The sequence below is a fragment of the Colossoma macropomum genome, unplaced genomic scaffold, assembly GCF_904425465.1.
Source record: "Colossoma macropomum unplaced genomic scaffold, Colossoma_macropomum, whole genome shotgun sequence".
NCBI lineage: Eukaryota > Metazoa > Chordata > Actinopteri > Characiformes > Serrasalmidae > Colossoma > Colossoma macropomum.
In genome coordinates this window covers 42,360,750-42,432,838 of record NW_023494787.1, presented here as the reverse complement: position 1 = coordinate 42,432,838, position 72,089 = coordinate 42,360,750, and the positions used below count along the sequence as shown (strand labels likewise).

Genomic DNA, 72,089 nt, shown 5'->3' with positions numbered 1-72,089 from the left:
GTGCTCTGGGCTGTGAATCCAGCTGTGAGTTTATAGTTACAGTGAAATTTGAAGAGCTGTGAGAGATTAACAAGCTTAACCATGAATAAAAGTAATGGCACCAAGTCTGCTTAAACTCCATTTTAGCCAGATGGATGGACAAGTTGAATGGAAGGTTCAGTTTTGCTGATTTAGGGCTGGAGGTGGTGGCTGGCAGCAAAAAATGTGAAAAGTGGACCAAAAAAAATGGCCATTCTTTGTCAAAATCAGAGAAATGTCTGGGGAAGATCCTATAACGTCATAAAACCTTGCCAAAGAGAAACATATGCGACTGACCATTTCTGTAGCTTGTAAAAATGAGCTTGTATCGCATCATGCAACCTCTTCCATGATGAACTGTGAAAAGCCAAATCCTGCTGAAAGTGCTGTTCTCTCACACACAGTGAGGGATTTCCCTGTTCCACATTAAACCTGGCAGCACACAAACTACCTGTCAGACCTTTCCACAGCCCTGACAGCTTAAAGACTCCAGACTGTTGTTGAGAGCAGCTTCCAAGCTGATATTTTGCTTTCAAACTGTGGAAAAACCTGGAGAGCTGGGAGCTGGATTAGGAGCTTTAGGAGAAGTGAATGGAGTCCTGTGGGAATTGTGAAGTTAACAGTTCATTTTACACAAAATGAGATTAAATCAACACTTCAGCGTACATGTGTGAGAGAAAACAGAGTAGTCATTTCCTGTAGCAGAGTAAGTGCAGGTAGAAACAAGGGCAGTACATTCTTACCAGTAAACTTTGTATTTTAGGAGTGGCGAACCACAACTGTTTGAGCAAGGCCTTCAGTTCGGGCCATAAATGTCCAAACTCGGTCAAGAACTAGGAAAAAACACCTCTAGGCTAATGCATTTCTACCTCTATGGGATAGTAGTATGTTAGCTCTAAGCTAAGAGAAATTCACATGAACTTTTCATGGCCATTCTAGATTAAACACAGACATCTGAAGCATGTAAAAGACATTCAGTGTTTCGTCTGGAGATTGGAACATACATAATAACATATATATTCACTTGCAGCAATATTACAGTGACTCTTTCAGTAAAGACTCCTGGTAGAAAGCTGCCACTGTTTTTCATTTCTAACCTCTGACTGAAGCACACTGGTCAGCCTACCCCTCAAACTTGCAGTGACGTATCTAGAACTTCCAGAAGGCCTACAGTGATGTTTTTTCCCCATCCCTTATAAAACAAAATGTTTTTGGTTGATTTCACCGTCAGTTGCTGCATATATTGTTGGTTAATATGACACATTTGGCCTTCAGTTCAGCTCCTGAAGTCCTAACCAATGAGAGAGCTCACATGGCTTTTTCTACCCAGATTCGACAGACTAAAAAATCCTGATTGCAGAAAATCTTGATTGTTGGCTGTTTCAGGAATTTAACTGTTTTCAATCAAAACTTAACAATGAAAGAAGAGTGTAATTACAATGATTGCAGAGTTTAGATGCAACAAGCATGGTGACTATAATACATAAAAATGAACTAAAATTACAGACATATATGCTTTTTTTTAAAGTTTCACATAAATAATCACTCTTTCACTGAATAAAGCAGCATTTTCCAAGTCTGCTACTTTGTGATTCACACATTTGAACCAGGGCCCATATTCATAAAGTTTCTGAGATTAGCAGTGCTGATCTAGGATCTGTTCTTGGCTCAGTAAACTCATCACAAGTAAGAGAGGAATCTGATCCTAGATCAGCACTTTTACTCTGAGAAGCTTTATGAATACAGGCCCAGGACTCTTTTAGGACTTGCAGCACTGACCTACACTAGCAATATATGTATGAATTTGACTTGTACAGCATAAAAGACAAGGCACATTAACATTTCATGACAACATGGGGTTGATAACAGAATGAGTTACATGGTACATAAAGGAAATGTACTAGTCTATAATGTGCTGTGAGTCAGGGGTCTATATCTATGAATTTTTATGAGGGTCCAACTGATGCTGTGGATGATAAATAGATTGGAACTCTTAGAATAGGCTTTTGCAGGAGATCTCATTGTAGGTAAAAGGCCTGCATGGAAATGTCAGCTCATAAAAATGTATGGTGCTTGAAAGTTCAAATGTAGTGTACAAATGAACTGAAGAATACTGTACATCATGACGAGGCCTTTTAAAATGGCACATACCACTAAAGATGGAGTGCATGGAAAAAAGAAATGCAGCCACTCTCATGAGGTTGTCTCAAAGCATGTCCATAAGTAAGTCATAATCATCATGCAGATAAACAATTTGCATATAATGTAATACGTCAGTTGGAGCTCTGTATGGTACAGCAAACCGTTAAATTAATCAGTTCTATTTTTTTTTTTTTTTGCCATTTTTTTCTTCTATTCTCATTACTGCAAAACATCCACATTTGTTTGGGCAACCCTGGTCAAATTACATGTTTTGTTGAGTGAAAATAAGTAAACATCCTCTGTAATATGTTTTTATTTAAGCCCGTGGCCCTTCTAACCAAAGAGCTCTGCCTTTAATGACATACAAACCACTCTGCATCTGAATTAAGAAACGTTAATGCTATGTGGAGACTGATAAATCAGCTTCAGTGCGTGAAATCAAGTGCGAGCCGAGCAGGACCTCATTTACATATCATTTACATGGCGCATACCCTAATTCATGCCGACGTTTTGTGAGGAAACCAATATCACGTCAGTGTTCAGCGGAGTTTGAGGTGGAGCACTGAGTGCACGGCTCCCCCTACTGACCAAACTTTATAGTGCTAAATTTACAGCGCCTGGAAGGAATAAAATGTGAGTAAACAAAGCATCTTTTTTAAAGAAAAAATAACATATTTAAACTCTGTATCATTGCAGTATATGAAATACTTATGCACTGCTGTGTTTTGAATTTTTTTTGGCAATGTCTTCACAATGTGCATGTAAATTAAGTACATCCACTGTTGTCCTTGATTGCCATGTGCACAAATAATTAGTATCATTGTTATTTTCTGTTTTGATTCTTATTAACCAGGAACCAGGAAACTAAGCATATTTTTCAGGTTGTTAAAATATTACGCACAAATTTACACACTCATTCCAGACATGAGTTTGGTCGTGCACATACTTCGAAGATGAAAATGAGGAATAAAAAAATGGTCAGTGAAATTTGCATAAGCTCATTTTATGATTAGATTTGACCATACGCAACCTTGATGAATAAGAGCCAGTGTGTTGCAGTAATGAGATAAAATGACAAAGTACTATATTTTGTAAAATATATATGTTTTAATAATTAGCTTTAAATGCTTTCTATGGCAGTTAGAATTTGGTCACTTAAGCAGGAAAATGTTACTAAAATCAATTTGAAATTAGTTAAATCATTCTGGTTTATTGTTAATTTTTGAACCAGGGGTCCCAGGTTTTGTCATATTTGTGAGAATAACCCAAATAAAGCCATTACACCCTTAATATTAAAACGCCCAACATCTTATAGAGACAGGGATTCATGCACAACCTGACTTCTATCTGCATGCTTTTCCTCTTTGAGGCTATTGTATCCAAAGTTTGTAAATGGACAAAATCAGTATTCATGTACTTTAGTAAAGCCAGCCTGATTACACATACATGTGCCTCACATCAGTAACCACATGACTGCTAGTTAAGAGCCACATGAGTGATATCTCCTCCACAGGAAACAAAGCTGTCTTTGCTCAAGGCCGAGGTTTGGATTAGGGCTTGTTGAATCAGACCTTTGATGGTTCTCTGTGAAATCTTTTTGACAGCATTCTGCCTTGTACCGAAGGAGTTCCCGAACAGAGGTGAGCAGATGAATGCCCAACTGGTTCTACATTAATCACATTCAGTGACTTCCAGAAGGATGACATTCTGTGAGAAATTGGATCTAGGATTGTTTATTTTCTCAGAATATTAAAATCCTTCGCCATCATTTATTTTTCAGACATGAAAACCATTTTGTGATGATTTTTCTTTGGCAGACACAAAGAGCTCAGAGCTGCAACCCTATGTGCCTGTACTCAAACTGAAAACAAGACACATTCCTTATGACCTAGAAGTAGAGGAACAAAGTCCCAAAAAGAGAACATACCCCTCCCTGAGGTGGAGCTTGTCTCTTTTCACAGCTTAATATTTCTAGTTTGTGAAATACTTGAAATACCTGGAAAAGTTGTATAGCTGATATTCAGCCTGTCCCTAAAACCAGAAAATATGCAAATTTAGGACCAACTTGAAGACAATGTACAGTTGTATGTAAAAGTTTGGGTGACAAACCAAAGTTTTTTAGTGAGAATAAGTTAAAACATCCTCCACAGAGAACACACTCCTTCACATTTTAATGCACAGATACTGTTTCCTTGTTAAATTTAACCTATTGAAAAAAAATAAAACAAAAATTGTGTCCTGTGCAACCTGTCCAGGGTGTTTCCTGCCTTCCGCGCAATGACCACTGGGATAGGCTCCAAAAAGGGTTCTAAGCCATAGAAGAACCACTTTCATTAAACTGAAAGACCTTTCAGTGGATGACCTACATCAAATTTTGAGTCTGTCGATCCCTCTAAACAAGCTTTTTGGTCAGATGGCGGAACAACTTAACAAACAAGAATTAGCTAGAAACAAATATAATAGAATTCAGAAAACAAGATGGGCTGTGAAATGCTTTACAGACTGACTGGAACAAAACCACATTCAGGCTAATCTTGTAAGTATTAAAAAAGCTGAGCTGAACCTGATATTGCCTGACAGTTTTATGACTGTCAGTACATCAACAGGCTACTACTCTTTTTTTGGTTGAAGAATTTGCCAATGTTAAAGCATGTTTGATGTGATGTTTTGGGATTCTTTTCTTTACTTTTATCTTTATTTTGCAGCAGCAACAGGGCACTCAATATTGTGTATTATCACAATTAATACCACATCTGTGATGTTATTAACAGACTCCTCTCTTGTGTTCTATTGCTTAAAGAAATTGCAGACAATTGTTCTGTAAACTCTTAGGTTCTGTATGTGGGCACTGGAATTCTTCACTCCAATAACTGCACAATTTGTTTCATTGAAATATCTGAATAAATAAGATTATTTGTGCTTTATTTGTGTATAGGAAGGAAACATCATATATATATATATATATATATATATATATATATATATATATATATATATATGTGTGTGTGTGTGTGTGTGTGTGTGTGTGTGTGATCATAAGAAATTAACACTCATCAAACCCCTATATCCCCCTCCTTGCCCTCCCCATGGCAACCCATACACACCCCCACCCCAGATCTCTCAAAAAGCCCTGGACCCCTCCATCAGGACAGCTTCGAGGAAAGAGTTGGCCCTCTGCCGCCAAGCCTTAGAATGTGGAGGTTGCCACCTCGAGGCCAGGATTTTCTTGAAAGCGGTGAGACCAGCCCACAGAATACGTCTCTGTTGCAGGGACAACTCCAAGGAGGAGTTGTTTTTAAATTTAAAAAAAGTTGGTGAAAGTGGGATACTAATTTCATGTATAAGTAAGAGATACTTGCTTCCATAAACTGATGACATCAAGGCAATCCCAATACATATGCATAAACAATCCCAGGGTGCTGAGTAGTCATAGGTCACAATTAGGGGATGTAATCTTCACAGGGTGACGGCTTCTGGGGATCAGGTACATCCTGTGCACGAATTTCTTAATTGATGATTGGGATTTTTAGATGTACTATACAAATTTTTCCACACCATGCTCCAACAAATCTCCTCTTCATTATTTACAGGAGATAAATACTCTGTTTCGTCTACTGATGGATTGTTTTTCTTGGTACTGTTTTCCCACCCTGCACCTGTGAAAAAAGTTTGTTGCCTCAACTTAAATATGTATGTATTTTTTCTGACTTAAAACCTCAATTAGTAAGAAAAAGGGGTAAACCAGGGCCAAGGCTGTCCACCCTTCCCCTCTGCACAAACCCTTAGGGCACTAGTGCAGTCCAGAATCAGTAGCTGTCCCGCATCTCAGCCTGAATCCTTTATTGGTAGCAAAATATGCCATCATACATGAGCAGTGCCATGCCCTGGAGCACAGATCAAATCATCCACCCCACATCCATGAATAATAGGCTTGCGCATTTCGCATGGCTAGGCAAATTCTCTGCACTCCTAATCTAGCCTAATATAAGCATGTGTTTTCATGTTCGGTTCTATGTAAACTCATGGGATGATGTTGCAGGTTAAGCTCACGGAAGTTGTCAGACTTTATTCAGAACCCAGAGATAAACACTCACTGGACACTTTATTAGGAACAGTCATGCAATTCTTCATACAGTCAATCATGTGGCAGCAGCAACTTAAGCAAACATGGATGAGGAGCTTCAGTCCATGTTCATATCAGAGTTTCATGTTTGCCTCATTAAAATGATCTAATTTTCAATCTACTCTCATTTTTCTATTGAAAGTAGCATAACCAGATCTATCCCTCACTTAATACAATGTATTATCAAACCCATTATGTTGCATGAAAATAAAGACACTTCATGTCGACATGTATCGCAATAAAAGTAACCAAAATACACCTTACTTGATCTCTAGTTCATGGTTTGGTTCATTGGTTTGATTACATTTCAGTTTGAACTTAACCAATCAGGTCACTTATGCCTGACCCAATTCATCAAAAATACATTCGAAAATCCATCTAACAAAACCAAACGCTTTACTATTCATCATGTATCATTGAAAAATACAACATATATTGAGTCAAATGTTAAAACATGTGGATTATGTGGACAGTACAGCACTGACGTTCACTGGGAAAAGCATGATCTGGTGTTGAATTCTCTCATTCAGTGCTGGCCATCATGAAAGTGCATTCCCACCAGCAGCAAACTGAACCACAGTTTGCTTGGGAAGAGGTGGTGACCTGCTATTTTTAGCAGACCACGTTTCTGTTGTTTGGTTTGGATCAGAGTACCGGTGGAGTGTTCAAACCTATCATAGTGGAACTAAACAAGAAGTTTAATTAGTCTGCACCAAACAAGGTAGGTGTAAAAGCTCCCTGTGTGGCTTTGACCATGGCATGGTTGTTGATGCTAGGATGGTTTGAGTGTTTCAGAAACTGCTGATCTCCTGGGATTTTCATGCACAATAATCTCTAGAGTTCACACAGAATGGTGCGATAAACAATAAAATCCAGTACACAGCAGTTCTGTGGATAAAAACATTTTGTTGATGAGAGAGGTCAGAGGAAAGTGCCTAGACTTGTTCAAATTGTTAAGAGGGCTACAGTAACTCAAATAAACACTCTTTCCAAGAGTGGTGGTCAGAAAATCATCTCTGAACACATCAAACCTTGAGGTGGATGGGATACAACAGCAGAAGACCACATCGGGTTCCACTTCAGTCAAGAACAGGAATCTGAAGCTACAGTGGGCACAGGATCACTCAAAGCGGATAGTTGAAGGAAAAATGTGGCCTGATCTGATGAATCTTGATTTCGGCTTCAACACTCAGATGGTTATAAACAGCATGAATCCTTACCCCCAACCTGCCTTGTGCCAACAATTCAAGCTGGTGGTGATGGTGTAATGGTGTGGGACCCCCGAGTGTCAATTAAGCATTGTTTCCATGTGCATCCATTTATAGCCACAATTTGCCCATCTTCTAATGGCTACTTCCAGCATGATAACAGCATGTCAGTGGTGGTTTCATCTTAAACTAGTTCTTTAAACATAATGAGTTCAGTGTACTTCAGTGGTTTCTTAAACCATTAGAGCATAAATTACATAATGCAGTCATGCCAACATGGATCGGAATCAGTAGGGAATGTTTCTAGCTAGGCACATACTGTTAAAACAGTTTTTTAATAATCACAATAATAATCTAACCTTGTATTATGGTAAAAAATAACTGTTTTTAATATCATAACGATGCATTCTGACAGTCTTTTTTAAATAGCAGTATATGTGTGCAGTATTTACAATACAATAATCACTAAAATAAAATGTAAAAAATGTTTAATAATAATGCTTACTGTACAGGACTATTTGCAGATAGGACTAGGGTTGAGAACACTGCCAAAGAGCACTGAGACTCCAACATAAACTACTGCATGGAACATGTTACTAGTACCTGTACTGTCCCAACATACAAATAGCAAATACTGTGCTGTACCATATAATCATCACATACATGCTGTGCTAGTCATTATATATCAGTGCTTAATATGGAAGCCTTTATTCACAGTATCTATTTATCAAAAAAACACCTGCAAAGACAATGCTAATTTCTGCTAGGGGAAATTTGAGGTTTTCCATTGTTAGCAACAAGCTGACGTGGGCGGCGTTCAGTACTACACAGATCAAAATCAACACAATGACTTTGGACAAACAAAGCTTGTACCAGACATTTGGGTAATTTTTTTAACATTGTATCTTCCCATTTAACAGTGAATCATTTAGTAAATATTTCAACTCGAAGCCTAATTCTGAATATTACTGGATTAGCCTGTTAGCGCATCAGCAGTCTGCTGAACTGCTTGCTAAGTAAAACCAGGTTCTTAAGTAAGGTTAAGTCTGATGTGCTTTCATGCCTTTTACTTCAAACTCATTAGGTTTGTAAATGAAAACTAACATAAAATTTTGAGACAGGGCATTTTTTCCTTGTTCATGCTGGGTGAAATGTGAGTTTTTACCTCCCACTCAGTATTAGAATAAAGTGGCTGGTAAAATGGAAGAAACTTCTTAAGCAAATGCGTTCTCATAGAATGACTGGTGGCAAATTATAGGCTGTAGCCCAGTATTTTATGTATGTTAAATACGTCTGAGAGTGAGATGGCATTCATGGCAGTACTCTGCCATTACTCATGGTAATTCATGACCTGTATGTGTAGGTTTTTCACACTGCATTTCAGTGAGCTTTGACCATGAGGCACAATGGTCCATGATAACCACCTAGATTTTGAAATATGTTCAGAAGTGGAATTCACAGAAAGACTTCAGTAGTCGCATTCAATGCGTAATGTTTTTAGTTCTCACTCGTATTGCCCATATTTGATGTGTAGGTGCATCATTGTTGACATCCGTCCTGTCAGCTCAAAGCCAGACGCACACAGTTCATTCAGTTCTTCAGTCTCCTTGGGCCATGGTGGTCTTTGAAGGAGGTGAGTTTGACACTAAAATGTAATCAATTCTTTGTTTGGTGTTGTTTCGTGTGTGAGCCGTTTCAGCCGGTGGCTATGAAAATTAACCATTACAATTGCAGTGATTAAAACATGGAGGTGGGGGAGCTGCTCTGCCCTTGTTTCTGCTTCAGGACTGTAATTAACGCCTCATTGTGCCTTTTTTCATGACCTTTTTAATATTGGCTAGCTGAGCCTCAGGCCTGTCTTGTCGATTCGCAGTGCGTATGCATGCACAAGCACATCACATTAGCTATGTATGGATGGAATCCCATGTTTGGTGCTAAACTGTCATTGTACTTTCTGACCTGGAATGACCCAGCTCATTCGTTTGAAATGCTTCTGTTGACTGATATTTCAAATATATCAATAAGCAATGAACTCTGTCTGTCAGATCTGATCTTCTTGACCTCATCTGAACTGCAACTCTGCATGCTTCGCCACAGGGCCTGTAATACGCCCTTAATAATTCAGACCAACAGCAGAGCCGTCAGCACAGCAGCTTATTAAAACCTGATGTGTCAGTCCGAGAGAGTGAAAGAGATGGAGTTTGTCCCCCCTTTGCTGCAGTAACAGCCTGTACTCATCTAAAAAAGCTTTTCACTGGATCAGGGGACCATATTTTTTATCTTAAATTAGCTGATCGTGATGCGTGTCCATCCTCACACTTACAGTGCTTAATAGTACTTAAGTAACCCTGGTATATGACATATTGTGCTAAGCCTCTGCTGCTCTCACTCACTCTCTTTTTCTCTCTCCGCTCATGTGAAATTCTTAGGAATTGTCATTCATGCTATTCTGGGGAAACAGAGTGATTAATATGTCTGTTCTGTGCCATTTCACTCCATCTCACAGGCTTGCTTTTGATTCCAAATACATCGTGATGAATCACGTCTGGCCATAGCTGGGTTAATCTTCAGCGTGTTTTGCATTCAAACAGGATGCCGGAATTAACCTTGGACATATGTTGAGACCAGATTTATGTATAGCAATGCCTTCAGTTATTTTAATATATGTTATTCCAGTTGAGTTGCATTACTGAGTCATTGCTAGTCATATCTCCTTATATTTATATTTTGCCAAAATGTATACTGTGTACGATGTGCATTCGTCAGTATACTTAGTACACTTTACTTTTTATTCTAATTGAATTATACTTCATTACTTAATTGAAGGGAATTTTCACCACAAGAACTTTTGCAAATCTGCTGCCTGTTTAAATGTGTAAGATATAAGCCAAGTCATTCACAGCAGTGGTGATAGGAACCAGACATCTAAAGTGTTTAATGCCTCTAAAGGCTATATCACAAAGGGTTATAACATTAAATTGTCACAAACCTGCTTTTGACATTATTTTATGACACCTTTGAGATAAGACTGTGGCCTAAACCATATTTTGATTAAAAGGCCCATGTCATGAAAAAACAACCTCTACTCACATTTTGAAATGAAAGCTTGTAATTTAGTATGTAAACATCAAAATTTCAAAATGTACCATACACTCCACAGTCCATATTCTCCATATATGGAAACTAATCTGCAAAAACAGATCATCACAGGCTGTGTTAATATGCTTTTAATCTACAATCATGATTAGGTCCACAGCAGGAATGAAACGTTTATTGTCTATTTCTATCTTACCTGTAATGGCTTGATGCACTGAAGTAACATCTGTCCAGGTGTCTGAATATAACCACTACATCATTTAAGGTGGAACAGGAAATAAGGCTAACTTCAGCTTCATCTAGAATCTCCATTGTGCAAGTCTCAGTTACAATCAGTAAACCGGGGCAGATATAGATATACTACATATATACCCCTTAATGTAATATTCACAGTCTGAGCATTCTTGTGCTGTGAGTTTATTCATTAGCTTACAGTTACTGGCCCAAAACACTAACAGCCCACTGGGAATTCTCACCACTCTCCACTCCATGGATTCAGACATACCATCCGCATTAAGCACTGATTCAACGGCGTCACTTTCTGCAGATTCTGTGGTCTCATGTGTTTGTTTATCTTCCTTTTCCTGCATGCTCACTGCTGGGGCCTGTAAGACATGAAAGTAGCCACATTAAGAAAGTAAAAAAATGAATGTAATGAGCCTGTTTTGACAATGTAGTGAATAAAAAATACAAGTATTTCTTTTGAAATGTAGTGAGTAAAAGAAAAAGTATTAAGTGACAGATAAACACAAGTAAAGTACAGACACCTAAAAAAATACTAAGTACAGTAACAAAGTACTTACCACATCTGGTCTGAGCAAACTGCAGTGTGTGCGACCTAAGGAGATGAAGGACATAGATGGTGCTGTCGTTGTGGTAGGGGCCAATGTGTTCTGTTAGATGTGAGGTATTTTCTAGGGTGGGTGAACTGGAGGGCAGGTTTTTTGGGGGTGAAGGAGTCCAACATTCCTTAGGAAAAACCTGTGGGCAGACAGAGATCGACTGAGAAATGTATGTAGAACGTATGTAAATTACACTATTGCTGAGTTATGAAGGCTAGAAGACTATGGGGTTCAGTCATTTTTTGACTTGCTGTAGAATCTTTTGAGTAGAATCTGCATATAAAAAAAGTCCCATGGAAACTTTTTCATCACATATGCATTGTTAAATTCTGTATGGTCTCTTTTTCTTCCTGTTCTGAAGCTCCTGGTCTTGCATTGTGTCCTTTCAGAGAGGTGTTCCCCCGCTGGTGGAACCTAAAGAGAAGTGATTATAATTACTACTCCCCATGCGGCTGCTCATGTCAGCTCAGATCAGACGCTTTCTCCTGTAGTGAGCTCTCTCTCTCGTCTTGCTGCTAATCAGCAGGAATCAGACATGGCATCACGCCTGGAGGCCCTGAAGGGTTCCCTTAGGTGTAACCATAGACCATATTTGCAAAGAAGTATGAAGGTGTCACTGAAATCAGAGTCTGACAGCATCTTTCTTTTATGCTCCTAAATTGCTTTAGATACAGGAAGATGAGAGATAATTTTAATATCAACTCCAGTTTTAGTATGAAAGATGTTCAGTCAAGAAGCCTACGGTTGTGAGTAGGTGTGTAAAATGTTTAATCAAAATGTAAAACTGATCTAAACAAGGCTTCAAAATGGAATTTAACTATTACATATTCTTTCTCTTGGCAGCATGTGCTGTGATGCAGGGGCGAGATCTGGAGGGCTTAGGCCTCCTCACGTAGAAGCCATGTATTCCAAACTACAGCAAGGATTATGTCATGATCTACTTAAACCCAAGGCATTAATTGAGATAGTTATAAACTAAATATATCCAAAATCATCATTTATGTGGGTACTTTCTGTTGGAAGGTGGCTGTCTCAAACTTTTACCCCTAAAGTTGTGAAAATAATGCTTTTTTGTTTGTTTGTTACTTTTAAAGAATTATGTTTTAAGATCTTTTTAATTTTTTTAAAGTGAAGTTGAATGATTTAGATTTATCATTCACTTAATGTTTACAACCCCATTTCCAAAAGAGTTGGGACATTGTGTAAATGAAAACAAAATTCAATGACGTGCAAATCATTTAAACCCTATATTTCATTGAAATTAGTACAAAGACAACATATCAAATGTTGAAACTGAGAATTTGTATTGTTTTCTGAGAATTATATGCCCATTTTGAATTTGATGCCAGCAACACGTTCCAAAAAAGTTGGGACAGGGGCATGTTTACCTCTGGGTTTCATCAACTCTTCTTTTAACAGCACTCTGTAAGCGTTTGAGAACTGAGGTGACCAACTGCTGTAGTTTTGAAAGTGTTTTGAAAATATTTTCCCATTTTTGCTTAACATAGGATTTCAGCTGCTCAACAGTTCAGGGTCTCCTTTGTCATATTTTTCATTTTATAATGTGTCAAATGTTTTCAGTGGTGACAGGTCTGGACTGCAGGCAGGCCAATTTAGCACCCGGACTCTTTTAATATGGAGCCATGCTGTTGTAATACATGCAGAAAGTGGTTTGACATTGTCTTGCTGAAATAAGTAAGGCCTTCCCTGAAAAAGACGTCGTCTGAAAGGTAGCATATGTTCCCGAAACATGTATATATCGTTCAGCATTAATGGTGCCTTCACAGATGTGCCAGTCACCCATGCCATGTGCACTAATGCACCCTATACCATAATTAATACTGGCTTTTGAACTGTGCACTGATAACAAGCTGAGTGATCTTTAGCGCAGAGGACACAGTGTCCATGATTACAAAAAAGAAATTCAAAGGTTGATTTGTCGGACCACAGAACACTTTTCCACTTCCCCTCAGTCCATTTTAAATGAGCTCAGGTCCAGAGAAGACGGCGGCATTTCTGGATCCTATTTATATATGATTTCTTCTTTGCGTTTTAGAGTTTTAATTACTATTTGTGGATGCAGCGCCAAACTGTTTTCACAAATAGTGGTTTTCAAAAGTGTTCCTGAGCCTACGCAGTGATTTCCACTACAGAATCATGTCTGTTTTTAATGCAGTGCTGCCTGAGGGCCCAAAGATCATGTCCAGCAAATACTGGTTTTTGGCCTTGTCCCTTGCATACAGAGATTTCTCCAGATTCTCTGAGTATTTTAATGATATTATGTACCGTTGATGATGAAAAGCAAAAGTTCTTTGCTATTTTATGTTGAGAAATTTGATTGTGCAGTTTTTCACAGAGTGGTCAACCCCTCCTCATCTTAACTTCTGAAAGCCTCTCTGGGATGCTCTGTTTATACCCAATCATGTTACTGACCTGTTCCCAATTAACCACCAAGTGTTTTTTTTAACATTACACAACTTTACCAGCCTTTTGTTGCCAACTTTTTTGGAACGTATTGCTGGCATCAAATCCAAAATGGGCAAATATTTTTCAAAAAACAATCAAATTTCTCAGTTTCAACATTTGATATGTTGTCTTTGAAGCATTTTCAATGAAATATAGGGTTTAAATGATTTGCACATCATTGAATTTTGTTTTCATTTACATTTGTCACAGCATCCCAACTTTTTTGGAAATGGGATTGAAAAATTAAAAAAGCTATTTAAAAACTGCTGTCCCATGTTTTCATGTCATTACCGAAACACAGTTTTAGTCTGTAGGTGGAGCCTTATTTTAGCCACACCCCTGCATTTTAGAACAGAAAGCGAGACTGTATCCCTGTCCCTCATGAACACATAGTGAGCATTTAGATCCCATTATTTTGAAGTAAGTGTGTCCCAAAATCTGAAAATTAGTGTAACATTAAGAATTGTCACTACCGAAGCATCTATTATTATAATTGTTTGTGTGTACAACTGTTTGTAGCTGTGTATTGAGTTTTTGAGTTCTGTTCAAAATTAGCTAAAATTGTCACTACCGAAACAGTCACTTGGTAAAGTTTTGCTAGGGTGATGATTGTTTTGGTTGTAACAAAATAGAATGTTTAATCATTTAATTATGTAATAAAAAATAAATGTTAAAGAAATGTATGCTGGAAGTATATTAAAAAACAAAAGTGTCTAAATAATTACCCCTCACTGTAGCAATATTACTGGGACATAAACCTTGCTAACTGGACCCCCAAAACTGTAACCAGGCCTCCCTGAAATTCTGACAACACCACTGCTGTCATGTGTGAGTGAGGTAAGGCAGAATCCAGCTTGGAGCCTCAGACCTGAGGTCCACTACACACTGACCTTTGGTCAGCTTTAGAGAGTGCAGAGAACAGCCATAGAGGAGTGGAGAAAAAAGAAGAAAGCGAAAGGGATAAAGGACACACACCTTAACATAGACAGACAGAAAGATAATGAGCATAAAACATTTCCATTATGTGGATTTTTTGTTTTGTTTTGTTTTGTTTTGTTTTGTTTTGTTTTGTTTTGTTTTGTTTTTGGTGAACAAGATTTTAAACTTTCACCACACAAAAAAGCTTTCTTGGCTTATCTCTCAGCAGTTAATGGACTCCCATGATGGATTGAAGATGGAAAAGGCCATGAACCCCTTGAAATCCCAGACTTATTACCTACTATTCCTTATTATTCAGTAACTACATGGACTTCAATGCAAATGGGTTGAGCTATTTTTAGGTTACAGAATTGTGTAATAAAACTTGGGCCATTTAACGGTTTAAACTATATACATCCATTTTATCATCATTTAAAGTCCATGTGAATAGGAATTCATAACTCATTCTGTTCTAAACTGTGACGTATTTCTGAGTGAAGCAAGGTTGATGAAATGTATTTTAATATAAATGTGCCTGATTTACAGAACAGCAGAAAGCTGCATTTGTGTTGGTCATTTAATTTCATTTTGTTCATTTATTAGAGCAGGTGGTTCTTACCCCCCCACCCCTCATTGCTTACTAACAGCTCAACACAGAGTCATTGTTCACACACAGAGAGCCAACAGTGTCCTTGTTAATCTGATCAGAGAGATACAGGAGAAAATCCTTGATTGAATATATTGAGTCAGTTTCCCTTTCAACAGCAAAGTGGCCATTCAAGTCCTGCAGAAAGAGGCTACGAGCTCTCCTTTTAACCAAAAAGTGGTTCTTTGTGGCACCAACCATAAATGGTTCTTTAGAGCTCCACTGCAAGGTTCTTTAGAGTTTCAAAAGTAATTCTCCCATGCTGCCACCTCTAGAACCCCTTTTGGAACCCCTTTTAGTGCAGTGGGACACTTTTATTTATATGGATGTACTATAGAGGAAAAGAGAAGGGAAGAAACTGATGAGTGAAAGAGAGAGAAATAGAGGTGAGAGAGACACAGACAGAGTACAGAAAGGATGCAAATTGGTGAGATGAGTGAGAGGTCGGTAGCACGTCTTTTTCCAAGAAAACCCCATTTCTCTGCGATGTAATGGACTCTATCCAGATCCTTTCAGGTTCTATAAAACCTGCAGAGGTTTCAGAGCTCTGCCATGCGTCACCCCACCAACACCTCATCCATTTTTGACTTTTAGACTTAAACAGCTTCGAGTAGCACAGGCACTAAAGTGACATTTAAGCTAAAATGACATCCATCCACCCCTCTCAGCTTTCATATGACATAACCAGCTACAGCTCATCCATTATATGTCATTATACAGAGCCAGAGTGTGAGGGAAAGAAATATGTAACGCTGCTTTTGTCTGGAAAATACAGAAAAAGACAGATCTTTTGAGTCCACTGAGTGACTGATTAATCGTTAAGATTAATTAGACTCGTTATGCCAAGCAGCTTACTCTGTGAATAGTCATATGATTCAAAAACAGTCCAGTGGAGTAATTTGGACATGTCTTGGGCATTACAAGTCTGGACAGCTGACGAGAGGGTGGATGGCTGCACTCCCACCAAAAGCCATGCACAGTAACCTAGATCACTACTGCCCTCTTTAGCTTTCAGCACCTCTAAAGCAGCTTCTCACAGCTCCAGTGAGTTTCTGAATCACTACTCTTTCACCACCTTCCGCCATGGGGAAGCACAGTGGAGGGTGTGCAGCACTCACTGTGTTGATTTTCATAGAGTACAGTGGCCAATTAAAGGGGCATTCTGGCCTAAAACTAGACTTTAACATGTTATTTGTCCTGTCATGTACTTTTCTTTAGCGCAGTAATGTATCCCCAGCCTCATCAGTCTGACAGCTTTCACAAATGTGTTTCCTTTTTGCCTTTTTGTCCAAAATTGACCTGTCTAGTGTTGTAGTTAAGACAACTAGGCAAGTTCAAGTCTAAGTCAATAAGAAAAGAAGAAAGCAAGAAAGAAAGCAAGAAAAAAAGGGAAAAATGAAATTTGTTCAGAACAAAACCTTGTATCTCCATTTTTGCTGATTTTTACTTTTTGTCATAATTTGACAACGTACCACTTCATGATGAATGGACCAAAAGAAACGCTCCAAAATGACTTAAAGTAAGTTTTTTCCTTTTTAAGTTTTTTATATAGACAGACAGATAGATAGATAGATAAATAGATTAATAAATTATATTATGATATATTTTGTGGACGACCTTAAATATTGTATAGCTTAACTTTGTAAATAAACAATGATAAAGTTCTTTATTTGTTCCTTTTCTCTAACTTGTTCAAAATCACCACTTAAAGTCAACAGAACATAAAGCAAAAAAAATACATCCATTTTATTATTAAATAAAAATTAGATCCTGATCCAGCAGCAAACAGATTTTAAACATGTACACTGTAAAAAAAGAAAAAAAAACACTTTAATTTTACAGACGTTTGTGTTCGTTTTAATGGTTGTTGCTGTCATTATTATGGTAAAATACTGCATGTCAGAATAACTAATAATAAGATAAAAGAAGTATTTCTGAGAAAGTAAATGACTGTAATTTTACAGATTAAAACAATCATTGAGAAAACAAGCTTCTACTGTTAATTAATGAGTTTTGTCTGGCGCTCCATTTTACCATAAATAAAACAATAAAACCCCACAGCTATAAATAAATCCACTCTATCACGTCTCATGTCACTGGGGTGGAACCCTCAAGGGTCCGTCTTCAGTATTTCTAGTTAGGGAACATAATTGTAACATATTCCATTGCTAGTTATGGTTATATTTTGCAGGTTGCATTAACTCTATACACATTGTCTTCACTCCAGGCTACATTTTTATATTTTAAAATGTTACATTACAGATACAAACACAGCCCTTTTCCCTGCAAAGATAAGAAAAAAGCATAGTGTACCTTTAAAACTCATTAAAGTACACAACTGTTATACCTTTGAGGGATATTTACATTGTTTGTACCCTCATGAACACCTGTACAGTGTAGCAGAAAAAAATACAAAGCTTGCATTCTTGTATCTACTCTAGCGTGATTGTAGTTTTTCAAAAACTCCTTCCACATCCAAGACACATCATCTGAAGGGGCATTTCCTGGTCTTTAAATCATAAAAGCTTTACTTTCATTCATCATTAAATAAATTACTGCCACTTCCATTCTTTCAATCTAGAACCAATGAGTTACAGCTGAGTCCTCCCAACAAAAGCTGCTCTCAAAGTTTCCCTAGAAAAAAGTTTCAAAGTTATGTTTCCCTTCAGAGAGACATTAACACTCACACAAGCACCTACACAAGGTTACACACCTTAACTGGAGATTAAATATAAAATAATCCACTTGCATAAGGAAGGAGAAAGTTAAAAAGAAGGAGTTTTTAAAACTGGATTTAAAAAAATACTAAAAGATACAGAGAAAATGAAAGACCTGGTAGGCACCAAAACTGTCCCATCAGACAAACAACACTTAAAGCTTTCATCATTTAGAGAGAGGAGAAAATAAAGCTCCACTCTTTCTTCAGATCTGAAAAAATCCAGAGGTGTTTCTGTCCATCCTTCCACTGTCAGAAGACAATACAATGGTCTGAAAGAATGTGTAGCCGTCAAGAAGCCCTCACTGAGAAAAGGAGACAAACAAAAACGAAGTAAATCTGCACTAGAACATCAGGACTGAACATGTAGACTGTGTCAACATTTGTAATCGGGATTACTTCAGTTGTGAGAAACAGAAAATGCAACCAACCTCTAAGACTGAACTTTGGAGGTGTGGAAAAACATCCCTGCAGATTTCTGGAAGCTGTAATAACAGTAAAGGGTGGACACTCTAAATCGAAATTGATATTATATTTAGTTGTTGAGGATTCTGTGTGATTTTATGTTAAATATGTGAATAACTTGCTTATTCATATATGTATTACAAAGTATTCACACAGCACAATGAGCAGGCTGAAAGAAATAGAATAAGTCCTGATTTCATGTCACAAGCATAAACAAGGCAATTAACTGGGCACAATATTACAACCACAAAGCACAAAGTGAAAAATCAAGTGAGCAGCGTCCACCAAGCAGAGATATTTCAACTGATGATGTGCAGATGAGAGTGGGGTAGACAGGAAAACACGGTCAGGAGCATTGGAACTGGAGTGGATCTGGAACACACAGAAAACAAACAGAGCCCATCCATTAGAACATAGATACATGCACAGTTAAATATACTAGAGGCTTTTAAACCTTTATCATACAGTGAGCATAGGTGACTACATGACTTACAATCCACATGGATGCATCTTTTAAATCATTTACTATTAGACAAAGAAAACCTCTTAAATGCAGCATCCTAATCAAGTCAACAGGCACGGCTGTTTAAGAATTTATACAACGTTTCGCTTTTGCCCTTTCAAATATGCATATGTATATTTCGTGAGGCTTTTCAAGATGGTGCAGTAAATTATACATGGTACGAAAGACTTCCTCTTCATTCTAGTTTGAGCATCTACCACACCTTCTTCATGACCAGGTTCAGAGTCAGATGCAGGCTGAATGTTAAGTCCCACACCTAACCCTAGTGTGTGTGAGGAACAGGAGCTTTAATAGGGGATCAAGAGTGACGTGTGTGTGGGGTGGGAGTAACTCCAGGGCTTCTGGGCTGGTGGGACAAGACCCTGTCGTGTCCCAGAACACAGATCAGCCCCCACGCTGGGCTTAAGAGAGCTCCAGAGAGAGTCGGGGGAGTGCTGGTGTTAAAGAGAGCTGAAATACACTTGCTGTGGGTTTCACGCCTCATCACTCTTACATTTGCTCATACGTCTCAGCTTCACATGGGTGGCTGTGATTCATCTTCATAGCAGAGCTGGTCCTGACCTCCCTGGGGCCCTAAGCAAAATTCTGCCAGGGGCCCTCCTACCTGACCCATGAGCCATGTAAACCATTTGCAATTGCCACACAGTCACACCTGATACCCCAGTGCTTCCATTACAATCCTCCCTCCTTTAAAACAGTTTGCTGCATCTGTTCGTCCAAGATTGAGTAGATCTGTACAGAACATAATGAGATATAAACAAACAATATTTATTGAATATTTATTAATAGAATATTTTCTACAGAATCTTGATTATTTCCTTTAATACATTTTCAAATCTAAGTTACTATTACTACTATGGCTTGTTTGAATACTTGATGGTTATTATTTACTGAGAGATTTGCATCCATATTGCCCAGTATGCTCAGCTAATCTACATTTTAAATCCAATATTTAATAGTCAATAGTCAATGTTAATCCATTGCTTTCCATTTTGCATTAATCCAGAGTTGTAGCTAAACCTTCACTGGGAGACTAGATAGTCACTGTCTTGTTTTAAAATGATGCGCTCCTATGAGGAGAGTGCCAGCCTGCTCATATAGTGTCTGGACTGGACTGGACTCCACAGAGGTCATAATGTAACACATAGTTGCATTTCACTGTAACACTCTAGAGAGATGTGCTGCCCAGCTAGCAACTTTTATTCATTAAATGTTGCTGTTATTTGCTGACATCAAACTTGGAAAGGGGAGAATACACGTTTACTGTATTGCTGTCCCTGCGATTCACTCTCGTGGTGTTTTTTTTTTCTTTTTTCATGTCCAGAAGGAGAGTTCCACTTCACCCCTTCATTAAAGTTATAAACAAAAAGCAGCTTTGTTCACATTTTACCGTTGCTCAGTACTTGTATAAAAACCCTGCTAGAAAAACAAGCAAAAAAATACAATTTATTATATATATTATATATATATTTCATCTCTGACCCTGAACATGTTTACATATTCAGTTATTCATTTCTTTTAGCTCATTTGACATTGGCTCCCCTGCATGAAAGCACAGCATATCTCTGCTGTTGGAACAAAACTTCAAATCTCCAACTTTTAATGAAAGTTAATGGAGAAATTATTAATTCCAAGTAACTTTGGAGCTTTTCTATTGGTCCATTCTTTATGGAATTATGACAAACAGTAAAGAGCAGCTGGTAATTTCAAATTATGTCAAAAAATGAGAAACCATAACAAAAATGGAGATTCTAGGTTGTTTGTTTTTTGGACGCTGGTATGCTGGTCATCAGCAACGAATGCTAATGTGCTGATCACCAGCAAAACCAACATATGTTTTGTTTTGGATGCTGGGATATTGGTCAACTGGGTTCCAGTTTCATGTATTTTGACCATGGTAACTGTTGTACTTCAACTATGGTGAAGGTAGACTGATAAACTGGGTACTAAGTAAATAAATTTGTAAACCGCGTCAAAAAATCATACAGTAGCCTGGTGAGTGAAGCTGTGGTGAACTATGGAAAAAGAGACTCGTGGCTACAGAAAAAAAGACCTATGGCTATAGCCCAATAGCCAGTATGGTCACCCTATAAAATATGTTACAATGTGGCAACAGAAAACTTACAGAACATAACGTAGCTAACATGTTTGAGATGTGCAGTTAGCTAAAATAGATTAATGGTGCTGTTTAGTGCTACAACATTGTCAAATTTGTGTTCAGCATCTATCTAATAAACTGGTGAAGAGCTGTTTTAGGAGCAGGTAGTAGCTTAGCATGCTACAACTTGAGACACAGCACAGGTTTGACTCTGGCTCACTGAAGCTCCATTGACACAAGGTTAGAGGGTGAAGACTGAAATCTGAGGAAGTAAATGTGTTTCATGTGCAGTTGTGAGCTAAAGATGCTCTAGCTTTACACGGTCTTCACTAGCACCAGAGACTAATGTTAGCTTAACCAGCAGGCTAAAACAGTTTAAAACACCACAACACAGGTTCAATAGCCACAGATTTAGAGAATAAACACTCAGAACTGTGTGAATGAAGTCAAGTAACTGGTGCTGGAGTGACAGAAAGACAGAATTTAACTTCTGTGGTGTAATTGTGTGTTTTTGCATGTGTTCTGGTGAACAACTATGCAGGTTTTTGTAGCAAGGGAGCTACGTTATAAGCCTGCTAAGCTAACGTAGCATAATTAGCTCTGCTTTGCTTTCCTTAGCACCTTTAAACATTAAGCAATTGTTAAATTTATGCCCAACATTTATTGAGTGATGAATTAAAAATACCGCCACACACTCAGCTGCAAAACCAAATGTTTAAATGTTAAAAAATAGAAGTAAATATTTTCTGTAAGTTTAGGCTAAAAAAAACATGTGGAATCTATCAGTTGTACAGTGTGGTGTCACTATTGACAGCCTAGTGTGCAGCAGCCCAGCCAAGCAGCTTGGCTTGGCTCCATTACTGTTTTATCTATGGAAACCTTATGCTTTATCTGTAACAAAATTATATTATTAGTTAATTATGCTAAAAAGCAAGTCAGCCAAAATTAAATTAAAGCCAAAATGTGGCATGCCATGACACGAGTTGAAAAGCCAAAACAATATGAAGTTAGATTTTATTCATAAATTATTTAGTAGCGGTAATGAAGCTCAAAATATATTCCCCATTCGCCAAAGGGAAATGCAGCATGCAGAGTAGTGGAGGGAAGGGGCAGATTTCGGAAACCGGGAGGCAACGAGGCATTTTCAATTTGCATAATTGTGCATATTCATAAATTTTTCCATTCTTATTCCGTGTAATGGTTATGGATGCTTGTATGCCATTTTAGTAGCTCCCTGGGCATAACAACAAAAAATGCCTAGAAACTATTTAAGAATTTATTAATCAACATGGATTATTTTCATAGTGTAAATGATGACTTTAGGTGTGGCCTCATTGGTCTCTTCATAGAGACAGACTCTCTGTCTCAAATGAACAAAAGCCATCTTAGATTGGAGAAACAGATAAATACCACAGTCTCTTGATGAAGGAATACTGAGAGCAGATCTCTAAACGTATTAAATCAATTAACAGACTGTAGAAAACTCACTGGTTCAGGAGAGGTTTATCAGCTAGAATCTTTCATTTTTACATGTCCATTTATCTCTACAGTGTCTTCCTGAGGACATTGCCTTTTCATTTGAAGTGAAGAACCTGTGCTGGGTAAATATTAGTTTGGTTTGTACTCTTTAGGTTCCTCATGCCTCATCCATCATTTCTTCCCATCAATTGCTAGTTCCTTCAGATGCCACCTTCAAATTACCATTAAAGCCTCCAGCTGCCTTTCAAGGAGTTGGTTCATATGCACAAACATTTCGCATCACTCTTTCTTTTTTTATGTGACCTGAAAAAACACCCATGGTTCCCGCTCTCACCTGTGGACGAAACATCTCACTGGAGAACGTCGAACAAAACAGCCCATCAGCAATTTCTCCAGGGATGTGGTCCAAAAGGCTTTTATGAAGAAGACCCTCCCTTTCCTCAATATGCCTAATTCCTCAGGGTTTAACAAAGTTTATAAAGAGCTGTCTCTAACTATCCAGACCTTTCCATAAGGGCCCTCCAGCTTACATTGCGGTGGACGAGACTGCAGATATCCACAGGATAGAGAAGGTACGTAGCATCAATTGTATGCAAGTGTGGTTGTTTTGGTGGGGCAGTTTAAATGAGGTTCTGTAGGTTCATTTTGATTGTCCACGTTGCACTACGCTTGACGTCTTTAGTTTCAGATGCCCATGTTGTTTGCTTAGAGGTTTACTTGTACTCTTTGTAAATGAGTTGTAAATGAAAAACATTAACGCCCTATATGCAAATGTAGTTAATGTTAATACGGATAGAAGTTAACAAAGTAATGAATTGTATATACTGAGTAGTAATATATGGCTTTAGGGATTAAAGCAGTAATTCAAGCACTGGCTGTAAATTGATGTATCATGATCCATTACCATCATCATCATCTTCAGTTTTTCTAACCACATTCAAGTGACTCAAAGTTCTGCTGATCCATTATTCAGGCATGGCCTTCTGAATTTTAAACATGTTTAAGTTTAGATTTCCTTGCTTAACACTTTCATTGCTAAACCTTGTGAGAGTGGCCTTCAGTTTATACGTGTATAGCCCACATTCAGCAGGAGGGTTTAGAACTTTCATTTTAGACCCCAATTCTCTCTGCGCCAGCAGTACTTCACTGCCTAAATGAATAGTTCACAGCCTAATCCCTCCAGTGACACATCTTATTAAATCAGCTGTCTGTTTTCTACCTTTAAACTGGTCACAATTCCCAGAGCCAGAGGAATAAAAACACAGTTCATTATGAGGGTCATCTCCAGAGAGCCTATTTAGCAAACAGCAACTGTGTTAGCCCGAGGCTGGAGCAAGAGGGAAGAGGATGAAGCCTGTTTAGGAGCCATGAGGGACCTGCAGTGCCCCAGACAGCCCGGGCAGGCTCACAGCTGAAGGGCAGCTCCCATCCCTATAGACCTCGCAGGGTGGTGCTAAGCACTCACTCATCTGTAAAAGACTGTTTTTCAATCACAGTTACTGTGTTCTCTGCTCTGACACATCACACTGAATACAAGGCTGGATAAACAGCTGATGAGCTGAAGCTGTACGGTTGATTGCAATCACTAGTGTCAAACACAAGGGGAAATTCAGATATGTAGCAAAACTAATGCACAACCCTACATGCTTCTGGGTATGTGGGAGAAGATCAGATTAATCTTTTCATTAACCCGACTCAGAAGATGATCTTTATTCACATGTCCCTGTAGTTTTGCATCATATCACAATGTGCAGTATTGTCAGTAATGTTATAGAGTCAACTCCAGAATTACTGGCACTGTGCAAGGAACCGAGCAAAAACAATGATGTAAATTAAACAATACATATAATGATTCAAATATATTCCTAAAAAATATTCCTTAAAAACGTTTTGTGAAATCATTCGTCATTTATCTAATAGAAGTCATTCCTACGAGAGTGTTGCCTTTTCTTATAAGTAGTGTACTCTTTTAAAAATGTGGAGCAATTTTTTTCAAAAATGTGGAAACATCTTTCTTTTTATTGCTCATCATCTACAGGAACTCCACTGTTATCTATGACCATTTCCTGGAATAATAACAATAATAATAATTATAATAATAATAATAATAATAAGTTACCTTTATATAGTACCTTTTACAATCTCAAGCTTGCTTTACATAACAAAGAACAAAAAATATAAAATAAAATGAAAAGGAAGCTATGACTAAGCAGTAAAGGAGGAAGAGAAATGCTCATGAAAAAGTTTTTAAATCACACTTGAAAGTAGAAAAAGAGCAGAGTTGCAGAGTTTGGGGGCCATGGCACTGAAGTACCTACCTCAAAGGGGGAAAGTCTGGTGTGTGGCACAGCAAGTGAGTTATTACAAGAATACCTGACAGAGCGAGAGGGAGTGTAAGAGATCAGGAGTTCACTCAGGTAGAGGGGAGCAAACGTATGCATAACTTTTTTATGGGACAGGACTGGCAGCCAGTGTAGCTGAGAGAGAATGGGGTGATGCAAGCTGAATGCTTAGTATTGATGAGAAATCCAGAGTTCTGAAGATACTGTAGCTTTTTTATAGACTTTACAAGGAGGCCAATAAAGAAGGAGTTACGGTAATCAGTAGGTGACAGAATGAAGACATGAACCAAAGTTTGTGTATCATTATCAGCCAGGCGTATGTAGTTACACACATGTAAAATCCCTTTGTCTCCATCAACATTAGTAAAATCAGTTGAAATTGCCATTTAGCACAATCAGGGTGATAATTAAAAAGTTTGAAAAGGACAGAACATTTGAAAACCAGGGAGAGGACACATAAGCATACTGCCCCCACATACAGTGAGGAGGACGGTAAGAGAGGCAAACAGGAACCAAGAGATAGTTTTAAAATGGCAGAGTTTAGTTATGTCGTGGAGAAGAGGCCTTTTCTAACAGCAAGCCACAAAATGCAGCGCCTGAACTTCGCAAAATTAAGTCATTGGAACTGGAAATGGAATGTGATGTGGTCAGATGAGACAAAATTTTTTGGTCATGCCCAATATCGTCACATTTAAGAGAAAACTGCATACAATACCAAGCACCAGATACTCTGTTAAATATGGTGGTGGATCATTGATGCTTTGGAGCTGTTTTGCTGCTTGTGGTCCAGAGTTGTCCACTACAGTAGGGAGAGGAGGTGGGCTAATTTTTTCTGTGGTGGTCCCTGTCCAAATGTGTATGTGTGTGTGTGTTCTCTCTCTCTGTTTGTGCAGAGACTGTTCCTCTGTTCTCCTGTGGGATTTGGCACAAGCTTGCAGGATAACAGAATAACAGCCCTGAGGGGCAGACGCTCCAGTCTCCAGACACTCTGGGCTGTTTGTACTCACTGGTTTATTTTTCTGACAGTGAAATGTGACACTGCATTCCACAAACTGCTGCTCAGGCGTGAGATTATTGGACATCTCTTCTTCTGGGTGAAATGCCACTTATCAGTGCAGGTGAAAGGAATCAATTGCCCTAATAGGCGTTCCCCATGTTTGTGAGTTTCAAATTAGATGTAGCGCTTCAGAGAACAGGAAATGGAATTATCTTCATAGTGAAGAATAAATGGTGTGGGCTCCTCGTATAAGATCTTTTTTTCCTTTTGAAATAAAAATTTGATGAACTCTATAAACTTTGCTCAAAAATGCATACCAGTTGAACATCCTGACTATTAGAGCTAGGCCTTCATTTTGGGCCATAAATGTCAAGACCTGGTCAAAATTTGAGGAAAAACTTCCTGAACTGCTTATTTATGCCTTATGTGATTATGCAGTAATGGTGTCAAAATGATCATTAATATGTAATTTATCTTATATGCATTTGCACTCCTTAATAATACCTTTTCATTTGAATGATCAAAGAGAGCACTGATTAAAAAGAGCCCCAACATAAAGCTGTTGCTGTTTTCCATTTCAACAACCTACTGATCAGGCTGCTGCTTGTATTAGCAGTCAAGAAAGCCTAGAGTGATGCTCTTTCTCAAATAATAGGTCCCGCCTACTGGAAATGAAAACATGATTGGTTAATTCACCTGTCACTTCATAATTATCCAGAGGTTATTCTAACACAGTCTCTCCAGAACTTGAAGTATTAACCATTAGGAGAGCTCACTGAACTATATCTACATGGATGCCACAGGGAAAAACAATTCCTGATTGGCCAATTTTGTATAGGCATTTCAAGAATTTAAGCTTTTTGTTTCCATCCAGAACTTTACAATGTAACAGATGTAGTACTGTAATGCTTTCAAAATTTAAATACAAGCATGGTACTATTGAATTAAAATGAACTAAAAGTGACAGACATTAATTTTAGTTCCCAGAAATCATGAGTCCTTCTATGAAAGCCTAGAAGGCCCTGAAGGTTCCCTTCTGATCAGTATAATCCATAAAAGGCAGTTTTCCACAGCACAGTAAAAAATAATAAAACAAAAACAACAAGAACTCTAATCAAGCAGGAATCAACACACCTTTTAGTTCAATTTCCAACAGCTTGAGACAGCTTGTGCCATCATGGTAATGATTCCTTGCCTTTTGGTAATTTCAGGTACTGCAATTGTGCAAGTCTGAAGTGTCAAATTTGACTTTTTGGCTAACTTGATATATACAGTTTGCTAAACTAGATTGTACTAACATGAAATGATTTACTGCACCCACAGTCACAAAAAAATCCTTGATGGTAACATTTATGCAGACTTACCTGTAGAGTCAAGCAAAGCTTCAGCTTTTTCTTGACGCATTAGTTATCTTGCTTTGTTGTCTTTGCTTACCACTAGTTGTGCTGACATGAAATCATATGTGCTTTTCTACACTCAGACAAATGTCTGCATTTACTTAAAATCCAGTGTAGACTCCAGCAAAGCTCATCTTTCTCTCTGTCCAGTGCAAAAATATGATCAAAAACACTTGTTCTGTGCAGACTAACATAGATGGCAATATCATTAGCGTGATCGTTAGCAATACCGTTAGCGTTCGCTAGCTTACCTTAGCCTCTTTCCAAAATAATAATTCTATAAATAGCAACTGATACATCAACAACCCATTCCAGTGTTAGTACAAATCCTTTACATATGTATATATTCCTTTACACAGGACTACATGTGGTAAGGCGTTTTGTTACTGTAGGCCACCAACCCTCCTCCCGGTGATCTACTTTCAAACTGTGTCAAGTTTATTCTGAACCTGCTTCTAACATGCTGCCCCCATTGCCTAAACTAACACTGACACATCTGATCCACCCAACTCATTAGCTGGAGCAGGTGCAGCAAATTGTGGTTGGAACTAGACTCCACAGGAAGGAAGGTCTACAGAACCAGGGGTGATGACCACTGCTGTAGGCCATCTGTTACAGAGTTAATGAAGTGGAAAACTGCTAAATGTTGTGCTGTTCCTGGCTGTTGGAAAGCAAATAGATCATTGCAGCCATGCAAAACATAACTGCAGCCTTCCAGATTATCCAAAAGGAGAGGCTTTCTGAACATGGCACAACACAGGGGATCCAGTCAGAGTAGAGATTGGTTACATATCAGTCTTAAAGGCACAGCAACAAAAACAGCCTGTTTTATTCTTAAACGGGATAAAAAAGGCTGTAAAATTGTCATGGAAATATTAATTCTAACACTTTTCGGTACAAATAAATGTAGGAAGCGGGTCTGTTGTGTTTTTGTTCTTTCATGAAAGTTATGTTTGTGAATACTAGTGTTGTCACAAAATGTTGAAATACATTGAAATTCGATACCGTTTTCAATATCAAAGGCAGATAAAATGAGGGCCTTGTATGTTTTTAGACAAACATATCCAAATAACATAAGATTTCTCTTAGGCTCATGTTCACACAAGCAGTGCACATAGCGTGACATAAGAGGCAAATAGAAATACAGCTATTGTGTCAACAACCTCAATTACCAAATTCTATATTTTTAATGAACAATGGGAGCGTTCAGTTTTCAACACAAATGAATGCTGAGACCATTATTGGAAGCTTCAAGGGAACTCAAAGTTAGCTTAGCTGTTGTTAGCACATATGGCTATTAAACCAAGAATAGGATAATAAACATTTATTAGGACGATAGTTTAATGAGACAAAAATGTTTCAAAATGTTTCAGTGATATTAAAATCACCAGTGTCTTGGAACTCTCTGTACAGGTCAGCTTGCTGGTAATGCTGGAAACATTTTCTGATGAGGACATTTAGACTATCAAATTATCCTACCTGTAGTTTACGAAGCTGAAATTGTCTTCCTAGTTGCCAGCTTCTTGTTTGAATTTTCCCATTCCACCTTAAATGTTGCAGCAGTTCCACATCATTTAATGGGAAATTTTAAACAAGACGCTGGCAAATAAGAAGCTGACATCAACCTTATAGTTTTAAAGCTGGTAGTAGTTTTTAATAAGGTGATTTAAGTTATCAAAATAACCTACATAGAATGTTATGCATGTAGCTACCTATAAATGCTCTATAGTAGAACATTTTGACTTTCCATCTTTTCCATCCTTATTTGCTTCAAAACCATGTCCACACAGCCATCCAACTGTTGTATTTGTCAACTAAGATTGGTTGCAAAGGCTGTACAACTTGCTGCAGCTGCCCTTTTAGCACAACAAACCGCACTGCTAGCAAGGTGGTTACAGAGGCCCATTTGGGCCAAAGTAAGCGCAAGCAGGAAAGTGGATTGGATATGAATAGTATCAATACCACAGGAAACAAGTATTGTGCTGTTTCAAAATGTTCAGTATTGATATGTATTGATATGTCACTTTTTCACAAAGCTATTTAATACAGCACAGCACTACCAACAACTCCAACTACAGTGATGATGATGGTGATAATGATAAGAAAGAGGTTAATTATGCAAGATTGTCCTACTCCACAGTACAGGCTAATAAGTGCTACTGTTTTTTGTCCGTCAGAACATCTTTCAGCAGGAACAACTGTACTGAAGCCATGTGGGAGCAATACAACATCTACTCCAGAACAAACTACACCTTCGACCCTACTCCTTCCCCGTATAACATCACCCCGGAGCAGGTCAACGCTACTCATAAGCCCTTTAGTGTGTTTGATGGCTGTGAACACATGGTGGAGGGCATCCTATTTGACCTGATAGTCCAATGTTTTAATATAGCTGTAGGAGTGCCAGCCAACATCCTGGTCATTGCCATCCTGATCCGCAACAAGCATGAGCCTACCACCTCCGACATCTTCTTAGGCTGCCTGGCCTTCATGGATGCCTACTTTGGCCTCATGGTCCCTATAAGCTTCCTCAACTTCTACCACTGGAGGAGCAAGCAAGGCTGGATGGCCATGAAGTTCTCTTATGGTGTGAAGGACACCAGCGGCCCTCTCTTCCTGTCCTGCATTTGCCTAGACCGTTTTGTGGCCGTGCTCTTCCCCATAGCCTTTGGCCAGCTCAAGGCTATCAAGTACAGGATCAGCCTCTCCGTGTTCGTCCTGTGCCTCACTTTTGCTTATGCCTCAGCCAAAATGATCGGAGGCCTCCCCAACTTTGAGAAAGTGTTCACAGGTGAGATCCTGGCCACGTTTGCCTGGATGGTGGTGTGCAACCTGTCCATTCTTTGGGCACTGAAGCGCTCACGGGGTGCAGGCAAAGACGAGATGCACCCAATGAAGAAGAAGGCCTTTAAGATGGTGCTGTCGCTTCTGGCCATTATTGTGTGCAACTACTTGCCTCCAGTGGCGTTATTCCCCTTCCAGGATCACTATTCTCCAATGGCCTTCATCTGCTACGTTCAGCCAGTGGGTTTTGCCTTCCTGAACATCAGCAGCACCATCCAGCCCCTCATTTACCTGTCCCGCCTAGAAAAGGTGCCCTTTCTGCCCCAGTCCTTCTTAAAGAGGTTCTCCTGCAAAGAGAAAAAAGAGCCCTCACCAGCTTAGAGGACTAGAGGATCTGCACAGGAGACCTGATCTCCAGATTGGTCATGTGATGTTTTGAATGTGGCAATATTTTGCATGTCAAGGTGTTTTTTAGAAAAAAAGGTTCATACTGTCAATGTAAATAACATAAGTGTGTCTAACGTTAATATTTTACCTTTCTGTCTTGACAAACAAGAGCTGACATAATGTATATTAAACTGCTTCATCCATCTCTCTGCCTTTTAAACGTTTTTCATCTGCAGACCCAGAATGGCAGCAAGAATCATAGTTTCTGCAATTTCAGATTTTGGAAAATACCATAGTTGGGTATTTGTGCCAGTGGTGTAGCTGTAGTCAATAAAAATACTAGAAAATATGAAGTCGTCATGGGCAAAGATGGTACCTGAGATACCTGAGGTTTAAATAAGACCCTCCAAGATATTCTCTAAACATTCTCTAATGGTGTTCTAATAAGTAGCGTCTGATCAGGTGCACCTGATCAGTTTGACATGTTTGAAGCAATGATATATGCAGGGGTGCACTTACTTTTTCTACATAAGAAAACTGCTTTACTGTTTATTTCGATTATATAAAGGATGACAAAAATGTTAATTCTAAGTGTCACTTAAATCGCTTCACGTGCCAAGAGCCAGTTTCCACCGCAGTGGTCCATGCCACCAAGGACCTCCCCGCCATCCCTTGCTGGAGGGATTATCTCTCCAAGTTGGCCTGGGAGCGGCTCAGAGTCCCCCGGAATGAGCTGGAGGAAGTTGTGGGGGACAGGGTCATCTGGGTTTTTTTGCTCTCCCAACTGCTACCGCAACCCTTGCGGGATTAAGCGGTTTAAGAAGATGATGACTTGTCAAATCATATCACCTTTGCCTATCAATATCGTTTAAAATCAACATTGTCTTTATCTCCAAATAAAATCTAAACTTTTCATGGGTGTACTCACTTCTTCACATGACTATAAATGGAAACTAAGCTGCAACAACCGCCTGTTTTGAATTCACTGTTTCTCTGATGCAATAAGAACCAACTCATTTGTATATATCCACTCATTCAGACTACAGCAGCTTAGCCCCATCCATTATAAGCAGTGGTTATAAGAAGTTATAAGCAGTGTTTCAGCTCTGAGTGCTTTTTGAATGAGGCAGCCAATCAGGACTGAGTTAATTTTTCTTATATTAGTCTTAAAGGTAAAGCAACAAAGAAAAAAGAAAGGTTGGAAATTCGTCTTGTAAAAACAAATTATGACTCCTTTGGTACATAAAACGAAACAAATGTTAGTGGACCTCAAGAGGAAAAAAAAAATACAGGAAAATGTAGCATATGGGCCCTTTAAAGGCCCTTACTTGAGCTACCTGTTTGTAGCTAGCTAATCCAAGAGCTAATATTTAATACTTGGCTTGTAAAATCATTACAAAAAATATTATTCTTAGATGCAAAGGCATAGGGACCGTAATTACCCTGATCCTAAACGCAATAAGGCACAATCGTAAAACCGCAGTGTGTCCTGAGTGAAAAAAGAGATGACATAAAAGCTAAGAGAATGCATTTGCTTTATGAGTCTTTAAAATAAACACTGGAAGAAATACAGTAAAACAAAGAATTAGGGTCTGAAACATTGTTTGAAAAAATGTATGTGATCAGAACATGTAGTCTATGGAGAAACCTATTATCTGGTCCAACAAAGCATACCATTTGGCTACTTGGACTAGACAGGTACACCAATCTCTACTTGGGAAGAAAGTGCAGGTTCTGAGCTGCGGCTGGCTCTGTACTTCTGCAGATATGACTGGGTCTGTGGCGCCATCATGTGTTTCAGACAAATAAATGACATTATATCATCTACATCAATTCGGTTTTGCCTTGACAATTTCAATGTCTTTCTCTCTAATTACTGAAATAAATATTTAATAGTCTTATTTTAATACTGTGCTTTTAAAAAACATTGAGAACACAACAAATACTGTGCAATATTTCTGTGTAGAGTCTCAGTGTCACAGCATTTGCATACTGCTATGAGTTACTGTATGTAGAATGATGTTTATCAGGTCCATCTGACCAATTTGAAGCATAAATAAACTAAACATAAAACATGCTGTCATAATGCTGCGTTATCCTGATTTCAATGGCATCAAATTTACAAATTTACAGGGGGTCCTGGAGTAGTTTCTTCATTTACAGCCAGTGCTCTATAATCTTATTTGTGTTTAGATCTGCCATGGAAGAGTTATAGACAGAATATATTTTTGGTTGGTTTTTATCGAACCTAGCAGTGGTCTAATAATTTTAGCCCTGTCTGGACACACATCGTCATGATTTTCCAGGCAGATGTCACTTCAAGCTGGGAAAAAAAGGTTTTGCTACTCATCATATTTAGCAAATTCATATTAAACACTTCCCAATTTTGTTAAATGAAGAGTCTCTCAACAGTTTACTTGGCCTGAGTGGTAGAATGTGGTCTCCACCCTCACTCAACTGGGAAAAAGGTATGAAACTGTCACTGGGGCAGTACCGCTCTTGTCACTGGGGTGGTGCCCTCAAGAGTACATCTCAGTACCTTTAGGGAACAAAATTGTACCATAATAATCCATTGAAATAATATTTTCTAAGTTGTATTGACTCCGCACACCCCGTCTCGTCTCCAGGCTTTTGTTTCATTGTCCTGTTTTAAAGCATTAGTTTATGAAAAAGTACAAGTATTTACTTTGCTCCTATGAAAAACTTATTTAAGGTACACAATTGGACTTAAAACCACTATTGTGGATACGTTTACACTGTTTGTACCTTGATGAAAGAAAAATATACCTACACAATATCTTTTTTTCTTACAGAATACACTGGGAGATCATTAGCAAGAGGAGAAAGAAAATAAAGTTAAGAAATTGAGTGAATTTTGGCTACCCACCCAGCATATTCTACAGTGCTGTAAGAGTAAGCAAACAACGCTGCAATATATTGAGGAGAAAACTCTATCGGTGTGTGTATTTGCAGCAAAACACAGGAATTAATGTATTTAATATAAGCTCTGTAGAGATTAGCCTTTTTTCTTTAACGTCTAACAGTGTGAATAAACTCAAGAAGGCCCTGAGGCCTTGATCATAGTGGCAGCATTACAAGACATTTTTGTATGACTGTTACTGCTGCTTATAATTAATCAGTGACCTCAATCGCCTCAAGTAGGTGACTTTGCACATATAAGGAACACTCATGAGATTGAGCTTGAACACATTTGCTTGAATTGTAAAACACATCCTGTTGGCTGTTTGGAAAAACAGGTCGTCATTAGTACACCTGCGTTCACTTTTTCCTTGTAAATAGATTACTCACATGCATAACAGGCATAGTTACCAAAAGTCTCTGGCTGTGTATTTACTTTATGACATTTTACAGGCATCAGAGTGACAGGAATGAATAGTTTTATGATCGTGGTGATTCTTTTACAAACATGTATCTTTAGCACAACAGCAGGGTGAAGACAGTGGTGGTCCATGTCCACAGGTATGTATTTGTGTGTTCTCTTGCTGTTTGTTTCTCTGTTCTCCTGTGGGATTTGGCACAAGTTTGCAGGATAACAGAATAACAGCCCTGAGGGTCTGACGCTCCAGTCTCCAGACACTCTATGCTGTTTGTTGTCTTTGACTTATTTTTCTTCTGACAGTGAAACATGACACTCTTGCTCTTGATCTTTGCTAAATGGCACTTAAGTGACAGAAATCAAGTGTCCTAATAGTCGTTCCTCATGTTTGTGAGTTTCAGATTAAAACTTCAGAGAGCAGGAAATGATCTGTATAGTGAAGAGCTAAAATGGTGAGGCCTCCCTTCTCCATCAAAGATTTTTTTCCCATATACAAAGGAAATATTTCCATATGTTTTTTAAAACTTTTATATGTTTGACATGAATGTAAATATTTAAAAAATGACCCTATTACATATCAAAATGTCTAAAAAACCAAACATCTCAGTTTTTTTATTCATCAGCTGTCCTTTACTGTCCTTTGTCGTGTAAACTCTTAAAAATGATGGTTCTTCATTGGTTCTTTAGTTATGAAAATATAGAATAATTTGCATGATGAAATGGTTCTTCAGATTGATGGAGAATGTGTTGTATATGGTTCTATATGGTACCTTTTTGAAAATGGTTCTATACAGGACCAAAAAGGGTTCTGCTATTTTTACAATGTCAAGTTCTTCAGATTGATGGAGAATGTGTTGTATATGGTTCTATATGGTACCTTTTTGAAAATGGTTCTATACAGGACCAAAAAGGGTTCTTCTGTTGTTACAGACTTGACATTGTAAAAATAGCAGAACACTTTTTGGTGCTGTATAGAACCCTTATCAGAATGGTTCTATACAGAACCATCTACAGCAATCTGCAGAACCCTTTCATGATGCAAAGGACCCTTTCATTATGCAAAGGGTTCTTTCGGTGTTCATGCTTATATATAGAACCATTGTCTTTACCAAAGAACCCTTGAAGAACTATCTTTTTTAAGTGAAAGAAATTTCATGATGAATGGACTCATGGAAGTGTATGGAATAAAATCTCTTTACATTATTTACATTAAAGGCTAAGAACAATTTTGCCTTCTTCTGTAAAGTTTCCATTTTGAAGTAACTTGTTTTTCTTCGGACACTGATGATATTTTGTATCTACATATGTGAATATATTGACATATATTTAAATATTCAAACATTTATATTGTAAAACAAAATATATTATACATATATTTAAAAATGAGCAAATATATGGACACGTTTTTCTCCCATATTAGTTAAATGTTTTTGTCTGTTTGTTTTTAGTTTGTCTGTTTGTTGTTTTAGCACAAAAATTATTTGCGTTTATGTCCAGCGATTCTAAAAAGTATACACACTCTTATTGAAATGCAAACTTTTTGGAATGTGAAGTCGGGAATGAATATAAATGAATGTAAATGAATATAAACGATGGCTGACATTTTTCAGTCTTTAATGGGATTTTGTGACCAAGAAAATTCATAAGAAAAACAAATAGATAATTCAGAACCAAAAATGAAAAATAAAAAATGAGTCAACACCGTGGTTGCATAAATTTGCACACCTACTTATGTTCAGAGTTAAGGTACCCACATTCAGAGTCCAAATGTCATAACTGCCTTTGTAATTAAAGAGTTTCAATAAGTGCATTTAATAAAAGAAATGAAAGAAAAACTGTCAAATCATTATTAAGGTACCACTTGGTCTTTATATACGTTTAAAAGTTTGTAATTTGTTATCACTGTTTTTAATATAAAAACATTTTATTTAAAAATACATGTATACAATGATTTTATTATGATGTTACTACTTTACAATGTTTTTAGTATAATTAAATAGTAGGAACTTGTGAAGAATGAAGAAATGCATGCACAGCAGTGAACAGAGCTGTGAATAACTTCATAAAGATCACAAGTCATAATTAGTTATACAAAAATTAACATCCAGCATAGCTTATACTTTAAAAGCTATCAAATCTGGAGGCAGATAATAACATTTTTTCCTTGAAGCTTTTTTCTTAAATAACTAAAAAGTAAAAAAAAATAAATAAATAAAAAACTTTTAAAAGAAGGCAAACTTCTCTAGAGTATTGGAGTGAGACTTTTCAACATACTGTACCAAAACATGAAACATGATCGGATTTATATCAGAAAGAGCTTTTTGCACTGTTTGCAAGAATCTTAATGGGTGCCATAACATCCTCTTACAGCCTTTTAGTTTTCTTTCTTTTTTTTTACCAAGCTAGATCTGACAGGGTAGAATAAATTGTTCCACCTTGTCAATCTCATGTTAAAGCTTTTGTTAGTAAGACTGTGGCGCCATCAAGTGTTTCATGCAGATACATTACACTTTCCAAACTGCTTCTGTCTTATTTTTCTTGGCAACCTTATGCAGCTACAGATGATAAAGGTTTAACAGCTACATAATGAAGTGTCATTACTGAAAATGCTTTAATGGAGAACTCAGTACTCAGTATTTCTGTACAGATCCTCATAATTCACATTCATATCTGCAGGGTTGTGCAGTTACAAGGTACTGAATAAATGGCAACGCTTATATACACTGATCAGGCATAACATTATGACCACCTTGTTTCTACACTCATTGTCCATTTTATCAGCTCCACTTACTATATAGGTGCACTTTGTAGTTCTACAATTACAGACTGCAGTCCATCTGTTTCTCTGCAAACTCTGTTAGCCCCCTTTTACCCTGTTTTTCAGTGGTCAGGACCCCCATGGACCCTCACAGAGCAGGTACTATTTGGGTGCTGGATCATTCTCAGCACTGCAGTGACACTGACATGGTGGTGGTGTGTTAGTGCGTGTTGTGCTCGTACGAGTGGATCAGACGCAGCAGTGCTGTTGGAGTTTTTAAATACTGTGTCCACTCATTGTCCACTCTATTAGACACTCCTACCTTGTCAGTCCACCTTGTAGATGTAAAGTCAGAGACGATAGCTCATCTGCTGCTGCACGGTTTGTGTTGGTCATCCTCTAGTCCTTCATCAGTGGTCACAGGACACTGTTGGCTGGATGTTTTTGGTTGGTGGACTATTCTCAGTCCAGCAGTGACACTGAGGTGTTTAAAAACTCCAGCAGCACTGCTGTGTCTGATCCACTCAGACCAGTACAATGCAGAGAAACAGATGGACTACAGTCTGTAATTGTAGAACTACAAAGTGCACCTATATAGTAAGTGGAGCTGATAAAATGGACAACGAGCATAGAAACAAGAAGGTGGTCATAATGTTATGCCTGATCGGTGTATGCGATGCAATTTATATATTTGACCTAAGCATAGGCATGAAGTACCTCAGTTTTTCTACAGAAGTGGTTCAAATTTAGATGTCAAATTATGAAAAAAGAACGGGTTGATTATCTTTTCTTGCACAGTTGTTTGCTTCATTTTAAGACCTTTCATCAACACTCTGTGACCATATGTGGTTCCAGTCAGGGCAATATGTTTGTGGCTTGGTCAGATGGTAGACTGAGTCAGTCCTGATCCTACTGTGGCTCCCTTCTTTCTCTATGACTCACAGAGATCCTCTGAGCTGAGTTAATGACAGGATTAACCCGGCAGTCTCCCCTCTACACTCAGCAGGATGTGGACTGAGCCTGCTGTTTCTGTAGATATCTGCAGGCACTCCTGGTATTGCCTATAGTCACAGCAAAGCACTGCAGCAGTTTGGTTGAACAGTGATGATGGACTGAAGCACTGCAGGTACTTTTATTGTTTAGATACACTTGATTCAACAAATTAATTCAATGTGATTCATATAGCAGTTTTTACACACACATTGTCCCAGCTTTCAAGAAAAGCAGGTCCAGACCCACAATAATATTATCTCACCAAGTGAGACTGTCAGGGAAAACCCTTTCAGGGCAAGAGACAGAAACAGAACAGTGAAAAAATACAAAAAATGTAAAAATGTACAGTGGGACCTCTAGTGAAAATGCTCCTATTTTTCATTTCTATCTCATTTCATAGAAAAAAACTAATAAAAATCTATATTATCAGCTTAACAATTTGAGTGAAAAGTGGAATCTTTAAAATTTTTACATTTTAAACAAATTTTAAGAATTTCTTAGTATTTGATATGTTCTACTTTTGCTTTAATGACAGAGTGCACTCAAGCTGGTTTGTTTTGTGTAGTTTGTGCAAAGGCCTCGGATCAGTAGATCAAATCCTAATGAGAGCTGTCTGAACACGAGCTTTGGTGGAAGAGAAAAGACTAAAAATATGTTAAAAATCTGACCTTTTTGCAAAAGCCTCAACATGGACAGCGTCACAAATTTGCTTAAATTTGAGTAGTGATCTAGAAATAGTGCAGAATATTCAATATTTCTTCTTTGTTTTATCATTTTTTTTTCTTTGTTTAAAATTTTTCAAACTTTTGTAAGTGTTGTTTATTTCCAAGTTGAAATTAAATACCAAATTTTCAAATAGGTCTCAGACTTTTGGACCTCACAAAAGCCTCAATAAATACATATCAATTGTTCAGTGTTTAGTGTCCCCATCCTATTCCTTTATTGCGGTTTCCATTCTTTTCAGGAGACTTGCTTTCAGTTCATCAAAGAAATCCACAGGGATATTTTTCCACACCTCCAAAGTTCAGTCTTAGAAGTTGGTTGCGTTTTCTGCTTCTCACAATCCAAGTAATCCCAAACACACTCAGTAATTTCAGTGCTGAGTTGTCTTCTCACAGTAGAAAGATGGACAGAAACACCTGTGTTTTTTTCAGAAGAGTGGAGCTTGATTTTCTTCTGTTGATCAAAGATTAGAGGTGATGGTGACAGTCTGGGTGGTGGACAAAGCACACAAATCCAGCACTTGAGTGAAATTATAATATAATACTCAAGTAAAAATAGAAGTTTTTAATTTAGCTAAAGTACTTGCTTAAATGTATGTAAGTATGTCAAAAGTGAAAGAAATGTAGGGCATTCGAACAATCAGTAAAAGCTCTTGCGTGGTTATTAGCTGTCCCATTTTCTCTATATCTTTTAAAAAGCCCATAGCATGAAAACTCAACTTTTCCTTACTTTCTTGAAGTAAAAGAGTTTGATGTAAGCGCTAAAGTTTTGAACAGTCAAAACAATCCATATATAGAAACTGCGAAAACCAGATGATTTTAAATTCACTGTTTCTGTGACGTCATGAAAACCAATGCATTTACAAACACCATTCACAAAAGTATGTGGACACCTTATAAGTGCTATCACTGTGAAGTGGAAGCACAGAGTGGGGCTGCTGTAGCAAGTACAAATCACCTATTATCTGTTGTATCACTCGCTACAGAGTTCCAAACTGCCTCTGGAAGCCACATTAGCCCAACAACTGTTTGTCAGGAGCTTAAATGGGTTACTATGTCTGAGCAGCTGCACACAAGCCTAAGATCACTATGTGCAATGCCAAGCATTGGCCAGAGTGGTGGAAAGCACATCGTCAATGGACTCTGGAGCAGTGGAAACGGGTTGTCTGGAGTGATGAATCATGCTTAATTATCTGGCAGTCGGATGGACAAATACGTGTTCGGTGGATGGCGGGAGAACACTACCTACAGGAATACATGGTGCCAACAGTAACATTTGGTGGAGGAGGGATGATGGTTCGTTTTTCAGGGTTTCAGGGATGTGGGAAGTAGGTGCTGAGGGCGCTGAGGGCGCTGCAACATCCCATGATTTCAGGATCGTTGTTAAAAATAATAACAGTTAAACATTCTGAATTTCATAATAATTTGAGCGCTAAAAGATCTATATGTGCTTGTTTTACAGAGAAGTTTTTATTTATATATTTTATTTATACAGTCTAAAATCTGTAGTTGTTGTGCGCTTTTTAAGTGACGCCGCATTTTCATTACAGTGAGCCAACAGCTGTTTGCCGGTTTGGGGCCGTGTTGCTCAAACACACGCAGGCTAAGGTGCAAAGAGACTATGCAGAGTTACAGGCCAGTTCTAAACCCCAAACCGGTCTAATATTGTTTTTTTTTAAACTGAAAAATAATAATTTATCGTTATAATGATGATGCGGCGTAAAAAACAATCCCACAGATGCACTCCAAAATTTGTGGAAAGCCTTCCTAGAAGAGTGGAGGCCTGCAAAAGGGGCGTGCGGGGGTGGAAGGCAAATCCAAATCAATGCCATAGTTTTGGAAGGAGATGTCCAACAAGCCTTTACAGGTGTGATGGTCAGTTGTCCACATAGTTTAGGCCGTATTGTGTATACCCACCAGCAGTTCAGTCCCACCCATTCACACTGGGGTTATAAGCAGTGTTTCAGCCCAGAGGGCTTTTTGAATGAGGCAGAACAGAAGAACAGGGCTTATTTACATATATCTGTATTAAACATACATCTTAAAGGTACAGTAACAAAAAACAGCCTGTTTGCTTTTAAGGTGATAAAAAGAGGTTAGAAAATGGTGATGTAAAGAGGAACTATGGCTTTGTTCGGTACAGAAATGCACACAAACATCATAAGTGGACATCAGGTGAAAAAATAAAATACAAGAAAAATGTAGGTTCTGGGCCCTTTAATATGTTTTTTCAACTCCAGTTTTGGAGACTCCTGTTTTCTCCTTTGACCTTCCCCTTCCTTATGCATATATGAGACCTACTCAGAAATATCTCCTGAAAAGTGATGAACTTGCACTTTGACTGGAAATTAAATAAATGAAGAGCAGTCTCCAACTTTCTGAGTAGCGTAAAGGAAATAACCATTGCTAAACATCTGTCGGTCCTGAAATGTGGGTCAAATACAGGATGCTAGATACGAGACCATGGCGGTTAATATGTTCAGTTTGAACTTAAGGCAGGTTTACATCTTCAAGAAGCAGATTAGGAGCTCATGCAGGGGTTGGCTAATCTGAAAAGGATGTGATCCCTTCTTATACTGTGTTCTATCGAACTAGGAAAACATTAACTCTATTCTGGCCTGCCAGTTAGACCACCACTAAGGACCAGCAGGTGTAAGCCATGTCCTGCAGAGGCAGCTGAGTTAAACTCCTGGATGGCACACAGGGCCTGGGTAGTGTTCCTCTGTTAGAGAGGTTATTAGCACTGTAAGGCATTAGATCCTAATCACTCAATAGTGAGTATTTTGGCCTGCATAAATCTAACACACTGATAAGCAGCTTTGTAATGAAGACTTTCCTGCTTAATTCCCCTGATGCTTTGTAAAGATACAAAATACACAGTGTCAGACTGAAAGCACTGAGTTGTGTTACATTCTCTCTGTTGAGGAAGGACTTTGAAGTCAGTGCAGCATGTGTAAGTAATCACTATTACTTGCTTTATAAGTTTGGCACACCAAGTTTGGCTTTATAGTGGAAAAAATCTAAAAATAAATGTACTGCATGGTTGTACACACTCACTCCATCATGACATCCATCCTTTGGTGAGCTGTTTCCACTTACAGTGTATTATTGTGGCAACAGAGGAGAAATAATGCTTTAAAAATCAATGCACATGTTTTCATGTGCCTGAACTGAGTGCAGACCATTTGACGCTTTCATGCAGAGACAAATATGGACCATTCTACCCAAGTAGTTTGAACTGTGGTTTGAACTGAGGATTGAAGAAAGAAATCTGTCTGCCTCTGGCAAAAAGCTAAAACCGGACTGAGATTGGATCTTCCAGTAGGATTCAAAACAGGCCTACAAGCCCAAACAGAAATGGATCACTGACCACAAAATCACGCTATGGGTTTAACCTTTTAAATTAAAATTTATTCAAAAATGCTGTTTCACGTTTTTATCTCACTACAGAAAAACGGCGGAGCCTTATTTTGGCCACGCCCTTGCATTTTAGAGCAGGAAGTGAGACTGCATCCCTGTCCCTCATGGCCACATAGTGAGCAGTTAGATCCCATTGTTTTGAAGTAAAAATGTCCCAAACTCAGTGTTTCACACATATTTTCATCATTAATGGCTTTAGACCTCTAGGTGGTGCGCGCCATTCAGTTAGAGTTGTCACATTGTTATGATATCTTATTGCTCACAAATTGATATTTAAAAATAAAACAAAATAAACAATATTATTACCAGGAATAATCCATGCATTTTCTGACACATATTCAGTCATTTCAGAAATTCAGATATCAGTTTCTCGTTCTTTAGAGTGGCAGGTTTTGATTTATTGTTTGTCATGGAAATATATAAATTCTGGGTCAGATCTGTACATATATGTGATATATATATATATTTAAGAAAAATACTTTCATAACAACGAATGTGACCAGGGTAAAAGAAAGGACTATAAGTGTAATGTAACGGAGGAAGTCAAAAAATGACCACAGTACAGTAAATAAGTGCAATGTAAATTACAAAGGTAAAGCAGGTCAATGCATCATTTCTGGATTCTGCTGCATTTAATGCATAAAAACTTCATAACTGTGGATCAAAACACAGGAGCATCAGTAGACAATCAGACTTAACATGCAAGACTCAAACACCTTCATTTGCTCAAAGTCCTTAAAGCAAACAGCACAGGTACATACATACAGTAGACAGTCATGCTACACAGTTCGCAAAAGTTAGGAGCCGTGTAGTTTGGGGTTTGCGGCCCTTCAGAACAAAAGAAACTTATGCCACATCACAGACTCCAAATGCACCACAACAAAACTAAACAACTATCTGCATTTGATTTTAATTAGAGTTCTACTGGGATTATTTATGAACTAAGTGATGTGTCAACTTTATAAGTTGAATAAAGAAAAAAATAAGCAGAAATACATTCTCAAAAGAGGTAGCTCAATGTTCTACTTCAAGTGGCAGACCTTTCCTGACAAACCAGCGCTCCAAATGCGGATGCTCTGTAGTATATTGACACTAATCACATAATGTTGCTAGAAGTAATGTGAGCTTTGCTGTTAGCTGAGGGCTGCTGCTCACTCACAGAGAATGTTTTTTAACAGGTCAGTATGTGCATGGTGCATCTTCATTCACCCAACCTCTCTGTTTTAACTTACAACGCTTACTACATCACTGGTGTGGAAGGTTTTGTGAACAAAGGCACCTTTAAACAATATGTAATCAACAATATAGAGTATGTACCTTTTGCAGTGATCATCCCAAGAGCCTCTGAATTTATTACACATAATTCAAAGCTGGGAAGGACACGTCCTCCCTGGCCCCCCTTATTTTGCACTAGTGAAAAAATGCTGCATGTCTGAAACACTGCCATCTTGAAGCCTTTTGTTCGTCAATTTTAATTAATAACAGTATGTCATACAATGTCAGAAACCACATAAGCAAGCACTTGACAGCAAGGTTGACGTGATGATTTGGGCATGAAGTTTGCATTCTGGTAATTGGTGAGCTTTAAGCTTCCACTACCTTTAGCTATGTTAGTGGTATACAGTCCTATGCAAAGGTTTGAAAACCCCAAGTCTAATTTCATATTTGGTTGATTTTCAAACTGAAAATAAGTGCACTTCATATACAGGGAACAAACTTAAATATGCCAATTTTAATGCACAATTTTTATTTATTTTCTGAGTTTAACATATTTTGCACAGGCCATATTAGATGTTTTAATTTTTTCCCAAATATGTAAAATTCAGCACATAAACAACAATTGTGCATTAAAATTTGCAGAACATAGGTTTACAATGCCAGAGAGGGTAATCAGGGGAGTACAAGCACAAGAACGTTATGACCAAGTGTAGCTCTGTAGATATTTAGGGGTCAAACCAGTTTGCTGATTGTAACTGACTCTTGTACAGTGGATAGAGATTAGATGAAATAAGGTTAGCGTCTTTTTCTCATTTCCGGTTCCACCTTAAATGATGTAGCAGCTACATTTAGATGCCTGTACAGGTGCTAGCATGTACCTGCTGCACTATTTAAGGTGGAACAGAAATTCAAATAAGAAGTTAACATCAGCCTTGAGAGATCAGCTTATCAGATTAATTGCGATGGTGTAAATCTGGTACTGGTTGACAAAACATGCAGCACTCTGTAGAGTTCATTAGTATATTGTACATTACCAGTGTATCAGTTTTCATATGTGCACCATGTGAAGACGGACAGCAGCGACAAGAACTGCAAAAAAACTAGGTGGCACCAAAAGACAAGAATGAATAAGCTGTGCAGGAAAGATGAGGACATATCCGAGCAGGTGGGCAGTAAGAAATACTGCCTTTAACTCACTTAGATTGCATTAGTTTGTTGCATATTGACTGTCATAATTACGTCACATTTAAGATAAAAGCTTTCACTAGTTTTCATTTTATAACTAGCCACCTTGGTTATGTCAGTGTAGTGCTTTGTGTGTTTGTTTGGGGTGGGCTAGTCTGCATCATGTAACTCCTGGTATGAAAACAAGTCCCACTCTGGCCCTGCTAGAGGATATGTACTTAAATTTACTTAGAAATTCGACAAAATATTTCTTTTGACCACACCAATTGTTTGCATACGACTGTGGATCCAGTGCAAAACTTTCACCCATAACATGTCTTGGTTGGTCAACTACATTTGGGGTCAGAAAAACACTCTGTGCACTTGATTTTTCTTCAAACTATTGCTTTAAGCACAGTGTTGTTAGTGACAGCAGCATATTTTAATGTCATTTACAATCTAATGTCTTCAGTAGAGGTCAATTCTCCATCACTGAAATAAGCACAGGCTTTGGTACGATCCTCAGTGCGTGTTTGCTTTGCGTATAAAAGTATGGCAACACCTTTTCCGTGAATGTGTGCGTGAAAGTGTGTAGGGTACATCCCTCCACAGGACAGGAGAAAGACACCTCCCCCGCACCCCAGTCCAACTGCACTCTGACTATCTGCAACCTTCGTTTGACGGCCAAAGGCTTCGGGGGCGACGCCATGGCCCTGTATTCCTCATCCCTCAGACATAGGGTCCAGAAGCCGTTCTCTGGACGTGCTGAAACCTCAGTGTCCCTTTTTACAGAGGCACTGGCTATCCCCAAGATCCAATCGTCACTGGCCCCTACCTCCACGTCCCAGCTGTGCATGCCAGAGCAGAGGGCAGTGTGGCCCAGAACTTCAGCACTGATGTGGAAACGCTCAGGGTTGCTTGGGAGGGGAGGACATGGGCTGCAGTAGTGGACAGAGGTAAGGTCATCAGACAGGTAGAGACAGGGGTGGGCTGTGTTTGGGTCCAGGGTCACAGGGGCTGCACAGTGAAGTAAGAACAAGTCCAAGAGTTCATCCTCTAAAATACATTGGCATAAATCAAGCAAAACACTACCAGAGAGCTGCAGGATACAGACAAAATATTAGTATTGGGATGATACTGCTAAATATGATGATCGTGATACGTCTTGTTATATGTCATTAGTAAGAATGGTCACAGCATACAATAAAAAATGCACATTTGCAAATTGCAATGTCAGTACTGTGAACACATTATAATTTATTCAGCTTTATGCTGCTCACGATTTGCTATGCTATTCTATATGGACTATTCTACTATATTAATTCAATCTGCCATTCCACTGAAAAAAAAGACTCCTTAAAAAACAATTTATTATTTAGACCATAGATATTTACAAAGATTGTGTTACAATTAATTTGAACCCAATGTATTCATTGAGATAGCAGTGAACTAAAAATATACAAAATTAATTTTTAGGGTACCTCCTTCTGTTGGGGGGTGGGCTCACAATTTACACTTGTGAAAATAATACTTAGATATTTGTTTTTTGAATGTTCATTTTAATTCTGTTCTTTTAAAGTGAAGTTGAAATACTTAGTTTTGTCACGGCCCATGTTCACAATATTTCTTTTTTTCTGACACCTGGTAAGTTGGAACAGACAATGTAGCGTCTCATTTAAAAAAAATACTAGCAAACATCATAAATCCAATGATTTTGCTACACTAAACCCAAATTAAACTGAAGTAACTAAGCTTTCTTTGTGATCAAACATGCAGTTTTTAAGTGTTTTTTTATGATATCCACAATATGTTCAGAAAAGTATGCTGTGACATATTGTGAAGTAATTTATCACAATAACAATAGATATTGTCAATTTGCCCAGCTTCTGCTGTGTCTGATCCAGGTACCAAAACTACCACCACCATGTCAGTGTCACTGCAGTGCTAAGAATGATCCACCATCCAAATAATACCTGCTCTGTGGTGGTCCTGTGGGGGTCCTGACCATTAACGAACAGGGTAAAAGAGGGCTCTGTAATTGTAGGACTACAAAGTGCCCCTTTATGGTAAGTAGATTTCCATTTCTCCCTTAAACACAGCTTCTATAAATGCTGCCTCAATTTTGTTCATAGAAAGTATAAAATGGCAACAAAAATGATCATTTGGTGTGCTATAGTCACATGCTTTACTAGGTGGAGCTAGTGCAAATAGTCAGGCTTTGTGGTTAATGCTATTTTCACTTGTGTAAAAAGTGAAGGCCTGTAAGGAAACCAACAAAATTAGAACATATTTTTCTGTGGCTGTCTTAGTGGCCCCATGGCCCCCAGATTGAGAACAACTACAATAGAAGATCTAATGTTTTATTCAGTATTTCTAACAGAACAGCTTTAATTTTTTTTTCAGAACAAAGCTTTGAGTGCCTTGTCTTTTTGTTCTTTCAAATGGAAAGTTGTCCATCAGTGACACATCATTGCCTTCTTGTGTTTCTGGAAGGTACTCACAGTAGGGAGCAATTCGCTGCATCTTCTCCCAGACTCTGAATTTGAGGTTACTCAAGTGCTTGGCCTCGTCCATTAAAGCTCCACAAAACCCTTCTGGATCCTGCAGTGAACTCTGGGTTCTGCAGAAACGATCAGGCTTCTGAGTGTTTTTGTTCAGCTGTTGATCTTAAGACTTATTATTCAGAAGCTGCTATGAATCATTCAGTAAGTTTCACAAAACTAATCTGTAAGTGAAGTAGTTATGAGAGTGTGGGACCACATATGCATTGTAATCAAGAGTCACTCCAAATGGCTGGAAGAATCACAACTGACAGTTTTGATTAAAACAATATATTCTTCTGCTATGACCTCAGTGAGTAAGCTCAGGCTTGGCCAGTGTGACTGATATTCTGTTCCAGCAGTTTCCTGGCCCCTATGTCCAGCATATCAATACAGATTATATCTCTGATACAGGGAAAAGATAGAGAATTTCTACATACCTCTCTATGGTGGATTTGAAGTTCTATGAAAGTAAGCAAAACACAATGAGCTGTAATTACACGCTTAGTATAAACTGGGATTCAGTTCAGCAAAATAATAAAGTATGTTCTGTAAGCCTCTCCTGACAATCAGTCTACGCCTCTTAAACAACAGTACTGAAGACCAAAAACACAGAATCCTGTTAAAGAACATAATATAGCAAGTGTTTTGTCATTTTCTCACCTGCAGCAACGTCAAGTCGTCAGCAGCCATTTCCTCCTCTGTGCTCCTGATAATGTCTAAGAGCGAAGACATCCTGCCCATGAGGAGCTCATCTCTATTCTTCACAGCCAGCACTCTCTTCTCCTCTTCTTTCTTCAGTGCAGACAACCTGGCTTCCTCTTCCTCACGCAGAAACTGATGCATCTCCAGGAACTGATCCCTTATTCGCTTCTCTATTTGCTGAGCTTGACTCTGGAACACAAATCTATATGAATCATCAGGAGTCTCTCTGTTTTTTTCTTTTTGTAAAATCAGTTTTTGGGTGATTAGAAATACCAGTAGTACCTTAATATGTTCCAGGGTCAAAGCTGAAGTCATCCTGAGTTTGGTGATCACATCCACGTTGTCCTTCAGTGTCTTCACTGCAGAGCTGAGTTTATCCTGCAAGTAGAAGATACTCAAAACGTTTGATCGCTGTGAAAATTAATACACTCACTTGTTTTATGCAAACTATTAGTGACTTTATTATGAAAGGTATTTCCTGCCAGAAAAACTAAAAAAAAACACTTGTGCTTTTTGTCTCCATCTATGTTTCTGGCAGCAGTATGTGAACACATTGATTTAGCATCTCAGTCAGTAAGTCACTACTTCAACATACTCCATAGTGTTGACTCATAAGTCATTATTGTGAGACATTAAGTCAACATTTTGAGAAAATGGATCATTTAAGATACTAAGTCAGTATTTTGAGAAAAAAGTAATTATTTCAAGGTAATAAGCCAATATTTCAAGAAAATATTGTTTTCTAAAAATGTTTTTTTTTCACCTCCTACTGGTGTAAATGGGCTTCCATACTTAATGGGAAAGCCAATGCTTGCATGTAAATGTCACAAATGTTTATTTTAGGTCGACACACAGATGACTATTTTTACACATTGGCCTTTGGTCTCCCATAAAGTCAATGTGATCTTGCATAAAAAACTGTAGTGCATTGTACACCTTCTCAGAGGGAAGGGCACAGAGTGCATTCCTCTGGGCTAAACCTTGAAGAAACATTGCTCAGGGTTCTCTCTTCCCAACACATGTTTGAATTGGAAACATTCTTCCCCTAAATCAAACATGTGAATGTGCAGATTTATGGAATATTGTTCAAGAACATAACAGCTTGAAAGGAGCAAGACTCTTTTTTTTTCCCTTTTCTTGCCACAGGAATGCAGATGTGGGCCTTGTAGGTGCTGCCGGAATGCCTCGGCCGTATTCCTCTGGCAGGACGTGCCGAGATAGTGTCAGAATAGACTAGATTAACTGCATTCCCTCAACGGGTTGCTCCAAAATTCTTTCATGGCTGGAGAACAGCAGCGAGCATTTACAGACGCACAATGCAGCACAGAGCCGGCGAGACAATGCCATCACTGTGAAAACTGTACCTTACAGTCCAGAGCTGCCTCCCCCGTGGGTGAGCAGTCATGGCCCCTATGTGTCCTCGAAGCCTGGCACACCACGCAGATGGGCTGCTGGTCGTCCACGCAGAAGAGTTTCAGCTTCTCTCCATGCTGACCACAGGTGAGGTTCCCTTCGCTCGTTTCTTTCTGGCTTCGTCCTTGAAGGAATGCCTCGCAGAGGTTCCTCAGGGCCAGGTTGGATGGGGGGCTCTTCTTGGAGGCCCTCCTTCTGCAGACAGGACAGGCACGGGAGCTACCGCTATCCCAGAAGCGCTGCAGGCAGGCTCTGCAGAAGCTGTGGCTGCAAGGCAGCAGGACCGGATCCTTGAAGATGTCGCAGCACACGGGACAAGACAGGTCATCTTCTAACAGACTGGACGACATGTTGAAGGGTGACAGGTACACAAACTTCTCTCAGAATCAGAATCATTTATCAGCCAAGCGCATTTTCACATACAAAGAGTGTGTTCTGTATGGGAAAATATGCTCTCTCCACATGTCTGTTGCTACAGTCGACCTTAATAAGCTGTTTTGTCTGCAGGCTAGTCTTGCTCTGCTGGTTTCACAGCACTCTGAGCTCCGCTGCCGCAGTTGGCTCTCTCTGCAAGTGCATTAACAGCAGACAGGGAGGAGTGGCACAGTGAAGGCAGGAGACAGGAAGTAAAACCTTCCTGATGATGTCAAATCTTGAGGTAAACTGGTTGTGATCTTCATTTTTGCGATGCCTACTTTTCATAGATGTCAAGTGGATGTCATTAGTCATTCACTGTGTATCTGAACGTTTATATGTCAACAGGTCTTGAAGAACCATCATTTGAACTAGCAAGCATATTCATTTCTTCTTAGGCGTGTGCCAATATAAAAATTGAATGCCATGTTAAATAAAACTTTCTCAAAGTTTACAATATTATCATGATATTGAATATCGATTTGTTTTATTGTTTGTCTTTATTGTACTCCTGAAGACCAGAATGTTCATGCGATGCTGGGCTACTGAGCTACAGTGTCTCCATTTTATTTTATTCATTTTACTGCATTTATAATCCTCTAAAAAGTGTGTTTACATTACATTTAATCCTAATCCAAGATGATCTAGTTTCAATTTCTACATCTGAGGGAATTTGTTCCAAAATGCATTGTTTACCACTTTCAATACTTTTCTTGTTTTCATAATACATGTTGTTGGGAGCAGGCTTTACACATACAAGAAATATCATGGTGTAATTAACGGTATAGTAACACCACTTTTATTAGACAAATTGCTACTTTTTTCAAAAACTTGTTATATAAAACATCTATCTTTAAAGAAACTTTACAGATGGTTCTTTGTACAATAGCACAGCAGTCTTCATTAATTTCTGGAATGTTTTTTTGACAATCTTAATGAGCATCATGTCTTGGTTTGCACTAGATTTTTTGTTTTTGTTGTTTCAGTGACCAATGGTAGACACTAGGTGCTGTAGCTAGCACATTGTGTATAAAAGAATAGCACCTTGACCTTTATCATGAACATGCTCAGACCAGCAGCCGTACAAATATCCAATAAAGCAGGGGTGCCCAATCCTGGTCCTGGAGATTTACCACCCTACAGAGTTTACCACCATACATAGCTTCAGCCCTAATCTAACACACCTGATCCAGGTGACCAAGTCCTTTAGGGGCATCTCTATATAAGAGCCAAGTGTGTTGGAGCTGAACTCTCCAGGGTGGTAGATCTCCAAGACAAGGATTGAGCACCCCTGCAATAAAGCTAGGAATCATAATGTGACAGTGTAGTGGGACCTTTTGAAAGCAGAGCTACCCTAGAAAATCTCTAGCGAAACCTGTTTGACCAAAATGCAGGGACAGTATTTAACCCCTTAAAATCCCAAACGTACTACAAACTAAGCCTTATTATTCAGTAATTACTGACTGAGCTATTCTTAGGTTACAGAAATGTGTAATAAAACTTTGGGTCTGCCGGTGGGCCCTGGCCATTTAAGGGGCTTAAAGATGCCCATGATTGCAACAGTGAGTGCATTGAACATCAGAGTATACCTTATTATTGAATATCGGTACATATGTCTTTTGACAGCACTGTAAAAAGTGCTATATAGTAAAATTACAGTCGGAATGTACTGTTCGTTCACATTACAATATACAATATAAACAACAATTTACAATATAAATGAGCACACATTCTGGTTTTGTGTTTCTTGCCAACTTGCTAATTCCAGTGTTTAAGGGCAGCAGACAACAGAAGGTACAAGCTCTGGGTGGGGCACAAAGGAATTTAAAACTTCTGCTGACGGTAGAACTGCCTCCCCTGCTGTCATTTCTCTGAGCCAAGTCTGAAAGCATTTCAGTTAAGATGAATGAGAAAGGTTTGACGTGTGGAAATATTTTGATCAAGGTGAGAAAATCTGAGGGTTATTTCTCACGAGCAAAATTTCAGAAACAGGAGAAAATGGCTTAAGTCTCACTCTGATTTCAAACCATGTCTAGGATAAGTAACCTACATGAGATTAAGAGATCTCTCCTCTGGGTTAGGCCTAATATGCTGCTCATATTTAATGGAGTTCTAGAATTTTCCTTTGATTAAACTGAAATAAAAATCTTTCCTGTTTTTTTTTCTGCTGCTGTACATACAGCAGTGTTAAATTAATGAATTTTCAATGTTAGTAGTTGTTTGCACGATAAAGACAGCCTTCAAGGAAGTGCTATGAAAGTGCTAGCTGAAAGGTCTTCTCTCCCACACCTTTAATAACAAAATAGCAGCCCATACAAAACGGTCAGAGAGAATGAAGTACTCGATTTTTAAAAACTATACAGTCTAAAAAGAAATATAGACCCTTATTTGAAGGAAAAACAAAGCCTGAGGAGAGGGTGGGGGATGCTAACGTTAGCGTAAATTTAGCCTTCTCTCACGCCTTTAATACCAAAGGTGGTAGAGAAAAATAACAGTCCAGGGAAGCGACAGCTGAACGCTGAAGACCTAGACTAATAACCGATGTCTAAAATGAAATACATCCACGTATTCGCCATATATAATCGTTTATTTCCGTTGTTTTTATGATGACCTCCACCCGCTGATCCTCCCTGCTCTCCTCCGCTCTCCATGGTTGCCATGGCGATGACGTCACGTTGCACCACGGGCTCCAGCCCAGTAAGCGAGAGCAGGGAGGGGCGGTGAGAGATAGAGATAGAGAGAGAGAGAGAGAGAGAGAGAGAGAGAGAGAAAGAGAAAAAAAGAGAAAGAGCCAAACCGCCTATATTCAGCCGGAGCCCAGATCCTTCAGCGCTTCAGCAGCGGCAGCGGTGACCGTCCAGCTCTTCTGCAGCTATAACGCTACTTCGCCCAGCAGCACAGGCACGATGCGCGAGATTGTGCACCTGCAGGCCGGCCAGTGCGGCAACCAGATCGGAGCCAAGGTACAGATACGATCCGCAGGTGCAGCTTTGCATGCACTGAAAAAACAGGGACATGCATGGAAATCCGAAATCCTGTTCGCCGGCTTCTTGTTCGAATTTTCCCGGTCTACCTTAAACGGTGCAGCAGTTACATTCTGGCACCTGAGTCGCTATAATGTAACTGCTGCACCATTTAAGGTGGAACGGAAAAAAAATCTAACAAGAGTGTGGCGAATACAAGGCTGACTTAATCCGCCCTGGAGAATTCTCCAGAAAGAAGGCTGCGGGGAATGGGGGATCTCGTCTCATTCGTGCCCTGGATTTTTAATGATGAGCTGAGATTTGACCGTGTGCACGATTTTCACCATGCATTTTGAAAGAGCTCAGCCTGATTGCGTGCCGTTACATAGCCATGCAGTGGGTGTGGGGTGCTTTCAGACATTGTTCTACGCTATAGTGATTGCATTGTTGAAGGACTGCAAAAAGAAAATGTGTTCATTTTCCAGTGGTATATTCTGAAACATATTTGAAACAGCACTTATTTTGGATGTCTTGTCCTGTTTGTCCGATTCAGGTTACTAACTGCATAGATTCCATTGTTGCAGTCAATTATACTTCCTCATCCTCTAGAATTACTAGTTTTGCATTTGATTGTGCTTATTACAGTCTGCTTCTGTGAAATTTGTTACCTCAGTGACATATACAGTGAATTTTGGGCTTGACCTACATTCCTTGAATGCCATCGAAATGGCTTTGCATGATGATACAGCAAATATGGTTCAGCCTGCCAGATTTGCTCTGATTTATAAAAGGAACATGCATCGTGCATAAGGTTGCATATGCATCAAGAAAGATGTTTTGAAGGAAAAAAGAAAGAAGACTGTTTATTCAGCGATGCCTCATTTGCATTGTTTCACTGAACCTGCTGGATGAGGGGGATGTGCTGAATAATGATGCCACCTTTTTTGCCATATGCCTTAAATAAATGACATAAATACATAGAACCATAAACAATACAACCATCCCCAAGTAATTTGTTCTGTTTCTGAAGGGGGTAGAATTAATCCTAAATCTTATTAATTTCTTCTCCCTCCCTCCCCCACCTCTTTTCTGTGTCTCTCCATCTCTCCGGCCTCCGCCCTACTCTCTCTCTCCTCCACTCTTCCTCTCTCAGTTCTGGGAGGTGATCAGTGATGAGCACGGCATCGACCCAACTGGAACATACCATGGAGACAGTGATCTGCAGCTAGACAGGATCAGCGTTTACTACAATGAGGCTACAGGTAGCACCGCTGATCTTTACTGATAACCAGTTACTGTCAATAGCAATGTGACAATAAATCAGCTGCTTTATCAAATGACTTAAAAACACATCATTATGCAGAGAATGCCTGCAAGAAAATTCAGGAATCATTTACAGCAAGCTAGTTTTTGTGCCATGAAGACAGATGCTCTCAAACAGCAACCGTGACTTGGCAGTTTCTGACTGAGGACAAATATAAGTGGTAAATGTTCGTTCTTGCCCTACCCAGGTGGTAAGTATGTTCCCCGTGCCATCCTTGTGGACCTGGAGCCCGGCACCATGGACTCAGTCCGTTCTGGCCCCTTCGGACAGATCTTCAGACCAGACAACTTTGTGTTCGGTGAGGAGATCATTCATTTTTCACATTTAAGAGACCCAATTTTTCCCCTATTCTTTAGCAATTCAAGTCAATTATCCTGTTTTCACCACTGTGGATGTGCTTATCTTTGATCATTTTTTTACCATTTTGATTTCATTGGTTTTGTCATGTTTCAAAAACCAACACTCTTCCATATATCCACCTGTTCAGACTACAGGAGTTTAGCCCTATCCATTTATGCTGACATTATAATGAATGTTTCAGAGCAGACTGTTTTTTGAATGAGATACAATACAAGGCCAATCAAAACAAAGGTCATTTACATATCTCTGTTTTTTATAATTATTTTTAATTTCATTTGGGCACAGCAACTACCCTTAACATTGTGTCAAAATTCTATGATGAATGGACCAATAGAAATGTTCCAAAACCTTTTTTTACTTTCTTCTGTAAAAGTTGCCATTTTCGAGATACTTGTTATTTTTTGGACAACACGAATGTATTACTTTTATAGGCACAGTATCAAAAACAGTGATGAACAGAGTTTGGAAAATACTCATTTAGAAATTAATTACAACTGCTTTTGGTACACAAACCCACACAAACGTGGACCTCAGGGAAAAATAAAATGTAAGAAAACTATTAGATATGGGCTTTTTAACATCTACTATGCCTGGGTATTGCTCCTGTTAATATGCATACATATACATACTGTTCCTATTTATAGGCCAGAGTGGTGCTGGAAACAACTGGGCCAAGGGCCACTACACGGAGGGAGCAGAGCTGGTAGATTCAGTGCTGGATGTGGTGCGTAAAGAAGCTGAGAGCTGCGACTGCCTGCAGGGCTTCCAGCTCACCCACTCTCTCGGTGGAGGTACTGGCTCCGGTATGGGAACCCTCCTCATCAGCAAGATCCGTGAAGAATACCCCGACCGGATCATGAACACTTTCAGTGTGGTGCCCTCACCCAAAGTGTCCGACACTGTGGTGGAGCCCTACAACGCCACACTGTCTGTGCACCAGTTGGTGGAGAACACTGACGAAACATACTGCATTGACAATGAGGCTCTCTACGACATCTGCTTCCGCACTCTCAAACTGACCACGCCCACTTACGGCGACCTCAACCACCTTGTCTCGGCCACCATGAGCGGTGTGACCACCTGCCTGCGCTTCCCCGGCCAGCTCAATGCAGATCTGCGCAAACTGGCTGTCAACATGGTGCCCTTTCCCCGCCTGCACTTCTTCATGCCCGGCTTTGCACCCCTCACCAGCAGGGGGAGCCAGCAGTACCGGTCCCTGTCTGTGCCTGAGCTCACACAGCAGATGTTTGACGCCAAGAACATGATGGCTGCCTGCGACCCACGCCACGGCCGCTACCTGACCGTGGCCGCCGTCTTCCGCGGGCGCATGTCCATGAAAGAGGTGGACGAGCAGATGCTCAACGTCCAGAACAAGAACAGCAGCTATTTCGTGGAATGGATCCCCAACAACGTTAAGACGGCCGTGTGCGACATCCCGCCCCGCGGCCTCAAGATGGCGGCCACCTTCATTGGCAACAGCACGGCCATCCAGGAGCTGTTCAAGCGCATCTCCGAGCAGTTCACCGCCATGTTCCGCCGCAAGGCCTTCTTGCACTGGTATACCGGAGAAGGCATGGACGAGATGGAGTTCACCGAAGCCGAGAGCAACATGAACGACCTGGTGTCCGAGTACCAGCAGTACCAGGACGCCACAGCCGAGGAGGGCGAGTTCGAGGAGGAGGGCGAAGAGGAGGTCGCCTAAATCTCAACCAGCCTCCCAGCGTTGGTCCACCACACCACACTTATTCCTGACTCATCCCGTTCCATTACGAAGCAGGTGTTCGCGAAAAGAAACAAGGGGGTTTTACACATCCTTGAAAATCCCCTCTCGTAATCATGGTTGTTCTGCATAGGGAAAGTGACATTTGAAATCAATTGTGCAACTTTTTTTTTGTTTGACTTTGTGTTTTTGTACTGTGAATGCACTGCATCATCTCCCCCCACATTGCCTTGCAGAAAAGAAAAGTGGTTTTAACTGTGAAGCCTTCAGATTTGAGAGTAATTTAACTGCTGTCCAGTTCAATCTGAATAAAGGCTAATTCTAAACTCCAGTTGTTGTTTGGCTTTTTTTGTCAGCAGTGAAATTCAAGTGATCTGCACTTTAAGGGCCTATACTGTGAAAGCCTGATTTTTTAAAAATGATTTATATCTAGTATGTAGAAAAGTTTTAAAGGGTACAGTTCACTCCCCAGTCCATAAAAGAAAACTAAGCTGTAAAAATAGACTGATTTGAATTCACTTTTTGTGATACAACACAAACCACAACATTTACATTTATATGCTTATTCAGCCTACAGAAGGTCAGCTTCACCTATTCACACTGGAGTTATAAAGCATGTTTCAACATGCTTTTTGAAGGAGACTAATCTGGCCAGAGCTCATTTACATATATCAGTCTTAAAGGCTAATAAAAACAGGCGGTTTAATTCAAAGAGCAAGAGAGTTTGGAAAATAAATTAGGTACCAATTATTTATGACCCTTTCTTTGTACATAAAAATATACAAACATTGAAAGCGGACCTCAGAGAAAAAAATAAAACGCTATAATAGTTCTGAATATACGCCCTGTAATATAGTGAAATTTCAGTAAACCCTTTTCCAACATTGCCACTAAACGAAACAGCAGTAAAATACCATTTTGTGCCTGGGTGTTAGTATCAACCTTTACCACTAGGGGGTGCCATTTCCCAAAATGACAATTTTACATTCTCAAAGCTGTAAAACTGCTTTCAACCTCAAACCTACTGAAACATTCCTCAGCAGTTCAGCCCAAATGCAACATGGTATCTTGGATGACACACACTGTCCCTGTTCCTCTCCGTACTGAGCTAGTAGTAACACAAAGTTCAGCTTTTGTCAGCATGGCACATTTTATTAATTATATATGCCCTGGATGGCTTTAATCCCTCCTTTAATATCTGTTTAAGGCCTTTATCAGCAATTTCATTTAAAAAAATCATGTTTCTTTTGCACGTTTCTACTGAAGGATGTCTCACATTTCTAAATGTAAGACAAGATCAAGCACATATTAAAAAACACCATAAAGTCTTTACATGCACTACCTTTCAAAGTGTAAAATGTCTTTTCATATGATTTTTTTTTATTTTATACACAATAACCTTTAAGTGTCACTCAGTATTCTAGCATAAATAATATACTGTAATTCTCTTCTTATACAAATGTTTTGCCAAGTAATCTGCTTTGAGATGTAACTGTCACTTTTGAAATACAAGGCATTATGGATATTAATTACATCTTGATGCAGTGGTTTTATAACCATCTACAGCTTTCTTCACCATTTTGAACACAACTAAAATTTCTTAATTTTAGTAATTAATTGGACAGACATACACATTCACACTCACACCTAGGGGCAATTTAGCAAGTCCAATTGGCCTGACTGCAGTGAGTGTGAATGCATATGTCTGTCTGTCTGTCTGCCCTGCGATGGACTGGCGAGCTGTCCAGGGTGTATCCTGCCTTCCGCCCAATGACAGCTAGGATAGGCTAATACTCTACAGAGAACACACGTAAATGTGGCATTTCTGTTTATTTGCAGAGTTTAACATATTGGAAAAAAATTTAATATAAAATGTGCCATAACTTTTGCACAGGCCACATTATTATGATTTTTTTCAATATTTTAAATTCAGTAAATGAACAGTAATTGTTCATTAAAATGTGCAGAAGTATGAGAAAAAAAAGTATTGTATGTGTATATAAAATTATTGGGACAACAAAACCTTTTATCTCAATTTTTGTTTTTTTTTGCATTGAAAATGAATGTTTTTTTCATCAGTGTTTTGTTCTGACATTTAAAGTAAAATAACAAGAAATGATGTTCTAATTTGGGTTTGAAATGCACCGACAATACAACTTGCTGCATTATTAATTTAATACCAGTTTTTAGTAACAGTGTACAAAGCTGTAGAACAGAGTTCTTCAACATGATATGTCTTTTGCTATGTTAAAACAGCAGGATTCATATTTATTTTTCCTCTTTCTCAGATCAGATTCATGTGTTTAGACAAGCAATCAAGCGTACCTTTTTGAAATGCTTCTGGTGTCTGTACACATATGTGGTTAAAGTCCAAAAGACTGGAAATGAAGGAAATATCTGATCTGACTGCTTGTCCAAACGCTGCAGTACACACATTGATCATGGCTGCACATTGAGGTCACTGATGGGGATTAATAATTATAATATAATAATCACAATTTTGAAACAGAAGTTAGTGCTAAGAAAATAATTCAAGTATATTCATTATGTGTTTGATTAAACAAGTGTGAGTCGTAGCTGCAGGTCATTACTGCAGGAGTGTCAGCATGATCAGTGTTGCACTCATTCCATAGATAAAAACTGAGGTAAATAATCACTCCTGGTAAATATAAAGCTGTTGAGATAATTTTTGACGATAGTGGTTCCAGCATCAACAGCACTAACCTATAAAAACTTTCCTGCGGTATAAGGGCATTTTGATAAACATGAATAAAATCATAAAACAGTTTAACACTATATATAAAAAATAGTCTCTGAATTACAACTCATACAGCAGCAGGCAAGACAAAGAGATTTCAATCAAGACTTTTAGCAGAAATGTAAAGACGATGTACCTTAAGAACAAGACACTTGAATGTGTCTCAGGTTGTCAAGGGTAATACCGCTCCAGGTCAGTCTGCAAAGTGACGATCCAATGCACTTATAAAAGTCATCTTACCCTCTGCCTCATGGGTAGATTTGGTCTTTTACTGTTCAGAGCAGGACGGTTAACCAGTTAGGCAGAATCATGCCTTGTTGCAGCTACGGTCTCTTTAGTGTTTCATGGGAGAGTCTGATGGGTGTGTTTTCAGAGAAAAGCCGTAGGAGGGGTGTAAAGGTGTGGTTTGGTTCCTCCAGAGTAAAGCCATGTGCTTCAGTGTAGTGACACTTCTAGCCATCAACTCTACCACAACGGCTTCCAGGCACACCCATGTCATTATGATTCATTCAAAAGTAATTACTTCAGCAAAAAATCAGGTTTACACAATTCTACATTTATTTCACATGTAGTTGATCAGCCGAAACATGTTTGGTGCCTCAAGTTTACTTCTTTAGTTTTGCACTAGAGCTGCAAGGCTAATGAGGTTAAGTAATGACACACTGCAATTTATACAAATGGACAAAAGTACAGACAAAATTCAGACTTTCATATTGCAGCTACTACTGTTTTTAGCTGTGCAATGTATTTTAGGTCATTAAAGATAACAGTATGTCAGAAATGTCATAATATAATAAGTCTGTTTGAGATTAGAACTTGACACGGTTAAGGCAAGTATGTGATTTAGCACAGTGCTAACTGGTAAGTACAAGTTTCCATTGCTTATTAGCTACATTTGCCTAGAAAAGTGGTTTTAAACCCAATGGGCCATTGGGGTACTGCTAGGGGGGTCATTGGCAGTCCGCAAAACTTTGTTAAAATATATACACATTTAACCAAACGTAATTTTAAATCTGTTATTATTCTTGTGATAGAAATATTCAGGTCAAATTCAGTGATTGGTTTGAAAAAAATGCATGACTGAAATAGATGGCTAGTTATGTTTATATTTTAATGCAAGTCGATGTAAAACATTTCTCTTTTTATCATATGGGATTCACTCATCATGGATAAGTGGCTACTAACAAATTTTTTCAGGGTAATAATAGAGTTATTATTATTATTATTATTATTTCAGATGTTGCAATGTTATACAGTCAAGTCAAATTTGCTATTGAGTTTGACAGCATTTGAAACAATCAGGCTGGTTAAATCCTTTTTTGTGGGCTGCAGAAGCTTTTGTGGTTGGTTGTGTGGGCTGCAAGTTGCAAAAGTTGCCTACAGCTTTAATCATGCCTGAAATTTTGGTCCGATCCCAAATACAGCGCAAGATTTTTCTGTCTGCATTATTAAGTTTTGAGTCCGAACCCCACCCTAGCCTGACAAAATTTTGTCTAAACTCAATCACATCATCAAGTTTTAGGCCCAAAACTGACCCGAGCTCAACAAAATTCTGTCCAAAAATCACTTAAACTGGCCCATTATCGTCTAAAATGCCAAATAAAACCTTATATTTCTAATAGCGGTTAAACTATTGTCAAATTACCATGTAGCGACAATAACAGCCATCACTAGATCATAAAACAAAAAAAATATTAAAATAAATGGTTTTAGCTCAGCACACTTTCCATACTGCACTGTTCTCATGCTGTGTGGTGCTGATATAGCAGCTTGCTTTCAGCTGTTTAATCCTAAAACTATTATATTACATATAATTTATTGAACATGCATAAAAATTATCTTTTGGCCGCACTAAAGTATACTCTGAATTGATCTGTTGTTTTATTACTTGAGCATTTATTTGCTCACAAGCTAAATTCTCTCAACCCAACTAAACTCTTTCAACTCAAGTGAGCAAATCCAGCATTCCAGATTAAGAACTGCTTTAAGGTAATGAAAGTAGGGAAGAGGAATAAAGTACAGAGTAAAACTAAAGCGGGTGGAAATGCAGGGTAAAACCTGCTAAAAGTGACATCAGGTCCGTCAGGTTCTGACAAATATTTCAAGCTCCACATTTGCCATGTAACTAAAGAAGCAAACTTCGGACACCAAACCATGTCTTGGCTGAGCGACTACATTTGGAGTAAGGTGAAAACTGTGTATAATCAATTTTTCACTAAACTACCGCGTTAAGAGGAGAACTTATACCAGCTTAACGGTGTGCAAGGTCCAGGTGACATCATATTCTGGGACTGAAGGCAGGATGTATTGGCTCATTGTGCTCTACAGTGTCAGATGAGTCTCTCCTCCTTGGGCAATTTGAGAGCGTTAGGCGCCTCCACGCTTCGTGCTCCCGTCTGCTCCTCAGAGCTCGGCCTGTAGGTTCCTTCCGTCTGCCTCTTCTTTTTCACCACACAGAAGAGAAAGACCAAGACCCCCGTCACCACCAGCACAACCAAGATCACCACAATTGGCACCACAATCGCCACGATGTCAGGTCCCTGGTAAGGAGAGGAAAGTAGTTATCAGACATTCAATCCTAAAACCACTGAGCCACCACATACACCACACATTAACTGTAATTATGCTGCATGAATGATGCACTCTGAATTACGGATTTCACAGTGAGTTAAAGAACAGGACCTTCATAAATGAGGCTCAGTAATGTATACTCACTGAAGGGGTGGGGGTTGTAGTGGTATTAGTTATGCTAGGCACTGTGCTGGGGTCTGTGGAAAAAAAAGATGTGATGAGAGAAAGACACTGACTGGACATGACAAACTCCACCATTAAAAATAAGGAATCACTAATATTAATGCTTTTTTGCACAGTGTCCTACAATATTTCTGTAATGTAAAATTAACCATTGCCATGAATTTAGTTTGTTTCCGATGAGCATGACTAGAAAAAAAAATTATACCAAATTGCTTCACAGTCAGCGAAACACAATTTGGACTTTTAACTGACTTGGATTTAGACTAAAATCCTATTGCTTTGAGGGACCCCATACCTTACTAAGGTTTAATTTTTTAAAAACAAATGATTGAACATTATATTTTCTCACTACCAAAACAATCATAATGCTACCAAAACTTCAGCAGTGGCTGTTATGGTTGTGACAACTAGGGCAAAATACATTGTTTAGAGCTGTGATGACAGAACAGATCAAATTCCCTCAAATACGCAGAGCCAGAGAGATATCATATCATTGCCGCCACCAACAACCTGTTAGAAGCCTAGCGAATGTGCTGGGAACTACTCCATCCTGAACTACAAGCCTGTAAAGACCCTTTCAAGCATTATGTTCACAAGTCAAAGTTTGGGACAGGCGTCTCCCAATTGAAAGTACCCCATTAATGATGATGTTGTGTATAGTTAGGTTATTGTTATCATAATTGCTAACTTGAGTTTGAATAACAATCCTTTACATTGAATATTTGTTAAGTAGTTTTATTAGAGCTGGATCACAGTATGACCTAATACTGCAGAATGGTCTATATATATATATATATATATATATATATATATATATATATATATATATATATATATATATAAGATATAATATGTTATACACACACACATAAATGTTATATATATATATATATATATATATATATATATATATATATATATATATATATATATATATATATATATATATATAACATTTCTGGGATTAACAGGAAGCTCTTAAGGGCCCATTTTGGACAAAATTTCATCGCTTCTTTTAATAAAAGTGTTTGATGCAATATGTAAATACTGTTACAGTTCCAAAACATACCTTTTATTTCTCAGTCCATTTATGCAAACGAAGCTGGGATTCTAAATTCACTGGTTTTGTGATGTCATGAAGACCAACACATTTACATATATCCACCTATTCAGTCTACAGAACTTCACACAGAAGTTACAAAGAGTGTTTCAGCTCAGACTCCTTATCGACTGAGACAGTCAAATCAAAACAGAGGTTATTTACATTTATCAGTCTTAAAGGCATAGTAACAAAAACATACACACACACACACACACACACACACACACACACACACACACACACACACACACACACACACACACACACATTTTCTAAGTAGCTTATCCTCCTGGGTTGTGAAAGATGCTGGAGACCACCCCAGCCCTCAATGGGTGCAAGGCAGAAAGCACCCTGGACAGACCACACACACACACACACACACACACACACACTCACACCTAGGGCCAATTTAGCATCTCCAATTCACCTGATTGCATGTCTTTGGACTGTGGGAGGAAACCGGAGCGTAACTAAAACAAAAACAGCCTGTTTAATTCTAAAGAATAAAAAAGTTTGGAAGATTGTAGTGTAAAAAATGAATTATGTATTTCTGGAACATAACACCACACAAATGTCAATAATTTGGTCAAGAAATGGAATCATAAGAAAACTGTAGGGTATGGGCCCTTTAAAGGATAAATACACTGTAATAACATATTTATAGTCATTTTTGCCTAGTTATCTGCTTCCAAGATTTGATCAACCACTTTTATAAAACGAAGCATTCTGGTTATTTGTTTTATTAATCTAGAGCCCTGTTCATCATTCTGGACACATGAATAAAATCTTAAATTTATTTATTTATTTACTTATTTAACAGTTTTCTACTAATTACCTGAACCATGTCAAGTTACACAGGGTTAGCATATTAAAAAGCCTGTTTCTACAGTTACCTGCATTTTTCTACATTCACTTGCAACCAAATTGCTGAAAACTTACAAAACTTTTAATCATTATGTCTGAATGCGGATTATCCATTACAAATTATTGATTTCAATGGATGTTTCATTCTTCTGCTGACTACATTTTAAAATTTATCATCCTTACAAGGCATCCTGAGCTTTGCTCCACTTGTCTATTGATCCCTATCACACACTATATGTCCCAAAGTTTGCAGACACCTGCTTATCCAGTGTTTATTCTGCATCAAAGGTATTAATAGGGAGTTTGTCCCCTTTGCTGCAATAACAGCCTCTATTTTTTTGGGAAGACCCGAATGTTGGGACACTGCTGTGAGGATTTGATCATATCGTACTCATACTGGATTTTTCAGTTCTGGATATACGCATAGTTAGGGATGGGCAATATGGTGATATTTTATCATTATCATGATAAAAGGGCCATGAATGCGGTAAGTGGGGATGCTGAGGGGGCTACAGCTCTCTCAGATTTCTGACTTCTTTAATGTAGTGTTTTTTTCAACCATTACATCTTCTGCTCAATATGCGTTCAAGTGATGAGTCTCAGCGTGTGCTTGATTATGGGCTTGGCACAATCAGCGTAATGTCTAAAATCTCACTGGTTGCCGCTCAGCTCATCTGCATAAAGCTTGGCCAGAGGAAGTCAAGTTTTAGGTCAGTTTTATGCGTATTTTAATGTCTCTCATCACATTATAGCACATTTTGACATGCTAACTCCCAGAAAAAAGGTACAAAACCGTCACTGGGGCAGAACCCCTCTTGACACTGGGGTGGCAGCCTCAAGGGTACCTCTCAGAACTTTTAGTCAGTGAACGAAACTGTACCATAATCCAAGATGTTTTGAGTCCACACACCCTGTCATGCCTCCAAGCTTTGTTTTGTACTGTTCTGTTTTAAAACTTTAGGTTATGAAAAGGTATAAATATGTGCTTTTCAACTAGGAAAAATTTGATTGATATGAACATAATAAAATTTGGCATATCATTTTTACATGACATCATAGCATACGTCAAGTATATGCCACTTAAAATGTCAGCAGTCCCAACCTCAAAATACCTTCCCACATACCTATACAGGGCAGTGGTTTTACTTCACAGATAAAAATGCTGAATACACAATTCGCTAAACACATGTTTTAATGCTTCCATCCAAATGACTTTCATAATGGCTTTCCTTCCCACAAGTTTCTTACTCTTCTGTTATCTCGGTGCACTTTCATCCTTGAGGGGGGTGATTATTTACTCACGTAAATGATTAACATTCTGCCTTCCTGCTGCCTCTATCTGTCTATGGTTATTTTCTTCGTTACAGTATCGTACTTTTGCTGTAACACTTTCCTGTCTTGATACTGGGGGGGTTCAGCTGTAAATATTTAATGTTTCCTGGTAAAAGGGACATAATGGTATATGGAGGGACACAATGCCACACAATGGATTATTGTGGTGACCACAGACACTGCATTCCTTGTGCTTTCTCAACGTTAGAGTGTTGACTGGAAGGTCACAGGAGAACGATCACACGTATCTAATGGGAGCCTGACTGAGTAGAGGGCTTGTGTTTGTCTTTAACTGTGCATTCTAAGGGCATTCTTAACATGGCCTCTGTCAAAACCTTCCTCAAAATGCCTTAAACGTTTCTGAGACAAATCAACATGCCTGCACTTGTCTGAGCTGCTTTAGAAAATATCTAGTCCCTGCCCAGTCAGATGTGTCATCAAGCCATTATGTTACAAGTTCAGGTAGGACTGCACAACATAGATAAAATTCCATATTGCAGTTGTATTACTCGACTTACATGCTGTGATACATTAAAGGACCCACATCACAGAAAACTGAATTTTACTCGCTTTTTTAAAATCGAAGACTATGTTGTTGTGTATAAACATTGTTAAAGTCTTATATACAGTTCATTCCCCACCCCATACAGTCCATAGATGAAAACTAAGCTACCAATACAGCCAAATATGAACTTCTTGTTTTTATGATGTCATGGAAACCAAGCCTACAGCAGTTTAGCTCCACCTATTTTAAATTATAAGATGCGTTTCAGTCTGGACTTCTTATTAAAATTAGAGATCCAAATTAGAGAGCCATTCTGGACATTTACATACATCAGTCTTTTAAGCACAGTCACAAAAACAGCCTCTTTCATCGCTTTTTCACTGCATGGTAACGGTTAGACTCGACTCCACTGGCTTTTTTTGGTTTTCACTAGACAAAACTGGTACCTGGTACCTTAATTGTACTGGGTACTATTTTTGGTACCGCCTCTGTCAAGTGAGCTGAACTGAAACCAAAAGGTGATGTAAAAACACTACAGACTACTGATTTGTCGGGAGACAATCACTACACACATAAGCTAATGCTAGCTAACAGGTTAGCATACCCTCTTGCATCACCTTTGAGCAATCAGAGTCGTCTCGCTGTCTGAACTGCGATGTAGTGTTTCCCAAACTCTCCTGTTTTTACAGCAGTATTTTGTCTTGCACGTCTTGTCTGATTCACGTCAAGGCAGTTTCATGTGTTGTCTCTATGACAACCAGCTACATTGAGGGGGTCCTATATCTGCAGTGGAAAACGAAGTAGCTGGTACCAAAAGCGAGTAGAATTGAATCGAGTCGAGCCGTACAGTGCAGTGGAAAAGCGTCTTTTTCATATAGGGGCACATAAAGAGGTTGCAAAATGTTCATGTATAATGAGTTTTGACTGTTTTTTTGTATATAAAAACACACAAATGTCACATATCAGGGAAAAAAATCTGACCCTTTAAACAATATAACATATTTCAGTGAATCTGTGACTGGCCTGCATTAGTTTTTCCAAAAATGAACGTTTGTTGACTACATTCATTCATTTAAACACCCACAGAAACTTACCTGGAGAGTCTGTGATTGGTCTTGATACTCAAAGCACACAATATTGTTCAGTGATTGATTAGAGGCTCATTTGCATATCGCAGCCTTCTGCAATGTCAGTATTGCTGAGGCCAAAATCACAAGAACAATTCACAAACGACACATTGTGAAGGCCAGTCCAACCTCTTCCTTGTGTGTTTATCTTTCAGGATGATTAATAATCCTCCATAAAAAGATGACCAGCAGTTTCAGTGGTGAAGCGCAGCGGTAGTGACTCACCTTGGGCCGACGCTTTTCCAAGAACTAGCAGCAGAGCGCTCCCTGCCGCTAGCCCCGCCTGCAACATTGTGGCCACCCTGGAGTCCATCTGCGGGCTGACCCTGCCCTCATTCGCCCTGGGCCTGGGGCTGGACGCAGCAAACCATGTCAGGGCTTGACGAGACCACAGCAACGGTGGTGGTTCGTCTCTGAACAACTGTGGAGGAGGAGGAGGAGGAGGAGGAGGACACACCTAGCTTAGGGTTTGTTTACATGACACCTCATGATAACTCAGAACTTTTAGCATGACTGATTTCAAAAGGACAGGACGCTCAGTACACTCTGTTTCAGAGTGAAATACTGTACAGTCACTGCTTTTTGTTCTCCATATGGCACGGATTTCTAAGTAGAAGTAGCCTAAAAGTAGAGTGAGGGATGATGGATGCACCTGCCAGTAAAACATACAGCTCATTAATGCAGTCAGTGAATATGTTTGGAACTACTCGGCTTGTGAGAGGCAGAAAATACAGCCAGCTTTTAAGAGTGAAGCTTGGAGGTACAATACAAGTACAATATTTCTCTCACAGAAGCTTCAAATACAGATAAAGCACACAGGTAAAGTGAAACAGCATAAAAAGGCTAATAGTCTGTGTGGTAAAATGTACCATACAGGTTGATATCGAGTACACCTTTGGGCTGAATCCACACTGCTACATTCTGTGGACTCAGATAAGAAGCGAAAAAGACACCCAGAATTCACCAGTTTTTATAAGGAAAACATCAAACCTGTTAAGTTTTTACCTCAGTCCTCACTTCTCAGAGACACTCGGCTCTTCCACACCACGATATCGGACCGCAGGTTCTCTTCCGCTTCACCTCAGCGATGGAGAAGCCCAGAAAAGTGGCTCGTCGACGCAGCTCAGTTAAAAACGCCTAAAACTCAAGGGTTCCTCTGAAACACCGGCGAAGTCCACACGCGCGCGCCCACCGACGAGCCCCGCGAGATCATTCATCACCAACATTGATGGCGGTTCGTTTTTCTTTTCGGTTTTTTTTTCTTCCTCCTCCTAAATTCCCACTGGTGGTCACGTGGGCCAGTGTCACGTTACAGCACCTGAGCTACGAACCTGCAGCGCGAGACACACACGCCATTGTGTGCGCGCGTAGGTATGCCCGCGCGCGCGCGTGCGTGGTTGTGCGCGTTTGAAGGGGAATACCGCCGATTTTTCAAAGTTTGTGCATAATTAAACGGTTAAGATGTAAATAAAGTCATTCAGCGTGATTTGATTTCTCAGTTCTGATAGGAACTAGACGTCTGAAAAGTTTAATGCCTCTAAAAACACCCTCACAGAAAGCGGCCTGTTGTCCGAGACATTGTTTTACTAAAGTTCTGGCTTAAAACATTTTTTTAAGCGATTCATGGTCTAGGGGTACATGCAGGACGTTGTAAGGCAAAATAGTGGCCAAAGAAAAGCTATTTTTCCAAATTACCATGATCAATATCACATAAAAAAGTCAGAAGACACGTGTAGGTTCACTGGTTGTTTTGGATAGTAAATAAAAAGGCTTTTGTGACAACGTTACGTCTGGTTCCTATCACCACCACTGTAAATAAATCTAGGTTGGCAAGTTTCTGTGCAATAAGTCATTTCACACCAAACTACTCTGAATGACTGTCTTCATCTCTGAATTATACAGAGATTTTAAAAATCGGTGGAAATGCCCTTTCACTGTTTATGGGGATAAAATGTCCCTCAGATGCTAGAAAGCATGAACCTTTTGAGACATTTGACCGCTCCACCTGAGGAGGATCCTTTTTTAATGCAGTTTGATCGCTGAGGGTGCGTTAGGGTTGGGCAGGTGTTGCACAGCAGTATTTAGCTACAGTCTGGAATAATAACATCTCTAAAGTACTTCAAAAACTATTGCTTGAAACAGTTTTACCTATCTGCAGTATAGAGCACACACTATTACAATACTATGCAAAACATATTTTAATACAATACAAACAATAACTAAATGCAATATAATTTTTCAGTATTTATTGTGTCCTTTCTTTATCTTGATTACAGCTTTATTATCTTTATTGCAGATTTATTACAGTTTCAACCAACGATCCCTGCAAGATCATTCATCAACAACACTGATGGTGGTGAATTCTCGCATCTTCTGTTCAGGAGACTCACTTTCAGTTTTCCAAACAAATATGCAGGGATATTTTTCCACACATCTAAAGTTCAGTCTTCGAAGTTTACATTTTCTGCTTCTCATGATCCAAGATCTTAAACACATTCCCACGATGTTGACGTCTGGACTTTGGGGTGGTCAGTCTTTTGTTCTGAGAACACCAGCAGCTTGTTTGATTTGCAATTTTTTTCTTTTGCCTGTTTTCTTTTTTTCAGTGAGGGCTTCTTGACAGCTAGACATCCTTTCAGACCTTTTTTAGACTCTCACAGTGGAAAGATGGACAGAAACACCTGTGGATTTTTTCAGATCTGAAGAAAGAGTGGAGCTTGACTTTCTCCTCTCTCTCAAAGATTAAAGCTTTAAGTGCTGTTTATCTGTTTTTAGGACTCCCATTTTCTCTGTATCTGTTTTTATTTACACCATTTTGGCTGGGAATGACATAAATGAAAGGTGGTCTCTGTTTTTTGAACAGTACTGTAAATTCATCCATGTAACTACAATATTATGGTATTAATATGGTGGTTGGAGATTAAAGTGCCTGTATGACTTTCTGACCATTTAACTCTTTAGGGGGAACAGATGCCTCTAAAATGGCAAAAAATTTTGGGGACATTTGAAGTTTTTTTAACTACTTTTGCCAAAAATGCTAATTTTATTAGAAAAAGTAATAAAGTCCAGGCAAACAGTGTTTAGTTGGTGATGTTAGAGTAAGGGTTGGGTTCAGTGCAGCACAGTATTTAGCTGCAGTCAAACAGAAAGCAATCACCCCACAAAGACACAATTGTGTGTGTGGGTGTGTGTGAAGTCCACCTGCTGAAGCCCATTCACTCCACCCCCCCACCCCGACCTTTCCCCACAACGCAATACATATTGTTTTAGGACTGCTAATCTGCCCAATCTTGAATAATCAAAATCCTTTTTAGTTTGTAATACCTGATTCTTTCTGTGAATGACATGCTTGTTTCACCTCAAACAGACTCCTAAACATTACTTACAAACAGTATAACTGTACTGGGACAATAAACAAGCGCTTTAATGAAATTTCACAGTGTTTATTTTATTTCAAACTCCAGGTTGCAGTGGTCTGGTTGCTGCGACCTCCAGCGGTGTCCACTTGGTCAGGCACTTTAATCTCCAACCACCAGGAGCTCATGAATTCCTCACATTCCAGAATATCACTAATCCTCCTCCCTCCTGTGGATATTATTAACCAATTAGTGACCGTCAGGCCAACAGTACACATTGGAATATCATTGCTACATAAGTGAATACAGTATAGCATATATTTATGAGATTATTTTTAAAATTTGAAATGCAAAGAAAAACAGAAAGCAGTGATTTGTAAATCTATTTTGACTTGTATTTAAACAAAAACAGTACACAGACAAGATGTTGTTTTTTATACACTTGTTTTTCATTTCACATACATTCATTTTGAAATTGATGTCTGCAACACATTCCAAAAAAGCTGTGACAGGGACAATTTCATAAAACATGTTAAACAGGTGATGCATTCATGCTTGGATATAAAAAAGGAGAAGGTCCAGGAAAAGTCCAGTCCTTTATGAGCAAGGATGGGTCGAGGCTTTGCCAAAAATGCATCAGCAGTTTAAGAATAACTTTTATCAATAAGCAATTGCAAGGATTTTAGGTGTTTCACCCTCTACAGTGCATAATATCATCAAAAGATTCTGGGAATCCAGAGAAACATCTGTGCATAAAGGGCAAGGCCAAAAACCACGACTGAATGTCCTTCAATGCCTCAGATGGCACTGCGTAAAACCCGCCTGCTTCTATGATGGATATTAGCACACGGGCTCAGAAAAACTTTGTCAAACCATTGTCGATAAATACTGTTCATCATTTGTCCACAAAAGCAAGTTAAGACTGTGCTGTGCACAGTGAAAGCCATGTCAACAATGTTGACAACTGTTCTAGGCTTGAATTTATCTAAAATAGACTGATGCACAGTAGAAATGTGTATTGTTCTATGATGAGTCAACCCTTCATTTTGTTAATGCAGATTGTTTGTAGAAATAATGAACATTGTGTTCTAAGGGCCAAAGAAGGAAAAAAGGACCATCCATTGTTACCAGTGTAAAGTTCAAAAGCGAGGGTCTGTTATGGTAACGGGGGGTGCATTAGTTGGTAACTTAGACATCTGTGAAGGCAGAACCACTGCCTTACAGACTCAAGGACAACTATGCGTATTACAACATAATAGTTCATATAGTCATATTCTGCACGTTACAACAGCATTGCTGCATAATCAAAGAGAGTTAGGTTGGCCTGTCTGCAATCCAGACCTGTCTCCCATTGAAAATGCGTGGAGAACTGAGAAGCACAAAATACAACAACAAAAATCCTTTGTAGATGCACAGTTGAAGACATGTATAAAGGGAAATGCCCATAGGATTGTTAAGTGCTGTAAACAAAAAAGGTGATGCAATTCAGTGATAAACATGCTCCTGTCCCAACTTTTTTGGAACTTGTTACAGGCTTTAAATGTGGAATGAGCATATATTTACAAAAAAGAACACAGGGCCTCATTCACCAACCGTTCTTAAGAAAAAAACTTCTTCTAAAAACCCACTTACGCAGTTTTTATGAAGATTCTGACATTCACTGACGTTTTCTTATATGGGTTTTGTTCTTAGGTAAGAACAGAATCTGTGCACACTCAAGAGCACAAAGGTGTGAACAGTTCTGTGGTTTAAGAACACGTCATGAATCTGACAGAGACTTTTTCTTAGGATTTTTCTCATGAACAAATTTAAGAAAAAAACTTTTGGTGAATGAGCCCAAAGTTTTAAGCAAGTTCAGAGGTAAAACATCAAATATTGTGTTTTTGCAATCAGTTGTGTATTTTGAAATTCAGGTCAAACAGACTTTACAAATCACATTGTTTTTATTAGCATTTCACATACTGTGCCAGCTTTTTTGGAACTGAGGTTTGTATATTATTATTCAAGATTGAATCATTATACAGTGTAGCACTGGGAAATAGGCCTAACACATTTATTTTGCAGGGCTCACTCACACAGTATAATCCAGAAAGAGGAAGGAGACACTTAGACAGACCAGTGGTTTCGATATGACCAAGAAATGAAGGAGATTCTAAATGATTTATTTTTGGTTATGACAAGCCGCCTCCCATCACCGCATAACTCAGTCATTTCACAACCCTTCTTCCTACAAATAGGCCTTCACTAGCCTCATAAACAACTTCAGTTCATTGTCTTCTTCTGGAACATCTCAGCTGCATGCTCTCCAATGCATTTGGTTTTGGGTCAGTTTCCGGAGGCTTTTGCAGAGGTGTGGCCTGGAGTTGCTTAATTATGTTTCTTTAGTACATTATGTCTTCAACTCACTCCCAATTTTCACAGTTTTTTTACACAAAAAAAAGTTTTACACAAATTTGTTCTTTCCCACAGGTGTTTAACTGGCCAGTAATCTCAGTACAGGGTGCAGAAAGTTGCTGATGAATAACTGAAGCTTATTGACTTCTGTTGTTGTCCAGGTTTGTTATGTCAAGTGAACATACATGCTTATGACCTA

At 38.8% G+C, this 72,089-nt stretch overlaps 4 protein-coding genes across 6 annotated transcripts; 2 read left to right on the top strand and 2 right to left on the bottom strand.

Annotated features, from left to right (window-relative positions):
• The first annotated feature begins 29,687 nt into the window (after positions 1–29,687).
• On the top strand, positions 29,688–30,641 carry LOC118804964 (G-protein coupled receptor 4-like). The gene has a single exon (XM_036565556.1). It carries the CDS (start codon positions 29,688–29,690, stop codon positions 30,639–30,641), a length of 954 nt encoding a protein of 317 aa, XP_036421449.1.
• Positions 30,642–43,989: 13,348 nt separating this feature from the next.
• LOC118806095 (nuclear factor 7, brain) lies at positions 43,990–49,267 on the bottom strand. Its single transcript, XM_036567422.1, has 6 exons — positions 48,869–49,267; positions 47,787–47,882; positions 47,463–47,693; positions 47,240–47,262; positions 46,761–46,879; positions 43,990–45,276 (listed from the first exon to the last, which is right to left on the bottom strand). The coding sequence occupies exons 1-6, from the start codon at positions 49,265–49,267 to the stop codon at positions 44,738–44,740; spliced, it is 1,407 nt and encodes a 468-aa protein (XP_036423315.1). The 3' UTR covers positions 43,990–44,737.
• Positions 49,196–67,485, bottom strand: crb3a (crumbs homolog 3a). 3 transcript variants are annotated; one of them, XR_005007082.1, is made up of 5 exons: positions 67,146–67,480; positions 66,366–66,561; positions 61,172–61,224; positions 58,593–60,996; positions 49,196–49,256 (listed from the first exon to the last, which is right to left on the bottom strand). XR_005007082.1 is itself a non-coding variant. In XM_036567425.1 (4 exons), the coding sequence occupies exons 2-4, from the start codon at positions 66,451–66,453 to the stop codon at positions 60,787–60,789; spliced, it is 351 nt and encodes a 116-aa protein (XP_036423318.1). In that variant the 5' UTR covers positions 66,454–66,561; positions 67,131–67,485; the 3' UTR covers positions 57,773–60,786. The 3 variants fall into 3 exon arrangements, 2 of the variants coding, with proteins under 2 accessions (XP_036423318.1, XP_036423317.1); XM_036567425.1 differs by lacking the exon at positions 49,196–49,256 and having other exon boundaries at positions 57,773–60,996; positions 67,131–67,485; XM_036567424.1 differs by lacking the exon at positions 49,196–49,256 and having other exon boundaries at positions 57,774–60,996.
• Positions 52,116–56,029, top strand: tubb4bl (tubulin, beta 4B class IVb-like). Its single transcript, XM_036567423.1, has 4 exons — positions 52,116–52,294; positions 53,448–53,556; positions 53,806–53,916; positions 54,623–56,029. Exons 1-4 carry the CDS (start codon positions 52,238–52,240, stop codon positions 55,678–55,680), a joined length of 1,335 nt encoding a protein of 444 aa, XP_036423316.1. The 5' UTR covers positions 52,116–52,237; the 3' UTR covers positions 55,681–56,029.
• Positions 67,486–72,089: the final 4,604 nt, after the last annotated feature.

Excerpts from the sequence above, each read along its gene's own strand:
- LOC118804964 (XM_036565556.1), top strand. The coding sequence starts at position 29,688 with ATGTGGGAGCAATACAACATCTACTCCAGAACAAACTACACCTTCGAC.
- LOC118806095 (XM_036567422.1), bottom strand. The coding sequence starts at position 49,267 with ATGTCGTCCAGTCTGTTAGAAGATGACCTGTCTTGTCCCGTGTGCTGC. Across the intron at positions 47,263-47,462 it reads ACGACTTGACGTTGCTGCAG|AACTTCAAATCCACCATAGA; the intron begins GTGAGAAAATGA and ends TTACTTTCATAG. Across the intron at positions 45,277-46,760 it reads GCAGCGAATTGCTCCCTACT|CCCCTGTGACCCTGGACCCA; the intron begins GTGAGTACCTTC and ends TTCACTGTGCAG.
- tubb4bl (XM_036567423.1), top strand. The coding sequence starts at position 52,238 with ATGCGCGAGATTGTGCACCTGCAGGCCGGCCAGTGCGGCAACCAGATC. Across the intron at positions 52,295-53,447 it reads GCAACCAGATCGGAGCCAAG|TTCTGGGAGGTGATCAGTGA; the intron begins GTACAGATACGA and ends TTCCTCTCTCAG. Across the intron at positions 53,557-53,805 it reads TTACTACAATGAGGCTACAG|GTGGTAAGTATGTTCCCCGT; the intron begins GTAGCACCGCTG and ends TGCCCTACCCAG.
- crb3a (XM_036567425.1), bottom strand. The coding sequence starts at position 66,453 with ATGGACTCCAGGGTGGCCACAATGTTGCAGGCGGGGCTAGCGGCAGGG. Across the intron at positions 61,225-66,365 it reads TGGAAAAGCGTCGGCCCAAG|ACCCCAGCACAGTGCCTAGC; the intron begins GTGAGTCACTAC and ends TTTTTTCCACAG. Across the intron at positions 60,997-61,171 it reads CTACAACCCCCACCCCTTCA|GGACCTGACATCGTGGCGAT; the intron begins GTGAGTATACAT and ends TCTCCTTACCAG.